The sequence below is a fragment of the Eretmochelys imbricata genome, chromosome 1 (assembly GCF_965152235.1).
Source record: "Eretmochelys imbricata isolate rEreImb1 chromosome 1, rEreImb1.hap1, whole genome shotgun sequence".
In the NCBI taxonomy this organism is placed as follows: Eukaryota; Metazoa; Chordata; order Testudines; family Cheloniidae; genus Eretmochelys; species Eretmochelys imbricata.
Genome location: NC_135572.1, coordinates 144,322,951 through 144,395,039, shown reverse-complemented (window position 1 = coordinate 144,395,039; position 72,089 = coordinate 144,322,951). Strand labels below are relative to the sequence as shown.

Below are 72,089 nucleotides of genomic sequence, written 5' to 3'. Positions count from 1 at the left end.
AGAAGAACCACCCTGAAGAGATAAAAACAGATTTATATTTTAAACAAACATCCACTTTTCTCCTACAGAACATTACAAATTCACAAAAATATCCACATAGATGATAATGGCAGACAATTATCTGAATCTTAATTATCTATGGCTACAGTATATTTGGAAAAAGAAAAGAAGTACTTGTGGCACCTTAGAGACTAAGAAATTTATTTGAGCATAAGCTTTCATGAGCTACAGCTCACTTCATCGGATATGAAGTGAGCTGTAGCTCACAAAAGCTCATGCTCAAATAAATTGGTTAGTCTCTAAGGTACCACAAGTACTTCTTTTCCTTTTGCGGATACAGACTAACATGGCTGCTACTCTGAAACCAGTATATTTGGAGTTTGCCAGGTGTCATAGGCCATAATACTTTGCAACTTTGCATTTTCTGGCTGTTAAACACAGAGTACCTGTTGGTATTTAAAGGATTCAATTTTCTCTTGCTCATCAGTTAAAGAATAATTATACTATAACTTCTGCTAAAGACTTTTATATCAAGTAATGAAAATGAAAACCACGGATTTATACAAACCTTCTTTGGCAAAATTTATTGTTATCTAAAAGCATTAGAGAAGTAATGGGCTAAGAAAACAGATGTAACTATATGGATTACAGCATTTGCTAGTTTAAGGAGAAAAATCCCATGATCTGGTACAGATTAAGGGTACACAGTAGGTCTTCCTACAAAGAGATGGTCTAAAATAATTAGTAGGGAATATCGAGTATTTACTATAACTAAGAAATTATTAATCTCAAATACAGCCCTGCCTATGAAGTGACAAACCTAAACCACTTACTTGTGTACGTGAGAATCCCCAAAAATAATTTTTGGAGTCTAGCACTCTGCAAAATTTAGATCCTAAAATAAAGTTCTGTGTTCCAGATATTCTGTGACCATGGATAAAGATTATTCACAAAACACAGATCAGGAATGCAGTGTGCATAGCTTGAAATATAGAAATAAAACTTCCATGCTCAGCATGACATCTTATTGCTTTCAAAATGCAATGTTCCTAGCAGCTTCAATATCCTTCCACCAAACTTTCTAAAAGATTTAACGCCTTTCCAGAAATCACAAGGCACCCAGAAAAGCAAGCATTGCTTAAAACAGCCTCAATCATTATAAACATACTGGAGTTGGCATATTTTCAGTATCACCAGAAAGAATTAAATAAAAAGAATGAGACATTAAATCCAAATGCAAGTCAAGAGCTACATTGTCTCTACTTACATTAGGCTCAGCCCTGACACTGCAAACTGGTTGCCTCTTGTAGGGGCAAGCTCATCTTATTTGCATGCAAATGTCTCATGGCAACACACCAAACCTCACTTCCTTCTCCACTCCATCCTGTTCCCAGCCATGCAAATCACAAGGGACTACCTTCTGCAGTTTCCACAGTTCGCATCCGATGAAGTGAGCTGTAGCTCATGAAAGCTTATGCTCAAATAAATTGGTTAGTCTCTAAGGTGCCACAAGTACTCCTTTTCTTTTTGCGAATACAGACTAACACGGCTGCTACTCTGAAAAGGGACTACCTGGTTTCTTTACAGCCGCATGTGAGGGAGAATAAAAACTGATCAGTAATATAAAAAAATGCTGACTAACTTTCAAGTAAAATCCAGTATTAGCAGGAATAATGTCAAGAAAGTTAGACCTAAAACCTGCAGCGCTGACCAAAAGAAAAAAGACATGTATTTGAAGCACAGGGCTAACCAGTGATTGTAGTATCTGAAAAATACCAATACTCTGAATGTATCCTTGTGTGGATAAATTAGGCAGTACTATATTACATTTTGAACATTAGTAACTAATGTAATAATCATTTTAAATATATTTTTAATTGAAGGTGTTTAGACATGTTAATTTTGATTTTATAGAAGAGAGTCTTTTAGCCATCTAGATATCTACAAGTTTTTGTTTGTATTTTTGACAAAACACAAAGAAGATACCAATGTGAGATTTCTAAAGATGCTACAGCACTCAACTCAAGCTTTAAGAATCTGAAGTGCCTTCCAAAATCTGAGAGGGAGGAGGTAAGGAGCATGCTTTCAGAAGTCTTAAAAGAGCAACACTCTGATGTGGAAACTACAGAACCCGAACCACCAGAAAAGAAAATCAACCTTCTGCTGGTGGCATCTGAATCAGATATTGAAAATGCGTCAGTCCGAACTGCTTTGGATTGTTATCAAGCAGAACCCGTCATCAGCATGGACACATGTCCCCTAGAATGATGGTTGAAGCATGAAAGGACATATGAATCTTTAGCATAGCTGGCACGTAAACATCTTGCGATGTTGGCTACAACAGTGCCATGAGAAAGCCTGTTCTCACTTTCAGGTGACATTGTAAACAAGAAGTGGTCAGCATTATCTCCTTCAAATGTAAACAAACTTGTTTGTCTGAGCTACTGGCTGAACAGGAAGTAGGACTGACTGGACTTGCAGGCCCTAAAATTTTACATAGTTTAATTTTTTTAATGCACTTTTTTTGTACATAATTCGGCATTTGTAAATTCAACTTTCATGATAAAGAGATTGCAGTACAGTACTTGTATTAGGTGAATTGAAAAATACTATTTATTTTTATTACAGTGCAAATACTTGTAATCAAAAATGTACAGTGAGCACTTTACACTTTGTATTGTTTTGTAATTGAAATCATATAATCTGAAAATGTAGAAAACATCCAAAAATATTTAAATAAATGGTATTCTATTATTGTTTAATTGTGTGATTAATCTGTTTAATCTTTTTAATTGCTTGACTGCCCTACTAGAGACCTTTAAAAATCTGGCCCAGAGTTCTTTCCAACTGTACAACAGAGCTGAATGTGTTCACAGCAATATGGTGGACTTACGCAGTGCTGGTGGCATATTCCACTTTTTGGTGTTTCTCTTCCCCATACTAACAACCAAGTTTCAGTATTTAGGGTTGCAGAAATAACTCGAGGGTGAAAAATGCTGTGTCAGTCACCGTTTCAGGCTGTTTCAAAGACTGTTACTGTTGTGTAGAACCACATGTTGGGCAAGAGTATGGAGAAGCAAGGAACATTTTACACTAATCTTGTGTTCATTTGATTCTCTCAAAATACAGTACAAAAATTAATAAATTTAGTTTTAACAACCAGTGAGGCAGAAGAATATTTTACAAAATTAGAAACAAAGTAAAAAATATTCTATTATGTGGGCCAAGGCTACAAGCATATATGTGGGAGACTAGGAAGAGAGCCCAAATTGCATCCTCACAGTCCAGTTTAACTAGAAAGACAATGTTTGAAAAAAGTAAATACAAAGGTATCAAAACCAAGAAAGCAAATAAAGCAGGACTGACTTGCCTAGCTAATACAGTAGATGCTGCCTCTTACAAGCAACATGTCCCCTGGGACCCCTTTCCCTACCATGAATTGTCCACTTGGTAACAGCAACATAGCCGCTGCATAGCAACATTTGTGCTGTTATGACATCACATCCAGGAGTGGAGACTGGGCGTCTGGGGGGGCATGTCAGGGCATTGCACCCCAAACTGCATCTTTTCACTCCCCAGCCGATCCAGGCCCTTCAGCACACCTCTACGGCACACAGCCCTGTCCACGTGCCCTGCCTGACAGAGCCTGAGTGGACAGCATGCGTAGGAGTGCATTTGTGAGCAGGGTATGGAAAAGAGATATTTTTGGGTGGGAGGGGGAAGCTGGGGTTGGGGGAGCAGCAGAGGTGCAGCTGGAAGGTTTGTTCCTCCCTTCCTCAGCATTTGGCTTGCAGCCAGGGGGAGGGGGGATTGCTATTTCGTAGTTGTATTGGCAACCCCCACCCCCACGCACTGAGCTGTGTCCTCCATCTCTGTTGCTAGCAGCAGGGTGAGGGTGTGCTGTTTTGCAGTGTGGGGGGGAGGCATCAGGAAACACACCCCCCCTTTCAGTCTCCACTCCAGAGTACTAACCTGTTCCCTTCTGCTCCCACTCCAGTCTCCGCTGTCTGTGCTAGGAGTCACCCCCCTCCATTGCAGATTTCACATGATGCCCTCCCCAGGCATCCATCTCTTCAAAGAATCATAGAATATCAGGGTAGGAAGGGACCTCAGGAGGTCATTTAGAACAACCCCTTGCTCAAAGCAGGACCAACCCGAACTAAATCATCTCTTACCAAGGTGGAGCATGAAACTGCCAGCTGGAGCATCCTCACCCTTTCCCCGGCAGCTGAGCTCACTCAGCTGTTTTGCCAACTGGGGGCTCCTCAGCTAAACCCAGAGCTTCCCTGACCCGTTCCCCCCAAACTTGGGGTTCCCCCACTTCACAACTCCTTCCCTCACAACATGGCTGCCCCACCCCTTCGAAAACACCCTTAACTCTTCATACACCTTCGGTTAGACGACACTCCCCATAACAGCAACAGTCACATAGGAGCAATATAGCAAAAGAGCACGGATATGTTGCTACTAACGAGCATTTACTGTATTATATAATACAAAATGTACCTCTAGTGTTATGCACTTTATCGCAAGTGAAATCAAAATGAAGAAAAGCAATATTACCTAAATGAATGAAGTGTCAGAAGAATTATTTGGTGTCTCAAAGGATCAGATTAACCAACTTTAAACTTAAATACACGTGTTTTCTCCTGAATTTGTCAAACTTCAAGTGGCTAATTGAGAAAGTGATTTTATACTTTGCATTCAACTGACATTTGCAAATGTCATCTGCACCAAGCTGGTATTTTTTAAACAAACGAACAAACATCCACTTCTACTAGCCTTCACAGACATTTCTAATAATTTCAGATCATATCAAATATTTACCCAATAGAACAGGCTAGTTTAATAGCTGAATAAATTACAACAGTGGTTTTCAACCTGTGGTCCACAGACCCCTCGGGGTCCACAGACTATGTCAAAGGGGTGACTATGAAAATAAAGTTTCAGACCCCAGAAAAGACATTCCTTTTTTCTGATCAATCAAAAGTATGTGAATACTTGCACCTACAGGTCAAAACCCAAAAGTGTCGTCATTACCTTAGAAGCCCAAAGTTTAGTGCCCTTTCTGACGCTGCGTCAAATGTCTTGCCGAGCATGTGCAACATTTATAGTTGAATTCTGCTCAGTCAGTTTTCAGTCTAAGACTTCTATGATAGGGATCCGCGGACCACAGGCTGAATTTCCAAAGAGGCCTGCACCTCCATTTGAAATTTTTTTAGAGGTCCGCATATGAAAAAACAGTTGAAAACCACTGAGTTAGGAGGTAAGTGCCTCCTGTAGAAGGATTTATCCATCTATATAGAACTTTATCATGTCAAACAGTAGCTGTTTTACATGGGTTGTCTGACCACTGGAAACATTTTGAAATAAGATTTAAAACAGTATTTCCACTTCCTAGGAGTTTCTTGTGTTTTCCCCTTTGTATGTTTCAATAGCAATTCCTCTTGAATTTGTGTCTTCCAGGACTAATAATGTTAGCAGCCTAATTGCAAAATATAAAAGTCACCATTCACAAAGCAAGAATTGGAAACATTAAGAAATATCTGCTGTAAAGAGCTCAGACTTAAAACTAGGTGCGGCGCAAAAACAGGGAATTGGTCTTCAAGGAGAGTTTATTTTCTTTTTAAATTCTTGTACTGCTTGAACAATCTTTGCAGCCTTTCACTACCAACGATAAGAATTAATGAAAAAATAAGAAGCAATATTTTATTTCAAAACATATTTTATGGTTTGTGTTTTACATTGGGGGTGACTTGAGTGATATTAAACAAATCTTCTCAAACACAAATTAACATAAATTAGATATGGCATGAAACACATACAATTAGTTTCTGCTAAAATGTGGATTATTAGATCCACCTCTATGACAATTTTTTACCCTTTCATTGGAGATACTGACTAGTATTTTAGTAAGAGGGTAAATTTCCAGTAAAATGTCTGGAGCAATGGGAGTTGTGTAACAAATTTCACTCCAAAAATGTACCCCCCAGCATATGGAAATAGGCATTCCATCTCTCAAAATGACACACTCGTTTTTACTTTTCAATCATCATCAACTGTTGGCTTGATTGTCACTCCTCTTCTTATTTGACCCCAGCCGATTAAACTGAAAAATGAAAAACAAGTTATTTGTAATTGTGTTTAGAAAATATTCAAAATGCAAATGGCAAAAGCTCTATATAAACCCTGTAGTCATGTTTGTATTAGGAGTACTCACACAGGTTTCAGAAGTTTCTGAACTCCCCCTTCCCTCCCCTGCACTGCAAAATCTTAAAGACGACTGGCTGCTGGAAGCATAGGAGAGGGGAGGATAATGGAGAGACCATAAGCAAACAGGACTTTTTCTTAAGCTATGGGACCATTTTTTAAAATGTGCTGTTAAACAGAAGCGCACACACAAAGGTTCTACTTGCCCATAATCGTCTAGTTAACTGCAAATGAAAATGTGTCGATAGCTTTATTGCTTTCCAACTTGCATAAAGCGTTACACTACTTTTAAAGGGAAATGAGAACACCTTGCAAAAAAAGGAATATAATAGTTCAATTTTTGAGGTCAACATTTCTCACTGAGGGTGTAACCTGAACACAAAGTTGACATAATTCTCAAAATTGTTTTTACCACTTGTACTGGGTAATAGAAAAAATCTTCCCTCTTAGTACTTCCCCTTACACACCCACTGCATTTTAAAAAATCCACTAATTCTTTCCACTAGCTCAAGATGCAGCTTCAGAGAAAGCTTTTAAAAAGACTGCAATATCACTTTTCCAGCCAAGAGACAGCACATATAATCGATGCAACTGCCTTTAAGACTCTCCCAACTCCTTGAAGGGAGCCATGGAAGAACCTGATGTTAGTCTTGAACTTGTCTGCCAAAACTCTGGGCTCTCACATCTTTTGGAACAATTCCCAGAAGAACAGTGTACATTGATAAAAATGGAATTGAAGTAATTAATCCATTATTTCAAGCCTTTCTAGGCTGGAGCCCACAGCTGTGGCAAAGCCACACTCAGGCCCTACATATCCCTGGTGTTGTTGCTGCATTTTGCCTATTTGTCCATTCTCCCAGTTTTAACCCCTGTGCCTCTTTCTCTATGTGATTTTACTTTCCACTATATCCCAACTGCCCCTCTCCTTGTTCTCTCATTCACTTCCCTAGAAAGTCTGAGGAAGGGAGTATAAGAGGCAGAGTTCTTTTCCCCTTCCTCTGTACCAGCTGTCCCCACTCTTTTCTTCCTAATTAGAACCTTCCCAATTTCTTTGTTCTTTACCCATCCCCTCTCTGTTTCTTTCCTTGCTTAGTTTTGTTTTTTCTCCTTTCCCTTCTACTACAGTATAGTTGGCAACATGTGAAAACTGTGCCACAAACCATTCTAATAAAAGTGCACCTGAGAGTGCTAGCCCCAACAACAAGAGAGATCTGTGAGCATTTTGGTGAAATACAGGTTTGTTTGAAAGGAGGGAAGAAAAAACAGAAAAAAATTGCACCAAAATACCTATAAAACCCAGCGGCTACCAAACCACAGATTTGACAAGTCATTGCTGGAAAATGTTGCTCATCTTCTATTCACATAGCTCCCCTTCAGCTTCCCCCATTTCTCTCTTGGTGCTCATTCCTTCCTTATCTGCTCAGAAAGTGTGTGCTCCTCTCCTCCCTACTTAGTAGCCACTCCAGTAATCCCCACTAGCTACCCCTCTACTGAAGGCATTTGGCTGCCAGCTCTGCCTGCTGCTGAGCTGACCTGCTGAGAGAGTTACAGAAACAGCTAGCAAGGTGTAACTGCCTGCCACAGTGATCCAGAAAACTGGCCGTGACTATTTCCCAGAACAGATGTTCAAAACCCAGTATGTCTCAGCCAGATCAGAACTACTGGGGAGTATGTTAACATACCTTTTTCTCCTTACCACAGTGCAAGGTCCACACAGGGGGTGTAGGGGACAAGATTGCTTAGTGTTTCTGTACTAGCTTTATTTTCAGAGAATATACATTCTAGGTGGGCAGTTGCTTGAAGAGAAGCGAAGCAAATAAGCTTAAAAAGGAGCCACCAGCCATACTGCTCCTCAACTTTAGGGATCCTGCTACAGGATGTTTTTGGGTGCCCCACCAGCCACATTATTCTTGTAATCTGTGTTGACTAAAAAAATTGACACCTCCAGTCTCACGGGAGCCAGAGAAAAAGGTCCTTGGAGATCAGTGTCCCTTTGTTCCCTTGTCCTCCCCACCACCCACACTTTGCAAAGCTGCACTGGCAGTCACATGTAGCTGGAACTGCTGAGCCCAGGCCGACAGGCTGAGAATTACTGCTTTAAGATAAACCCAGTCTTAAATGTATCCTTAATTTCTATTTGGTCTTTGTCATCACTGGGTTAAAGTTCCTGCTGTTAATATTACTGTGGTATGACTGTGTTATCAAGTCACAACTCATGGCATCAGAAGGTTTATTGTGCATTTATGTTAAGCAGCGCACAAAGTATTTAATTTTTCACTATTTCACTTAACATTTTTGAAAAAAGTGTCCCATAGAAATAGTGATTAGGTGCTTAGAGAATTTAGAGGAACAAAGGAATTCTACAGCAGAGGCAGATAGTACTGGTGTCAGCGCAACACAGTAGTATCAAGGGGTTATTTTGTCACTGTACTGCCAACTTACCGCCAGTGTTTCTCAACTCTTCGACTAAGGGCAATTTTTTCTCCTACTTCTGTGCACACAGGGTTAGTTAGCACTATCTTGCCCAAATCAGCCTTCACTGCGCTAACTCTTCCTCCAGTAGACAAGGATCCTATATTTACCATTAAAACTTCATTCTTGGATAGTTTTTGCACCTGAAAGAAGATATAAAGAATTCTGTAAGTTTTACTTTAAATATGCAAATAACTTATAAAGTTGATAGCATTTTGCAGCCAATAACTTAAATGAAGACCAAAAAAAAAAAGATTTTATATCTGACTGCTACAGCTAGGTTACCAAAGAAAAATACTAACAGAAAGGGAAGCAAGCACCAAATGTCTAGGACCATGCCACACACGAATATGATAAAACGATGTCCATTTTTAGACACATGATAAAGTGTTTCTCATTTTCATACTAACGTAAGAGAAATATAAAAAGGCTCAGCACAAATAATATTCCAGATTACTTGCCTCAGACTCATCTACAAAAATCAGTCTGCCTTTTTCTGGGAAATAATAATTGTTTTAAGGTTGTACAAACTATATAGAAAGCTAAAGTTTTTTACCCCATAATTGACATCAATACAAAACAGATCCTTGTGCCTCTTTCCTTTCACCAAATACAACCACCAAAATAACTGCTCAATCCAGAGTCAGTCACAAAGAGAAAATCCAAAATGACGGCAACACCTAATTTAACAATAAAATAAATCAGTGTGAAGCAGTTTTCATAGTTTAAAGGCCAGAAGGGATCATAATGATCAACTAGTTTGACTTCCTGCACAAAACAGACCATGGAACCTCATCCAGTAATTCCTGTATCAAGCCCACAACTTTTGAGCTATAGCAGGGGTTGCAATCTTTGGCACACAGCCCATCAGGGTAATCCACTGGCTGGCCACGAGACATTTTGTTTATGTTGACCATCCGCAGGCACGGCCCCCCGCAGCTCCCAGTGGCCGCAGTTCGCCGTTCCCGGCCAATGGGAGCAGCAGGAAGTGGCAGCCAGCACGTCCCAGCAGCCCACGCCGCTTCCCGCAGTTCCCATTGGCCGGGAACAATGAACTGCGGCCACAGGGAACTGCAGGGGGGCCGTGCCTGCGGACGGTCAACATAAACAAACTGTCTCGTGGCCCGCCAGTGGATTACCCTGATGGGCCGCTTGCCGAAGGCTGCCGACTCCTGAGCCATAGCATACCTTTTAGAAAGATATCTAGTCTAGGATTAGAGACTTCAAGTGATGGAGAATCCACCACATCCCTAGACTGGCAAAGTATTAGGATGTACGTGAAACTAGCAGGATCATGCATGACAAGTTTTGCAGCTGATGAATGGAGAAGAGAACAACAAGGGGAAGGAACAAGGATTACCAGCATCTTTGGAGGAAGGGCCAACTTTGAGAATCACAAGGCTTCAAATTTCTTTTGGTTACCAGTATATGAATTTCCTCCCCCTGTGAAAGGCATTCTTACAAAGTATTTAAGTGGACATGTACCATTGTTTTTCCCCTCTGAAATGCAGACATTATGTATGGAAACCAGGAAGAAAGGAAAGATGAAACCATGCATAAATATAAACACTTACATCTCAGTGGAATTAATTTCCAGGGGGTTAACAGAGTAAAAGCTTCAAAACAAAAAAAAGTCTGACAAGTACCATGACAATGTCCTTTTAACAGAACAGGTACAAATATACTAACCTTTGCAGCTTTCTTGTCTCCCTCAGTGCGCACACCTAGCAGACGCCTAAGCAGGAAATAGGAAATTTCCAGCTCTGTGAATATTTCAGGGAGTGCTCCAACTGCACCAAGAACCTGCCCCACCATTCGGTCAGCCCGACATAAAGTTGGGTCAATTTTAGTGCCAACACCTATTTCAGAACAAGACAACTTCTGAGGAATAATTGAAAAAGTAATCATATTTATACGCATCGAGTACATTTAAAGGAGACCTACAAATGAAATTAACCATTATTCTTAGTGACATACTAAACATCCCCACTACCCAGCTGGAGGTGGGCGTTCAGCACATTAAGAACTGAACTCACCTATTTACTCTTTTTTAGGATCTGTGAACTCTAACTAGCCGTGATACAATGCCCCAGGATTCATCATGCTGGTGGCAGCACAGATAATACAGAAGCCTGCTGGAGCTAACCAATGTAATTTAGATAAATAACTAAATTTTACACTATTTGGCACTGTTTTATAAAGCTTCATTACATATATATTAAAAGGTACACAACTGCTGTAGGAGTCACACATTAGAATTTCCTGTAAATTGCAATAAATTCCCCCCTCTTCCCAGGAAGTGTACTGTTATCTGAAACCATCTAAGTTTTCAAAAATAGGCATGAGGAGAAAAATCTCTTCATTAAAAAAACATTGTTACCAATTAGGCCTCCAGGAGCAGCATACTGTAGATCATTGTGTTCTGCAAAAAGTGATACAATTTTGGAAAAGATTGGCTTGCACATGAGTTTTCCTTCACTGTCCTTGGATACAATACCAGGTCTGACTTCAAGTTCCTGGCCTACCTAAGTACAGTGGAGAAAAAGTGGTTAGATGTTTCTTTTTCACCAGAGTAAAAAGCTAGCTGGTGGTGGGAGAGAAGAGTTATTTTTCCAACAGTTACATTAATATTAACAGCACTTGGCTGTTGCATCACAGAATTATAGTGGTACTACCTGGAAAATCAACAGAACTTTTAAAAACCTCTGTATTACACAGGTAATAAAAAGGTAGTTAACACTGCCTTCAAATGTATTTTAAAAAGTTGATTTATTAGATGATCACTCTTAGTTTTAGGCCCAACATTTAAATTCTAACTTATTTTAATTTAAACGTTTTCTAAAAGTACTGCAATCCCAAACACTATATTACTGAGTTAGTGTACGAAAAACTAGACAGTGCAACAATGTAGTTTCACTGTTCAAGCAAAAGAACATAGAAGATCAAATTGTATAAGTGGTGCATAAACTTGATTTTTTAACTTTCCAGTTTAATAATCAAGGATGTTATTTTTAATAGACAAAAAAGACTGGAAAACTTGTTGTTGATCGGACTCCGTACAAAAGCCGAGTATTCAGTCATATTCACTTTTAATGTGGTGACTGAGTGCATAGTTAGCACACACTCCTTAACTTTATTTAGATTTATCAGCACGGCTCAAACTCCACCTTTTTTAAATGATTTACTAAATAAATATGCACATGCAAGAAGGGGAAACTGCACCCTCATATTCATTGCAAGGAACAGAAAGGGACACCACCATCAACTTTGGAAAAAAATCACTTATGTCAATTAAAAATATATATATATTGTTACTAGTAAAAACCTAACTATAACCAATAAATGGTTTTGTTTTGTTTTTTGAGGGAGGGGCGGGGGGAGAGGATTGGGCATGGTCAGTTTCATTGTTTCCCATTTCTGTTTAACTTTCAAACAGCAACAAGGCAAAAGGAAAACATTTTAAAACAGGACTGTGAAACCATAACCAAAGACAGGGGAACTCAGGTGGAGGTAGTACCTGAAGCTAATTTTAATTAATTTTTTTAAAACTGACTATATACCTTTAAGTTGCTTTGTATTGACCACAAAGAAACACCTATTATGCGTCTACACATTATAATAACTAATGAGGTATTTGGAGGACAGGGGGGGCGGAAGAGTAGCTATTACCTTTAATACACCTTTTAGAATACTACCGCCAGCTACACCACCCTTAAGGTCATCTACTTCACATCCAGGCTTGTTGACATCAAAAGATCTAATTACTGAAAAGCACACAAATCCATTATTAAGATATATAGAAGCTTGACTAGTGACACTTATGTGATGTTTACAATTCTTGTCTTTTTTTTAAAAATCTACTCCAAACAATGAAAATAACTCCCTGTATTCACCATGCTATGCAGTCTGTTGCATGCAATTTTTTCATAAGTTTTTAAATACTACATGAACCATGGGTCAAATTAAGCTGGTTAAACCCAAAACATGTTAACGCATTCTGGCAAGGAATATCCACTGTACTTTAAAATACAATTGTAATTAATTTAGTTCTCAGTAAATACATTTATCACAAACTAAATAGTATTTAAAAATTATTCTCAAAGCCATGCAAACATTAGAGATATCAGTGCATAAAGGAGGAAGTAATGCTACATCCAACTTTCTTGGAAAACAAACTATTCGCCAAGTGGAAGAAGACTAAACCAGAGAAAGATGATTTACAAGCTTCTAAGAAAGTATTACGAACAAAATAAAGTAAAAAGTATTCTTTAGGCACTGTTCTACAATTTATAGTGTTCAGAAGTGAAAGTACAACATTTAACCTCCTGCATGCTTAAGATTTACGTAAAGGCAATGAAAGAAATGCGTGCTTTAAATTAAAAGACCTAATCACGGTCCCATTGGGAGTTTTGCCACTGTCTTCAATAGGAGAAGCTTTTTCTAAATTCTATTACAAGCTTCTCTGTTTAATTCAGAAACTGAATTATATATCAGCTCCTTTTTAAAAAGGCTGACCACCTATAGAATACTGGAGGAAATCCTAACACTTGTAAGAGAAAATGACCTTTGCTTTTAGCCGAATTTCTAACAGACCGACTTTGTTAAGTTCTATATACATACACACTCTAGATTTCAGTGTTTTATGTAAAATACATCTAGAGTGGATGAACTGAATAGGAAGATGTTTTAGAAATGAACAAAATCCAATGCTTTAACATTTATGCCCAAGTGACATAATATTGAAGTGTGCCACTTGGAAAACTGACTGGCGGGGGGGAAAGGGGGGTGCCAGCATATCCACCCCTTGTGTCTTCAAGCCATATCTATTTACTCCCAAGAGTTTTAACTGCAACAGAATGCAGCTTGATTTTCCAGACACCACAAAGTTGTCAGTGCTTAACAGAGTAATCTAATGTATAAAGAGCAAATCTGATTTAGAAATCACTCTGCTTCCTTCCGCAGGTCTGAAGAAGAGCACTGTGTTGCTCGAAAGCTTGTACCTTCCACGAACAGAAGTTGGTAAAATAAAAGTTTATCTTATCTACCTTGTTTCTAAGATACTCATTTTCACTGCCGTTTTCATATTATATCCACATTTAAAATGCCCAAATCAAAGCAGTTCATTTATATATAGTCATATTGTAGACAACACTCATATTTAAGATTTCAGGAAATAGAGAGGCTTGAAATTGCTAGCGTGCTAAATGCTCCTCCTACCCTCTTTAGAGCATGCCCCCAATATTAGCATTGTCTGAAAGGGTGGTTAAACATATAGGTAAGCTTTAAACATTTACATACCAATAAGTCTTGGTTCTGATGTGAAGTCTCGCAATGGGACTGGAATTTTCTTTACTATATACTCACAAACCACCTCAATGTTGTATTTCAGCTGTGCTGAGATTGGAATAATAGGAGCTCCTTCTGCAACTGTACCTACAACAAAAAAAATGGGAGTTGTTTTACATCAGACTTTATGTTGCGTATACCAAAGCGTATATGAGTATTCATGACGCACTAAAACCACAAATGAAATTTCAGGGACGATTTCTACATATTTCCCCAAACCAGAAGTCCATAAAAACAACATGACCAAAGTGTCAGGTCATATTTATTTTCATATTAAGCCACAACTACTTTTCAAGGTAGTACAATATGGCTTGTACATTGCCTACAGGGAGTTCTGTGAGTTTCTGTGTGGGAGGCCTATATAGTTTGCTCTCCAAGTGGGCTCTTGAGGCAGTGTTTTACTCTAGGAACAATCTGCTTCATGCTTGATGATCAGGAGTGGCATGACATGAGTTTCAGACTCTTAACTGGAGATAAGCAGCGTACCTACTGGACAGGAGGAATACAATTGTGCATGTAGGCACTGAAGGGGCAGAGTTACCACAGAGGTAAAAAACAGATTCTTCATGAAAACCGATTTGGACTTAGATCCCTTAGCCCAGAGGTGGGCAACCTACAGCCCGCGGGCCACATCCAGCCTGCGGGATCCTCCTGCTTGGCCCCTGAGGCTAGCCCCCAGCCCCTCCCCCGCCCTTCGCCCACTCCCAAATCCTCAGCTCACTGCGCTGCCGACACAATGCTCTGGGCAGCCGGGCAGCGCAGTTGCAGAGCCATGGCCTGACCCAGTGCTCTGGGTGGTGCATCTGTAGCGCTGCCAGCCATCGGTGCTCCAGGCAGCGTGGTAAGGGAGCAAGGGGGCATGGAGGGGTGTTGTACAGGTAGCAGGGGAGTTCGAGGTGGTGGTCATAGGGTGGAGGTGTGGATAGGGGTTGGGGCGGTCAGAGGGTGGGGAACAGCGGGGTTGGATGGGGCAGGGGTCCCTGGGGGGCAGTCAGGAATGAGAGAGGGGGTTGGTCAGGGGACAGGGAGTGGTGGATGGGGCAGGAGTCCCGGGGGAGCCATCAGGGGGCGAGAAGCAGCGGGGGTTGGATAGGAGGCGAGTGCCGGACCATGCCTGGTTGTTTGGGGAGACACAGCCTCCCCTAACTGGCCCTCCATACAATTTTGGAAACCCGATGTGGCCCTCAGGTCAAAAAGTTTGCCTGCCCCTGCCATAGCCCCTTGCCCACTAGATTTTAAGGGCTAGTTTACACTAGAATTGCTACAGCGGCGCAGCTAGTGCAGATGCTCTATGAAGATGGGAGAGAGCTCTCCTGTTAGCATAATTATCTTACCTCCCCAAGTGGCGGTAGCTATGTCAGCAGGAGAGCTTCCCCTGCCGACATAGTACATCCACACTAGAGCTTAGGTCAGTGTAACTGACGTCACTGAGGGAGGTGGCTTTTCCATGCCCCTGAGCAACTAAAGTTATACTGAGGTAAGCCCTACATTTTACAACCTGGCCAGACTGCATTCTAACACACACAGCAACTTATGGGGACTGTAAACAGACCACAGCTGGGAAACCTCTCTCTGGATGTGGGTTGTGAAAAATGAGAGGAAACAGAACCAGCAGTTAGGGCCAAGATGCAGTGAAAGAACAAAGTTGAGATATCCTATAGAGGATGAGAGATCTAAAATATTTGATGCATCAGTAGCAATTCCATAATTAAGATTGCAATGAGTTTTGCGCATAAAGCAAGACTAAAATCCTTGATTCATACTTTACTGATTTAATTTAGCTTTCAAATTTGGTACAATAATTCTTCGGACAACTATGTTCTACAGTTTTTTTTTAGTGAAATATTATTAGATTTGAAAAAAAGAGACATTTTAAAATTGCTCTCTCTTTGAACTTTCTCCCTGGCTTAGTCAAATTTGCTTGACTTTCTCTAGCGAAATAACCTCCATCTCCACAAACTTCAAAATTCACACACAAAAGTACCTTGCATTTAGGCCACTTATGAGATTTTAAACACATGAGAAGTTGTGTCCCTGACACAAGCCAACAATTTTGAACTACACAAAGGTTATATAACAGGACTGATCAGACCTGTCAACCACATCCATCTTCTGATACTGCTAACCTGCCTCCATAGCTGGGTTTTGCAAATACCCCCATTGAGCCAAGGAGCAAGGCTAAGTGGCAGAGGTTCTGGAGAGATGGGAAATAAAAATCAGAAGGGCGCTGGGGAACCAGAGGGATGGGATGGTTTGCAGGGGTGTGTGGAGTTTGGGTACAAAGCTCATGGGGTAAAAGCCCAAGATTTCTGAGCCAAGGTTTCTACACCTGAAAAGCTCCCCTAGAGCTGCTGCCTTGGCTCCCAGTGCACCACAGCATGGTAGGAAGCTCATGGCATGGAGAGGAAGCATGAGAATAAGGAGAGGTTTACAAGACAGAAGAGGAGCCAGAGCCTCTCTGAAATCCACTAGAGACTTAGTGACTGCTACTGGCTCTATGTGGAAGATGCTCAGATACTACAGCGATGGGTAGCAGTATAAAACCCCAAGATACATAGTTTAGCTCAGTGGGCCTGCAGCAAGGGAGTAGCTCAACTCAAGTAGACATTTGGCAGTGAATGGACTGTGCGTAAAGGGATACCCAAGGAAATGTGTGAGAAAGAATGGGGGGAGGGGGATGCGAGAAGGGAGGACTGGCTAGAATTCAAGGTGCCCAATGGTTGAGATAAGGAGAGTAGAGATAGGCAGGCTATCAACAGTGGAATAGAAGTAGTTGAGAGGGGGAACTGATTAACAGAGTTCATTGGGAATTTTTCAACAAAACTGTTGGTTAGAGCACTTACCTGGGACGTGGAAGACCCAGATTCAAGTCCCTGCTCTGCCTGATCCCATTAGAGCAGTTTCATTTGTATAACTAAATATGTATTGAGAAAGACAGACTGACTCTCCAGCCCCGTAGTTAGGACACTCATCTGGGATGTGGGAGACTCAGGTTCAAGTCAAGTCATTTTACACCCAGTTTGTGTGTTTAGGAACAACCCTTAAAATCCATTAATTGTAGCAGCGTGGAAGCAGAATATAATGCTACTAAATTCATATTTGAAAGAAAAATCTTATTGAAATATCTAGAAAACAAAACATTACACAACCTTTTTTTTTTTTTTTAAAGCTACAAAAGCCTGACTCATCTGCTAATTTTTTGAGCTGGACATCAGGTTGTCCTGACCAGATAATGCTTTTCATGTCAGCCTAACTCCCAGCATTGAAGAATTACACAGAACTTCCAGCAATACTGCATTTCTGCTTCTGGAAACTTACCTTGTACAAATGCAAGAATCTGTTCATACTGTTCTTTAGCCTGGCTCTCCTTTACCAAGTCAATCTTATTCTGTAGAATTAGAATGTGTTTCAATTTCATGATTTCTATAGCAGCTAGATGTTCAGAGGTCTGGGGCTGAGGGCATGACTCATTACCAGCTGGAAGGGAAGGGGAAAAAGTGATTATGTACAGTCATCTATAATAAGGATACACAAAACTGTGTGAACATCTACCACCTCATTGTGTGCTCGAAAAAATATTGCTTGCTTAAAAGTCATCAAGTCGCTAATTTTTTTAATTGCTTATGGGTTTAGTGCATTCTCTTCATCTCAGACACAAAAATGCCAAGAGCCCTAAACTTTAATGACAAACCAAAAATTCAGAAAGCACATGGCTATTAAGGTTATCAATATTGTTTGGGTTCTACTTCCCAGAAAGTCACCTTTCCCCTAATGTGCTGTTACAATATTTGAGCTCACTGGGGGTTTGATCTATTATATGGGGACTGAGGGGAAGGAGGCATTAGTGGAGGACTCTGATAACTAGAAATTACTTCTCCTATCCCTTTTGTTCTGAAAATAGAGTTCATTGGATTTCCAGGGTATATAGATATCCATCCACTCATGTCTTTGTCAGAAAAGGTGCCTGGGAACTATGTTTAAATATATATCTCAACTTTACATTTGAGTTGTATGTAGTTTGACACTGTGCCGTTTTATTTGGCAGATTGTGCGTACACACACAGAGACAAATGGTGAGTGTGTTCTACTAAAACATATACAGTAGAGGCCTGTTTATCCAACCCCTCATTATCTGGCTCTCCGTATTAACCCAGCAACCAGTACACACAGATCAAGAAGTGGGCAATCTTTCGTGTGGCTGCTAGATGGCACTGCAACCTCGCACTCTCCCATTCTCTGGATTATCTGAATTTTTGATTATTGATCTGACCCCAGTCCCAATTAGATCGGATAAACTGGGTTCTGCTGTATCTACTTCTGCCACTGACTTGTTGTATGGCTATGGGAAAGTAATTTAACCTCTCTGTGCCTCAGTTACCCCCGTTTAAAGAAAGACAGTGGTCACCACCTTTTGTAAAGTGCCTTGGTGAGCTATAGATCAAAAAGACTAATTACTACTTATTATTAAATATTTCATGGCTATTCAGACACTTAAAACAATGCTAACTTGAGTATATTATTGTTTCGTTTCCCAAATAATATGTCGTCTGACCAGACGTAACATAATTCATAGCTGAATTTATTTTGGCGTTGCATTATTATACTATTCTGAACATTTATAAAAATGAAGTTTAATTTATTTCACACACTTTACACACCTGCTCAAGTCAGATTAGTGAAAGTTCTTCCTAAATCAGTCTATCAACAGAAAGAATGGCCCAAATGGGGTCCTTTGATTCTGTCCACATCACAATGAATTTACCGTTGCTTCCCACCTCACCCCACTCTCTTTCGAGCATCAGTACTACATATTTAAATTAATAGAAAGGGCAGATAAAACAACTGAGAGAAAAGCAAGCCTGCTCAAATAGGCCTAAGCATCTCCAACATGAAAATCTAATTTTATTGTACAAGTAAAAACAGTCCCAAAATTTCATCTCAACCCACCACTCCTCTGCCATCATCCAAACAGTCAAATATCACTTCAGCTATTGGACGAGTCAAAGTGCTCAAATTCTGTTCCACAATTTCAGACGTATCTATTTAGAGGGCACGATATTCTCTTTCTACAATCGTAGTTTTAAAATCTTATCTCTTTACACAAGACTCAATAACATTCACAATTTTTGTAATAGCTGGTCGCCCATTACCCTTTGTATTATTTTAATGTCAATATTAAGTTGTTGTATTGTTATGTTACAAAAGAGGCTCAATTTCCCCACCCCAAATATTACCTATCAAAAGCAGTGCTGCATCCATAACTGCCGCACCGTTCAGCATAGTAGCCATCAAGATATCGTGGCCCGGACAATCGACAAAAGAGACATGCCTGTTGCATATGGAGGGTAAACACAAAACAACAAAAGCCAGTTATCGCCAATTAAACTGACTGGTTTGCATGAAGTGACCAGTAGGCACACAGTTAAGGTATGTACAAAAACTGCATATTATTTCAAGACAAACATGGAAAGTTGACATTTTGGAACTATGTTCATATGAACATAACTAAATGAAGTAACTACTTGTTGAAATTTTAAGTTTCAGAAAAATGGTGATAGTACTACATGTCTTTTATGGGATATAATTTCTGTCTTTCAGAAACTTACAAACCAACCATGTATAGTTTAAATGTGTCAGACCATGAAGATCCATGCCGGACTAGCACATTCCCCTTTTTTACTTCTTATCTCTTCTAAAAGCTCTCTCCCCATTTCCCTCCTTGCAAGGTTATGCATGTTCATTCTGAACCTAGCCAGAACTGCACCGTATCTCTAAGACTGACCTGTAACTGTCCAGACTCAATCTTTGAGTTTACATTGTGTAGGCTACAATAATGGGGGCATTTCAAGTTCTTGTCTGTATTTAAAGGGGGAATCTTTATTATTTGACAACATGCCACAGAAAAAGAATTGTCTGCCACTTCAGCGATAATATTTTAAAAAATTACAGTAGGTAAAATAAGCAGTATGTCAAAGAAACCAGTGTTTAATGATTTGTTTAGTGCTAGCTTTCTAACTGTCACAACCCACCAAAATACTCTATTAGAACAAGTATTCAGGTTGAAGGGTATGTGAAAAAGCAAGGAAATTCAGTTATGAGGAACTGTCCCCTACACTTAAGTACGGATTAAGGTCTGATTTGATAACCACCCTTGTGATTATTTTCATCTGAATAATCCCAATGAAGCATCACAAATAACTCCTGAAACTTTTAAACTTGCATTCTGACCATGTTACACTTTATCAGGAATTGTATAAACAAGTCTCTCTCCCATCGTTCTCCTAACACAAAGATGATCTCAAGTTAAGGCTCAAGTTTTCATAGCTCCAGTTTAAAAACCCTTATTTTTCTATCTCTGGGGGGAAAATGACAAAGATATACAATTTACATTAGGTTACAGTCTAAAAATAAACTTTAAATTTGTTCACACCTCTGACTTAAATTAAATTCAGGTTACAAGCCAAAGGATGCCTTTTTTATTCAAACAGCCCTGTAAGCAATATAGTATTGGAAAATTAGACTTATTTTCTGTTGTGTCTCACCACCAGTAAAAGATTCTGCAGGTCAAATTATGCCTTCAGTCACATCTGTGCAACCTCATACTCTTCAGATCTCTAGATACTACAGTGACGGGTATATTAGAAATGCCAACATAGAAGTTGGGCTCAGCAAACTGCAACTTTGTAAATGATGAGCAAGCCCAAATAAAATATGGCACCTTCTCTCAACTGTACTGGCTCCTCAGAGGTAATAGAAGTAAAAACTATTTATCACTTGAGTAAACAGAGGACTGAATATACAGACTTATGGAGAAACAAGGTACCATTTTTAAACAATCACGTGAAGTGTACTTCAACTATATTGAGGGAACTATGGACAAAGCAAGAGCAACTGAAAATCACCGAATTCAGATCAGTCACCTGATTAGTTTAAAATTCCCTTTGGTCCCAGGAATATCTGTAGGGAACTCATCTGGTGTACTACTTCCACAGGACCGGTAACACTCTGGTCGGGAGCAACTGGGGTCATCAAGTTTGTAAATCTGGAAGTATAAAAAAAAAGGTGAAAAACAGGTTTAACCTAGCAGTGGTCATTTAAGTACTTTCACACAGTTAATAAAAGAGTCAAAATAGGTACATTTAGATTCATAGTAATGACTAACCTTAGCATTGGCATAACCCAGCTTGATAGTGATATTTCTTTCCAGTTCATTTTTGAATCTAACAGTGTGAACTCCAGAAATAGCTTTTACTACTGTTGACTTTCCATGGGCCACATGACCAATTGTGCCTACATTTTAAAAGCAAACATTAATCACACACAATTAGAGAGACTTGTCAAACTTTCAATATCAAGGATCCAGTTTGCACAGGACACCTGTAAGTCCTTGAAGCTTGTGGATCCAGAGCTTCCATTGTAAGCATGTACAGATTTCTTAACTAGCTTTTTACAGCAACTTGCTACAGTAACTGATTGATCTTTAAATGAGCTCTCTGTGGACAGACCCTTGCATCCACATGGAGCTCATTACAAGATCTGGTCTTTACTCAGGCAAAGCACCTTTTGCTCGAGAGCACTCCTATCAACACCAACATACGCTTCCCCTTTAACTAAAAACATTTCATTCCCAAGATCTTATATTACAGTAGTCATCTTGTACTGTAGGGGCCATCTTTCAATGTAATAAGGATTTGACATGTCTCCTTTTGTGATTGTTAACACTACTATTTAAAAGAACACTGCCTGTTAGTTTAGGCAGTTTGCTTGCTAAAAGTTTGCTTAAAACTTTCAATACAATTGTTTATTAATTTTCTCTGTTTCATTAGAACAGTTTTTGGTTTGGATTTTCCCTGCAGAATTTTTTACTAAGACTTTTCAGCACTATGCATGACAACAAGAATGTGTTACAAAAGCATTTGTGATTAACTTTGTTTTTCTTACCTATATTAATCGTAGCTTGACGGCTGATGACTTCTGGCGAGAGAGGCGTCAGCTTGGTAACATTCTATATGGAACAGATTTCAAGCAAACTTTTAGGCTACAAGATAAGTTTTCTCCAAGCTGCATGGCTCCGCAGCAGGTGAAGAAAGGCGCTCTCCCCTGGCTGCTGCAGCAAGAGAGGGCTGGGGGGAGTGGGAAGTCCTCTCTCCCCGCCACAGCCCCAAGGCAGCCTACACCCCAAGCCCCTCATTCCCAGCCCCACCCCAGAGCCCTCACTCCCCCACACCCCAACCCTCTGCCCAGCCATGAGCCCCCTCACGTACCCCAAACCCCTCATCCCCAGTCCCACCCCACCAGCCAGAGCACCCACCCTCCTCCTTCCCCAGCCCTGAGCCCCCTCCCACATACCGAACCCCTTGGCCCCACCCCCGCCACACATCACCTCCATATTTGTGCACGTAAAATTAATTCCGCACATGGATGTAAAAAATTAGAGGAAATATTGGCAACAAGTAAAACAAATGTAAATTTAGACTGATTTTAAAAAGCTGTTTTTCTCCCAATCTGTTTATTCCCAACTGGTGTAGCATGGAAAAATTCTGTCATCCAAAATCTCCTGTCTCTATAACAAAGCCTTTTATCCTATAAATGCTGTTCTTACACAGTCCAAAAAGAATATTTAAACTATAAAATACCTATGAATTATATTAGGCAAGTGATGACATCCATGTGAGTGTCCTCTTATTTTACTTTTGAAACTGTTTATAATGATGTGGTCCTGACCAAATACTGAGTTCCATGTGGATGATCCATGAAAGCTTATGCCCAAATAAATCTGTTAGTCTTTAAGGTGCCACCGGACTCCTCGTTTTTGTGGATACAGACTAACACGGCTACTTCTCTAATATTTGGCCCTCCAAGTGCACTGTTGCACACATGCAGAGCTCCACTGAAGTCAACAGAGCTCTGTATGAGCAAATCTCAGTGCAGGATTGAGGCCTCTGTTCGTATGTTAGTGCAATGAAATATATGCATCAATATATATACACATATGAGAATGCTGACGTGGATTGTACATTGTGGGCACTGATGCTGTTTATATAGGGAGGTCTGGTTAGCTCTGTGTACAGCATGGAAATAAATTTACACTTAGCATTAATTGCGCAAGAGCTTGAACTTACTCATAACATTTTAAAGGAAGTAACCCATTTAGTAAGTTTTCTTCTTCACCGTAAAACAGATTTTGTCCATTTAATGAGACTGTTCAAAGAAACACTCACATGCTTACTTAAAAAGAACAGGAGTACTTGTGGCACCTTAGAGACTAACAAATTCATTTGACAGGTTTCAGAGTAGCAGTCGTGTTAGTCTGTATCCATAAAAAGAAAAGGAGTACTTGTGGCACCTTAGAGACTAACAAATTTATTAGAGCATAAGCTTTCGTGAGCTACAGGTCACTTCATCGGATGCATACAGTGGAAAATATAGTGGGGAGATTTTATATATACAGAGAAGATGAAACAATGGGTGTTCCATACAGACCGCAACAAGAGTGATTAGCAAAGGTGAGCTATTACCAGCAGGAGAGCGTGGGGTGAGGGAATGACCTTTTGTAGTGATAATCAAGGTGGGCCATTTCCAGCACTTTACAAGAACAGTAGGAGAGGAAATAAACAAGGGGAAATAGTTTTACTTTGTGTAATGACACATCCACTCCCAGTCTTTATTCAAGCCTAAGTTAATTGTATCCAGTTTGCAAATTAATTCCAATTCAGACTCATTGGAGTCTGTTTTTGAAGTTTTTTTGTTGTTGCTTTATGCTCAAATAAATTTGTTAGTCTCTAAAGGTGCCACAAGTACTCCTGCTCTTTTTGCGGATACACACTAACATGGCTGCTATGCAAAAATCTGTCATTATGCTTACTTAAGATGCCATGACTAGACCCATTTAAGTCAGTAAGTATAGGAAGTGCCCTGCAGATGGCACTGTGTAGGAAGATGACAAGTTGAAGGGAGGTAAATTTTGTAGTCACTAAGACTGCTCACAGTGCATAAAGTTAAGCGTGCGTGTAAATTTTGTCAACACTGGAGCCTAGAACTGGATTTAAACTAGCCCTTTACAAATCTGAGTACAAATATGAAACCAAAATTTAGGAAAGGACTTGAAATTTCAAGACCCTTTCCAATCCGATCTCCCAGCAACATAGATCATCCATCTTTTCAGTTCACAATGTCATTATCAGTGAGGACTGGGGAAAATATAGGACCCTCATAAAGGGATCATCACTACACTAGCATTTATTATTTGTTGAGCACCAGCATGCTCAGGGCTGCATATAACATAAAAGAAAGAATCCTTGCCCCAAAGAGCTTATGAATATGTACTTATGAACTGTTGAAGACTATTATATAATAAGGGAGACTAGCCCAAGGTGTAAACAGGGAGGCCACCAGCTAAATTAAAGCCCAGGTAGGTAGCAACTGAAAGATCTTCTGATGTACCTACTGTAACCTATATGAAATAAGTGGGATAATCTTGGTTAATCAACTAATAGACAGATAGCCAAAGTGAAAGGAGACTATAACTGGTCATTTCGGTAGTCTCAACAGAGTGTCAAAGGACTGGTCTAAACTGGGCGCACAGAAACAATTCCCGCCGAACTTTTAACATCACTAAGTACTGTATTTTCTCGGGGTAGAGGACTTCCATTTTCATTACTGTCTAGTCAGCACCCTATCCAAGAGCACCGTACTCACTCACACACACAGGTTGGAAGATAAAGGTACTGGCACTGACGATGCTTACACAAGACAAAAAACAAGCTCAGCAACACGTCGCTTTCCTCGTTATCTACGGTCTCCATCACGCCTACCTAAACACCTACATTAGGCCTAACATCGGGCATCAAGCCTCAGAAACAACAAAAGCTGCAGATTTCTCCCGGGGAGCCGGGGGGCGGGGTGGATTAAACTCTGGTCTCCGACGTTTTTACAACCCACCCCCCGCTCGGCCAAGATTCATCACCAGCAGGATCCACACTCCCCGCCCCCCGCCACAGGGCGGCCCCCTCCGCCGCCGCAGCAGCAGCAGCGCCCACCGGGCGCGTCCCCACTCCCCACAGGACGGGGCAGACGGTGGCATAAATCCCCCCCACCCCGGCGTTGCCCGACCCCGGGTCCCCTCCCCGCAGCCCGGCGGCTCGCTAAGGGGGCGGCTCCCGGCGCATCCCCAGCCAGGCCGCGCGGGCGCGCTGGACTCCCCCGACCCGCTCCTGCCGCCGGGCGAACAGGGCCCCGCAGCCTCGGGCTCGGGTCTCACCAGGGTGGCCAGGTCCTGCCGGGAGAGGTGCGGCTGCCCCAGAGTCACTCCCGCCTCGTCCCCCGCCATCTTGCCTAAGAGGAAGTGAGGAGCCCTACGCGGCCGCCTGAGCCCGGCGCTACATGGGCTGGAGGGCGCCGCCCGCTCCGAGTCCGGCGCCGCGGGCTATGCGGGAAGCACCCGGCCCAGTCTCGTCCCGCTCTGGTCTTCGCTGCTCTGGTGGGGGCACCAGGGGAGCGCGGCAGTGGCGCAGGCGAGCGACGGGGCAGCCTCAGGAAGGACCCGGAAGCCGGGTGATGCAACCGGCATCGAGAGAGAGAGGCGCCCCACGTGCGCGTGTCGCAAGAGAGCGAGCGGTAGACCGACTGCGCATGCGCGGCACGCTGGCTGAGTGGGGTTGCGTAGTTGCAGCACCCAGGGAGTTCAGTCAGAGCAGGCCCACGTATTGTGCTAGGTGCTGTACAAAACACATAACAAAGAGTCCGTGTCCAAAGAGTTTACCATCTAAGTAGGTGATGTTGCTCTTTTTAAAATAGGAATTGCAGTGAAATGTGTCAAATTTGTGTTAAAAATCACATATTGGGACAGAATATCTAAATGCAGTAAAGGGACAGCATTTGACAGGAAATAAGCTAATTTTCTTATACAGTAAGTAAAAGTGTATGGTTTTAGTTTGGTTATATGTACAGGTCTACATTACATTACGTAAATGATGTTTATTAAATGAGCATTGTTAAACATTCCAGTTAAAAGACTATTATTTCAAAGGTGATTATCTTTTGTATTTAATTCCTTACTGATTGGGCACTTTATTATTTATTTATCTTACTTTAGCATCTAGAGGATAGAAGACCCATTTTGCTGTGTGCTGCACACAAATAAGCTCCTGTTCTTCAATTAGACCAATGCAGGTGTTAAAGTCTGTCAGTGGAAATGTGACTGTGGCAAGCCTAGGAACTAGTTTAAGTCAAGACTCAATAGATGGGTGTAACAAACAATAGGATGAACTGTTGGAGGGATCATGAAGATAAAAATGATAGCAACAAGTAGTTACACACATTATAGCTATGTGCACATCTAGACTGTATCAGGACATTTTATTTTTTGTAATTATACAATTAAACAAATATATACTAGTAATTTCTACCGGCCATCTATTGATATCACTTTTAAATTTCAACTTTTTTCTTTTACTATTTTGTTTATTACTTGTATGTGGTTGGTAATGCATAGAACATAAGAGAAGACATCCCTGCCCCAGGAATAAACAGTTTACATCCTAACAGTATCTTTCATATGGAATATTTAAAAAACAATCTCAAAAAGCCCAAAACCTTTTCAGAATTGGGCACAGCAACTCAGATGCTGAAAAATAAAAACAAACTAAGGCCTTGATCTTGCAATAGGATCTGTCATATAAACACAAGGGTCTGCCTAAACAGATCTGATTGCAAGATTGAAGCCAAAACTGGCAACCCTTACACTTTGCCTTTCTCTTGTGAAATAATGGATTTCTCTTTTCCCCTTCAAGCCCCATTTTGTTAATCCACCACAGTAAGAAGTACAGAATGGAAAATTAAAACCTTATGCACTGCCTTGAAATTATTGCTGTGTACACACGTGTCATCTTGTGTATTATTTATGTATACTGTTAATTTAATCTAGATCCTAATCCTTTATTCTTTATTAAGCAAAAACTAGGTTTCCTATGGGAGGCCCTAGAGATTTGAATTCCAGGTGGACATTTGTTTACATTACATGACTACCATATAATTTAGCTATACTGGCAGTCTGAAAAATTTGATTCTGCATGTGCTCCTATCTCCAATTTTGCATACACACATTTATAACTTGAAGTCAGTGGGACTACTCACATACATAAGATTGGGGCCCACGTGTGTAATTAACTGAAGTAAATGGAGACAATATGGATATTTGAGAATACACAGGCAGGCTCTAAAATTGAGATGTGATGGGGGAAGCTACCACAAACTGGTGGTGTACATTACCTGGCTTTAGCCAAGTTTTAATCTCCCCCTTTAACACTCTCCTTTCCCAAAATAATTGTGGGAAATTAATTCTTTTATACATAGAAGAGGAAGTGTATTGTTGATAGTCTTTCTTTAAAGAAAACAAATGAAAATGTAGTAACGATCATTATAACAAGTTATAAGTGAAGATCTTGCTACTGAAAATAAAATGTATATTACCCTGCAATACATTTGGATAATTTTGTACATAAAATGGAAAATATTATTGTTTCATATCTAATATTTCAAAAATCTATGTGGTGCAAATATAACTTTCTTTAAATGATCTCACTGCTGGGAAAACCACAGTTGAAACATGTAACCCTGGATGCATAAAACGTTGGGGGAATATGATGCAACACTTGATTGTAGTTGCCTTACCAATGTGTATTTCTGTGCAGGTGTAATCACTGTTTTGCAATATTACAGATGGTGTGGAATTCCATTCTAAATGGATAAAGTTGCCTCTTAAATCATTTAACTGTATAGTTTATACAACGATGCAAATAGAGTATGAAAATTCCAGAAACAAACACATGCTGCATTTTTGGTTGACTAAAGAAGATGTTATAAATAATTTAATCCCTGTCAATGTATCTATCAAATTTTGGAATGGAAATACATAATAATTATCATATATTAAGGATGAATATATTGTAAATGTCATAATAACAATAAAACTATTAAATATTCTTGCTTTGTTATTGTTGATTCATTGTATTGTGGGAGGTTGACAGTATGAAGAAATATAGAAATATATATAGAAATATATGCATCCGATGAACTGAGCTGTAGCTCATGAAAGCTTATGCTCAAATAAATTGGTTAGTCTCTAAGGTGTCACAAGTACTCCTTTTCTTTTTATAGAGAAAAAGAAATTCTGAGACTATAAATGTTCATTGATGCCAAATAAACTCCTCATCACCAGAAACTGTTAACAGTGCTTTAGAATTAATCGGTTATGTTTAATCCTATAAGCACTTTATATGTCTGTAACTTTATTCACATGAATAGTCCCATTTAAATTAATGGGACTACTCACCTTAGTAAAGTTACACATGTGCTTAAGTCTAACCCTAACAGACCTATCCAACTTCTGAAATAAATGGAATGCTCATATTGACTTCAGTCACAGCTAGATAGGGCCCCAAACAGGGAGACCTTCCCTGCCCAGTCTCCTACACTGCTGAGAATACTCATTTTGAGGCACTTTTTAAATATTACTCTGTTACAATTATATATATGAATTGTCAGTGGAGACACAAATTTGTCCAGGCTTTTCCAATATGAAGGAAAAGCTATTTTTAAAAAACAATGAGAGTGAAGTTTGTCAACGTTTATCAGATTTTTTTTTCTTCGAGTTTGAGGTCTTCCTTCATATTATGTAGGAGAGACACACAAAAAGCATCTCACACCTCAGCTTGACAGATACTGGAAAAATCTTAGTAAGAGGCAGATTAAAAAAATTGTTTTTTCCCACTTTCCTTTTTACAAAATTGAAGGAGTATTAGGGGCAACAAGAAGGGCAACAGTTCAGTTCCTGTTTATTTCTTTTCTATTCCAGCCTCCCTTTGCTGAGGTACTGAACATATGTGGGTCTGAGCTGAGTGCAGCAGATTTATTGTAAAACAGTGAATGTGGGTCAGTACATCTATTGTGTGAGACAGTAAATGGTAGAAACTGTAGCTTCCTTCTGTGACACTGAGAGTGGGCTTATAGTCCTGCATCACTGCATGAGAGAGTGAATGGAGTAAGGGGTGAGTAGCTTCATTGTGTGAAGCAGAAAATGGGGCAGGTACAGTAGTAGCAGACTCAGAAACAGTGAATGGGACGTGGGGGGCAAGTTCTTTGTATGAAGCAGTAAATGGGATGGCAGTAGGAAGTATGGCATATAAAGGGGCAAACTGTGAGAGGCAATGAATGGGGTGGTGTGGCAGTAGGAGGTGCATTGTGAGGCAGTGAAGGGGATAGGGTAGCAATAGGAGGTGCAGTGCGAGGCATGGAAGGGGTGGGGATGACAGTTACAGTACAGTAAAAGGCAATTAAGGGGGTGGGAGTGAAATGAGAGGCAGTGAAAGAGGTGGGGATGGCGGTGCAGAGCGAGGCAGCGAAGGGGTAGGGATGGAAGTGGTGATGCGGTTAAGGCAATGAAGGGGATGGGGGTGCAGTGTGAGGCAATGAATGAGATGGGAGTGTCAGTAAGAGATGCAATGTGGAAGGCAGTGCAAGGTGGGGGTGGCAGTAGAGGTGCAGTAGGAGGTAATGAAGGGATGGCAGTGGTCATGCAGTGAGAGGCAGTAAAAAGGGTGGCAATGATGGTGCATTGAGATGAGTGAAAGTATGGGGGTGAGAGTGGTGGTGTAGTGAGGCAATGAAAGGTGGGTGCACAGTGAGATGAGTGAAACGGTGGGGATGCAAGTGACAGTGCAGTAAGGCAGTGAAGAGGGTGGGGTTCAGTAAGAGGCAGTGAAGGGTGGGGATGACACTGACGGTGCAGTGAGGCAGTAAAGAGGGTGGGGTGACCGTGAGGGTGCAGAGAGGCAATGAAAGGGTGGGGGCGACAGTGAGAGGCGCTGAAGGGGATGAGGTGACAGTGATGGGGCAGTGGGAGGCAGTGAAGGGGTGGAGGTGACAGTGATGGTGCAGAGAGGCAGTAAAGAGGGTGGGGTGACCGTGACGGTGCAGAGAGGCAATGAAAGGGTGGGGGTGACAGTGAGAGGTGGTGAAGGGGATGGGGTGACATGATGGGGCAGTGAAGCAATGAAGATGCTGGGGTGCAGAGAGAGGCAATGAGGAGGGGGCATGACAAGGTCGTTGCAGTGAGGCAGTACAGAGGTGGTGGGGTGCAGTGAAGGGGTGGGGGTGACAGTGTCGGGGCAATAAGAGGCAGGGAAGAGGGTGGCAGTGACGGTGCACGCGAGGTAATGAAGGGGGAGGGGTGGCAACGGCGGAGCTCTCGGGGCAGGTGCGAGGGGCGGCTGCCGCTGTCGCCCGCTGGTCCCGCCTCTCCCGCAGGTGGCGGCGGCGGAAGTGACGTGGGCCAGGGGGGCCCGTCCTTGGGGGAAGATGGCGCCCGTGCCTGTGCTAGGCAGCGAAGGAGGTAAACAAGTGTGGGCGGGGGGGGGGCGAGGCAGGGGTCCGGGGGGCGAGGCCGGGGCCGGGGCCGAGCGAGGGGCCGGGAGCGCTGGTGCCTGGGCAGTGCCGGCGGCGCCTCCCTCGCAGGCGTAGCGGGGAGCAGGGGCGCAGGCGCGCGCCCCCCACCCTGCCGCGGGCGTCACCTCAGCCCTTGCCCCGCACTTCAGCCCCCCCGGGGCGCGCCGCCTCCTCCCCCGTCTTTATGTCACACCGAGACCCCCCGCTCTGCAGGCTGGGCGGGCGGAGTTGCGTCTTCAGTGCTGCTGCTGCTGAGAGGTAGGTGACGCCGCTGCCGGGTCCCCCCTTCTGCCCTTCCCCCCGCCGCTGCTGCTGGCCCGAGGGGTAGAGCCGCTTCCGCGCCGGTTCACACACCTTGCTCTCCGCCGCCCCCCAGTTTTCTCTCCAGCCCCGTCCCTGATGGGCTGGGCAAAAGAGGACACCCCCCCCCCCCCCGCTCGCTCAGCCGCCTGCTGCCGCCGCCCCGTGTGAGGGGTGGAGGGAGGCTTGTTGCGTGTCTGCAGCAGCAGCAGCACACGGGAAGAGGATAATCCTGGTGGGTGTTTCTAGGGTAACTCTGGTAGCGGGAGCGGGGGATGCTCGGGGTAGTGTAACCGGCTGCGGCAGGGTGCGTGCGCCTCTGGCCTGCGTGGTGGGCGCGCGTCCCGCCCGGCCTCCGGTGGTGTTTTTCCTCTGACCTGGCTCTCCTGCCGCTTAGAAGGTGTCGCCAGAGAATAGATGCCCCTTTCTAGGGCTTTCTCTTTTCTCCTTCCCCTTCCCCATACCTTTTATTTCCAGAGAGAGACTGGCCTGGTGATCAGTCTTTTTCCCTGGAAAATCGTCAATGGCGAGCACAACGTGTGGGGAGGATATGAAGTGGTTACTGCTGAGTTTGTGTTTTCGTTTTAAATCTCTCCCTGTTTTAAAGTGAGGATAGTTAGCGACGGGAAAAGTCTTGCAGACTGAACTTACCTTTCCACGAAACACATGTGGCGGGGCCAACAGCAGTATATAGGCTTCCCACGCCCACCCTTCCAAAGTGCACCCTCTTTTGGAGCAGTCTGTTCTAGTTCAGTTTCCATGTTCATTCAGTCCAGGCCTGTGTGCTGAAGTTAGCAACAGGGTTGCTCACTGGTGTCAATTCTGGTGTAGGGCTTTGTGTTCCAAAAATTTGTCCATGAGGAGGTGGACTGAGATCACGAATTAGCATTTAGTCTAATGCTTGCCCCTTGATGGAAGAATCAAAAGACTATTATATTTGTAAGTAACCCATCTTCTGGCTCTGAAAACTGCGACTCTATACATTGGGGTAGCTTGATATTTGAGGTTTGATTCAGGAATTGTATTAAATATGCCAGATACCTAAATTGTAGGAGTCTCCCAAAAACATAGATGTGTGTTTTTTTAAAAAAAAGTCTGCTCAGTAATCAGTGAGGGGTAAAAATTGTATTAATTTATATCATGTGATTTGTAGGATTAGCAAATAATATCAAAACATTTAAATAAATACCAGAGTAGGTTACTGTTGCTTTTTAAAAATTCTTAGGGTTGCCCGTTCCAAATGAACTGGGGAAATATAAAACAACTATAGGATGAAGAAAAAACTATGTACAAAGTTTGCATTAAATTAAGATGGAATGAATGTCCTTTATTTTGTTCTGCACTTTGTAAAGTTAGTTTTCAGTAGTAGTCAGAATTCTGTGGTTTTTATTATACTAGTACTTTTCCATACGTTAACAATTCAGACCTTTAAGTTTGTAAGTATAAACTGATCAATTTAGATGTTCAGGGCTACTAGGTATCAAAGGTTTGTCTTGCTACTTTATTAATGTTAGATCAAATTGCATAGTTAAATGTTGCAATTTGGATAATTTTTTGTTAATGACAACTTCCCATTGAAAAAAGAAAAGGAGTACTTGTGGCACCTTAGAGACTAACCAATTTATTTGAGCATAAGCTTTCGTGAGCTACAGCTCACTTCATCGGATGCATACTGTGGTTATTATACACACAAACCATGAAAAAATGGGTGTTTATCACTACAAAAGGTTTTCTCTCCCCCTACCCTACTCGCCTGCTGGTAATAGCTTATCTAAAGTGATCACTCTCCTTACAATGTGTATGATGATCAAGGTGGGCCATTTCCAGCACAAATCCAGGGTTTAACAAGAACATCTGAGGAACAGTGGAGGGGGAGGAATAAACAAGGGCAAATAGGTTACTTTTTATAATGACTCAACCATTCCCAGTCTCTATTCAAGCCTAAGTTAATTGTATCCAATTTGCAAATTAATTCCAATTCAGCAGTCTCTCATTGGAGTCTGTTTTCGAAGTTTTTCTGTTGAAGGATAGTCACTTTGAGATCAGAAATTGAGTGACCAGAGAGATTGAAGTGTTCTCCGACTGGTTTTTGAATGTTATAATTCTTGACATCTGATTTGTGTCCATTTATTCTTTTATATACAGACTGTCCAGTTTGCCCAATGTACATGGCAGAGGGGCATTGCTGGCACATGATGGCATATATCACATTGGTGGATGTGCAGGTGAACGAGCCTTTGATAGTGTGGCTGATGTTATTAGGCCCTGTGATGGTGTCCCCTGAATAGATATGTGGGCATAGTTGGCAACGGGCTTTGTTGCAAGGATAGGTTCCTGGGTTAGTGGCTCTGTTGTGTGGTGTGTGGTTGATGGTGAGTATTCGCTTCAGGTTGGGGGGCTGTCTGTAGGCAAGGACTGGCCTGTTTCCCAAGATTTGTGAGAGTGTTGGGTCATCCTTCAGGATAGGTTGTAGATCCTTGATAATGCGTTAGAGGGGTTTTAGTTGGGGGCTGAAAGTGATGGCTATGGTGTTCTGTTATTTTCTTTGTTAGGCCTGTCCTGTAGTAGGTGACTTCTGGGAACTCTTCTGGCTCTATCAATCTGTTTCTTCACTTCTGCAGGTGGGTATTGTAGTTGTAAGAACGCTTGATAGAGATCTTGTAGGTGTTTGGCTCTGTCTGAGGGATTGGAGCAAATGCGGTTGTATTGCAGAGCTTGGCTGTAGACGATGGATTGTGTGGTGTGGTCAGGGTGAAAGCTGCAGGCATGTAGGTAGGAATAGCGGTCAGTAGGTTTCCGGTATAGGGTGGTGTTTATGTGACCATCGCTTATTAGCACTGTAGTGTCTAGGAAGTGGATCTCTTGTGTGAACTGGACCAGGCTGAGGTTGATGGTGGGATGGAAATTGTTGAAATCATGGTGGAATTCCTCAAGGGCTTCTTTTCCATGGGTCCAGTTGATGAAGATGTCATCAATATAGCGCAAGTAGAGTAGGGGCGTTCGGGGATGAGAGCTGAGGAAGCGTTGTTCTAAGTCAGCCATAAAAATGTTGGCATGCTGTGGGGCCATGCGGGTACCCATAGCAGTGCTGCTGATTTGAAGGTATACATTGTCTCCAAATGTAAAATAGTTATGGGTAAGGACAAAGTCACAAAGTTCAGCCACCAGGTTAGCCGTGACATTATCGGGGATAGTGTTCTTGACGGCTTGTAGTCCATCTTTGTGTGGAATGTTGGATGTAGAAGCCTTCTACACCATAGTGGCCAGGATGGTGTCATCAGGAAGATCACCAATGGATTGTAGTTTCCTCAGGAAGTCAGTAGTGTCTCGAAGGTAGCTGGGAGTGCTGGTAGCGTAGGGCCTGAGGAGGGAGTCTACATAGTCAGACAGTCCTGCTGTTAGGGTGTCAATGCCTGAGATGGGGCGCCCAGGATTTCCAGGTTTATGGATCTTGGGTAGTAGATAGAATATCTCAGGTTGGGGTTCCAGGGGTGTGTCTGTGCGGATTTGATCTTGTGCTTTTTCAGGGAGTTTCTTGAGCAAATGCTGTAGTTTCTTTTGGTAACTCTCAGTGGGATCAGAGGGTAATAGCTTGTAGAAAGTGGTGTTGGAGAGCTGCCGAGCAGCCTCTTGTTCATATTCCGACCTATTCATGATGACAACAGCACCTCCTTTGTCAGCCTTTTTGATTATGATGTCAGAGTTGTTTCTGAGGCTGTGCTGGAAATGGCCCACCTTGATTATCATACACATTGTAAGGAGAGTGATCACTTTAGATAAGCTATTACCGGCAGGCGAGTAGGGTTGGGGGAGAGAGAACCTTTTGTAGTGATAAACACCCATTTTTTCATGGTTTGTGTGTATTTTTCACGAAAGCTTATGCTCAAATAAATTGGTTAGTCTCTAAGGTGCCACAAGTACTCCTTTTCTTTTTGCGAATACAGACTAACACGGCTGTTACTCTGAAACTTCACATTGAAAGGATCACTTTTTGACTATCACTAATTTACTGTTAGATCTGATTGTGACGTTCATTGCCTGGCTTGGCGAATATGCAAACATTAAATAAATTTGCTGGACAGTTTTATGCCATGTCCAATACCTAAATAATTTAAAGGAAGGCAAATACCATTGGCTGTAATCTACAACATATGTTGTTTAGGATGAAATCCTGTCCCCATTGAAATCAGTGGCAAAACGCCTATTGACTTCAGTTGGATCACTGTTTCACCATTGGATATTAATAACATGGTCATTTCAAGTTAAAATTTCATATCTGCTGAGCTCTTGTAATGCAAGCTAATGAGACAGAAGCTCTGGTTGATCAAGGTGCAGAGTTAGGGGAAGTTCTGACTGGACTGGGAACTACAGATGATTGGTTGGCCCATAGCTACAGCTGTGTTTTGAACCATTTCTGTCAGAACCATTCTTAAAATACGGTTTTAAAGGCCCATCTATTGCAGCAAATTTTAATGTGCTGTGAATCATGTTATAAGATGGAAGTGGTCTGACCATGTGACAATATGCTTTCTCTTACCCAAAGTCCAGACTTTTTAGAACCATATAATCAACCAATATTGCAGTTCTGATCTTTTTGGGACTATAACATGGTTTAGTTCCAGCTGTGCAGGCAAGACTGAACTGGGGTATAATATGAAACTCCAAAAATTTCAATGTGTAAAATTTTTAAAAAATGCCTAAGTTGCTTATCTTTTGAAAACTTTACCCCTAGGAATGTAGCATTTTGTATCCATTGCAGCCAAGGTTATTTTTAAACAACTTTTTTCACTCAGCTATCACAGTTCAAATGATATTCTAGACTATTCCCTCCCTCAGCAGGGTTCTAGTATAGTAATTTTATGATGTATAACCATGTTGGACACAATCCATGTTATGTAATGAGTTTTGGAAGTAGTTCAAACATAAGCCTAATGGTCCCATGTGCAGCTGGGCAATTATCTGAAAATTTTCCACCATTTCTAACTTTAATTCCGCTTAATCTGTGTTATAAGATGTGGGTAAAATTTTCAAAAGCATCTAGGTCCCATTTTTAAAAGTGACTTAGGCATTTAGGAGTGTTAGTCTCACTGGCTTTCAGTGAGATCTAGGCTCCCAAATGTTTAAGTTGCTTTTGAAAATGGGACTGTAGGCTCTTAAGTCACTTAGGCATGTTTGAAAATTTTACCCAGGCTCAATGTGTATTTTGCCAAAATCTAATTGAGAACCCTAGTGTGTGCAGGCTGAACTGTCCCTGAAATGCAAATTAATTTTCACAGGTTCTTAGCCTGTGTATATGCTAACATTTTACTTCAAATTTCCTGCCACTGTAAATAGTGAAGTTTTTCGGTTGTGTAGCAATGAAGAGCACTAGTGTAGCCCAGTTACCTCTTTTCCCTACTATGTCACTCCAGCTGTTGCTGCCACCAGTGAGAAATTTTGAAGAAAAATTGTAACATAGACAATGCTTTATAGTGACATACACCAATGATAATACAGAGCAATTCTTAATTTTTATGTACTTGTAATTGGATTTTTAATGTTTATCGGTTTACAGCAGACGCAAGCCTTCTTTTCAAAGATGTGTGTAATTATGAATGTCTAATTTGCGCATACAGATATAACTATACACATCCTATTTTCATACATTTGTATACATCTGACCACTCAGGGAAATACTGCATTTGTGCTGACAAATTAGCTAAATGCATTCATTTTTGAAAATTGGGCCTAAGTCTTAAATCCAAAAGAAGTTTCACTGTGTGTATATCATAAAAGTATATTTAAATTTTACTAGATGGCTTTTGATGGAAGGTGGAGAAATATAGAATAGACTCTAAATCTGTTGTTCCTCTGAGTTTTCCAAAAAATACACTTAGCAGTGCAGCTAGTAAAATATCTTCCTGTGTAATGGTTTTGGGCATAATGTTATAGTAAAAGAGAATTTTGGTGTTAGTCATATTCAAGTGTTCAAATTAATGCTTTTTCAGAATTTCTTGGCGGTGGAAAAAAGAAACATTCCCTCTTAATTTATAAACTCGAAATTTACTAGTTCTTCCTCAGTCTCGCTCAACTGAATTGTTGTAAAATAAATAAGTAAGGGGAAAGGAAATCTGCCCTTCAACTGAAGTGTTGTAATCTTACACTGGCCATTGTTAGCACCTTCCTAAAACAAGAAATTTCCCTGGAAAATACATACAGGATTACAACATTTAAAAAACGTGAACCTTTATTTATTGTAAACTAACTTCTAGGAAATACTGTTTTTTGAAGAATTTGACGACCAAAACAAATTGTAGGCCAAATTTATCCTTGGTTGAACTCCCTTTTCAGTAGGCTCTATGGAATTGATCTCCATTTCTTCTTTCACTTGTGACTATGAGCTCCAGGATCATTGGGATGAAGGGGAATTCTTTACAATCAGCAGCAAAAAATTAAAATCTGGAGCAATGCCTTCAGTGCTTGACTTCTCATCTTTATTCTACATCTTTGATAGGTGTGCCAAGAAAAGCAATGCTTTTCCAGTCACAGCGGAAGTAGTCTATGTACTGAATAATATGCAAAAGGTGAAAAATGTCTGAAAAGCTAATAAGGTTAAGGGTTTTTCCCTTTTGATTTTCTTTCTTCCTGTGCTGCATTTAGAGGTCACTTGCTGTGATATCACTGACCCCTCTTTGATGGGGGAAATGAAAAGTGCACCTTTGTAAATAACCAGGAAAGGGAAGAAATTACTTCAGAAAAGAGGATTAATTATTTGTTGTGATAGAATGGTATTGGAATATATTAGACTACATATTGCCTTTAGACAGAAGCACACGTGTCTCATGGGGGGTGGGAGGGGGGGAGAAAGTTCCCCACCGTCACCACTACCTATTCACATTTCCTCCACCTAACCAATTCCCTCTGTAAAGTGAAGTCTGAATTGCATTTTTATTGAAAATGTGAAAAAGTTCATTTTGTCATTGTCTTCTGAGAAATTGGCTGCAGTACTTTAATAGCAAATAGAATTACATATAAATTTGCAAGTATGTGTGTGGGAGGAATGGAAAAATTATTTGGAAAAATGCTTGCATCTGGAATTTTTACATCACTTTGTTTTAATTAAACTACTGGTATATTATTGCTGTTTGCTTTAGACTGAGGATATCAGCAATATAAATGAAATTTTTAGCAATTTCACTTTCTTTGAATTGTCCCTGACTCTACCCATTAGTCCACCCCATGTTTATTGCTATTTATAAGTTAGTGGTACAGAGAATTTTTTTTTGTAGGTCTTGTGCTAAAAAAATAGGGCTATCTATTCAAATGTGTTGCTATGTGGCAAGATATGTATTTAATGGGGTAGAAGATGCATAGCTTTTATTTTTTTCTTTCCACTCTCTCAGTACAAACTGAGAGACTAGAGGGGCTCTGAGGCTTCTTTACGTTGTGTTAAGATGGAGAAGTCTCCTTCAATATCTTTTCTCCCACATTTCTTAAAAATCTTGTTACAAACTTGACAAGTGAGTTTAATAGTATCTGACACGCAGAAGGCAAAGTATTTTGGGATAGGTAAATGAAGATTTACTAAAAATAATCCTTCATCTGTCTGTTAAATGGTCTACTTTTTTTTTTTAAAGCAGCACTCGCAATACTAAACTCTTTTTGAAACATTAGGTAATAATAGAGTGTTTGGCAGCTTACATAACGTTATTGAGTCTTAGGTAGAAATGGAAATGAACCCTCTCATTTTCACAGAATGGCAGATGTTTGAAAGACCTGAAGATGTCAGTGGAATTTTAGCAGTTACTCTTTGAAGACGGGCTTTTTTTTTATGTATTGTGGGGATGTTTTCCACCTCACCTTCACCCATCCTGCTCTTCAAATAGAGTAAATTCAGAATTTTAAAGGGGGTACTTTATTTCCAAGTGCTTTCAGTTAATTAACTATTTAACGATCACAGTTGGATGGATGGGTGAAAATCCTGAATGTAGTAACTATGCTAAAATGTAAGGAGCATGTTTCCCTCTTCTTTTCTCTGAATCTTTCTGGGCAAATCAGCAAATGCTCCTTTGAACGTGGTGCATTTTTTGTCCCTCCTCTTTTTGCCAATCTCTTCCTGTGCATTTTCACCCTTCTTGTTTAATTGTCTTCCAGCTTTCTTTAGAGCATCATGAAGAAGTCTTTCAAGGCACCCTGTTGTTACCCATTTCTTTCCTTCTCTAACTCCAGAGACCCTACATCTAGATACCTATGTATTAAACCAAGCAGGGTGAGCCTGATGCAGCCGTAGAGCCTACTAACACTGTTCCTTTGGCCAGAGGGTGGTTTGAGAAAGCCCTTTCCTCAGGGATTCTTTGTTTTCTCTCATACTTTGTCCACAGAGTGAGGGATTAGGTCCGGGGTGGGCAAACTTTTTGGCCTGAGGGCCACGTTGGAGAACAGAAATTGTATGGCAGGCCATGAATGCTCACATAATTGGGGTTGAGGTGCGGGAGGGGGTAAGGGCTCTGGGGGTGCAGGCTCTGGGGTGGGGCTGGGGATGGGAGGTTGGGGATGCAGGAGGGTGCTCCGTGCTGGGATCAGGGGGTTTGGAGAGTGAGAGGGGGATCAGGACTGGGGCAGAGGGTTGGGGTGTGGTGAAAGGCTCAGGGATGCAAGCTCCAAGTAGCCCCCGACCATGCTAGAGCACTAGAGCAGGGCCATGCAGCTACTTCCAGGAGCTGTGTGGTGCAGCCCCCAACCTTGCACCCTGGAGTGAAGCCATGCCATGGCGCCTCGGCTGGAGCGCCGGAGTGGGACCAACCCACATGGTGCGGCTTCCCTGGCTGGAGCGGGGCAAGCCCTAGACTCCGCTCCCCAGCGGGAGCTCACGGGCCGGCTTAAAACGGCTCGGCTCGTGGGTCGTAGTTTGCCCGCCCCTGGATTAGGTTGTCACCAGACAAATATGTGCTGCCATTGACCATCCAGTGGAACTTTCCTTAATTTTTGCTGGGCAAATTCTTTCCCCCCATTCTTTCTTTCACTTTCTCATGCATTCCTCATCTGTGTGAGTTTCAGCTCCTTCTGCCTCTGTATTTTAGAGGATGTGAGGGTAGGAGTTGGGGAGAGGACTTCTGTTGTTTCTGTTTTGTGCTCCTTTCCTTTTGAGGTGTTGGGACATGGTTCTTTCTCCCCCCTTTCCACGCCTGATAGTGGTCTTTCTCAGCTGCTTGTCACAGTAGTTTTCCTTAATAGGAGCAGCAGAGGAGGGAAAATAACATGATTTCAGTTGTTTTCATTTTGCTGGTGGGGACATGCTATACGCAGGAGCAACAGAGGCAGAGGTATGATGTCTCATGGTTATAGATTTTGGGGTGACAATGGACTGCTTATCTTCTCTCTGTCAATTGGCTTTGGGGGGATCATACCTGTTCCTCCACTGCCCTGAATGTAGCCTGTCCCCATCATGAATAGTGGAAGGAAACTTACTGGGGTAATTGTAATTTTCACTCTGCTGCTGCTACTCCTGTTAATGGAAATTTTAGTAGGGTTCAGGGATTAACCCGTATTTCATGTAGAGCACACTTCTGTGATCAGTACAGTTGTGCCTGAAGATTGCCAGCAGGATCCAACAATGTGGGAATAGCACTAATGTTTTTGGACAGGGCTGTAAATGCCCACTCATCATTTGAACTTGAGGTAGGCAATGGGTGGCTGCATTTTTTCCATTCTGTGCTATCAGTTAAGGAATGGGGATGATGAGCTGCATACAGAATCCCCTCTTTTAATTTTCAAGACCTAAGGCTTAGAGTGGTGACAACATTATGACTAGAGCCCTATCAGATTTACAATCCATTTGGTAAATTTCACAAAGAAAGGATTTAAAAAATCCTTAGTTTCCTGGTGGTGTAACTGGGGGTGTGTGTGTCCCGACTCAAAAGAGGGTATCGGGGGTGAGGGCAGGGCTGTTGCAAGGCTACTGTAGGGGGGTTGCAGTATTGTTACTCTTACTTCTGCGCTGATCTCAGAGCTGGGCAGCCAGAACGTGGCGGCTGCTGGCTGGATGCCCAGCTGTGAAGGCAGTATTGCCACCAGCAGCAGCAGAGAAGGAAGAGTGGGAATACTACAACCCCCTACAATAGTCAGATTTCATGGGAGGAGACCAGATTTCATAGTCCATGATGCGTTTTCATGGCCATGAATTTGGTAGGGCCCTAACTATGACCACTGGTCTTAAACTGTGACACTTGGCATACCAGGTGTAAGCTATTTCTGTGTCTTCATAATATTTAAATATAATCAATTTGGTAACTTTAAAGTTTTATAGAAATAATTTTCAATAATTAATGGTTTCTTAAATTTATCACCACTGTAACCTAAAATATGTTTCAGTTTTAAATAATTTGTGCCAACAACCGATTTAATTTTTAAATTAAATACAGAAAACTAATGTAATGACTGTTGCAGGAAATTCAGAGTTAAGGGCAATTTTATTAAATTAATATAAAAACATTCACACATCAAAGTTAATGGCTTGTCTTAAACTGGAAAAAGCCAGAAATTTCAGTGTTAAGGCTGAAACTCTTGCCCATTTAAGTAAATCCTAAATATTCAATAAGGTCTTTTTTTTTTCCCCCCCCTGACCAGGTGTCATCCCAAATCCCTATAAGGTGGTGTCCCATCAGACTCTTACTTTTCAGAATTTCCTACTCCCATGTATATTTTGCCATTAAATATTTAGCACATATGTAATGCCTTCCATCTGAGAAGCATCAAGTGCTTAATATGTGGTTGAGCCTTAGCAACCCCCCAACACGTAGGGAAGTATTTGCTGAGTTCTAATCTCAACTGTGCTTCTGATGGCCTTAATATTTTGCACTTCACCAGACTTGTTATCTAGTTAGGCCTCACAAATAACACTATGAAGTAGATAATTATTTTTTATCTCCATTTTACAGTGGGGGAAGATAGAGACTAAATCACTTGATCAAAGTGCAAAATGCTTTATTTCCATGAACAACCTAATAGAGAGAATTGAAATACTTTTACCTTCTACTATAATAAGCTTTTAAAAATTATTGCTTTGTAAAGGCCTTTTGAGTCTTATTTTTTTAAGATGAAGAAGTTTCTCTTCCTTTCAGAAGCCTTTAATGTCTTATGTGTTTTTGTGCTCTCCAGTGGTATGTCCTTTTGGGGATCACTGTGGAAAGAAATGTGCAATGTGACTAGCTTTTGGAGGCATTACATAATTATCTGACCATGGAGTGATGTAAAATCAATAGAATATGTATAGTATTATCTCATTTGCACATTAATCTGCTTTTAGCACCAGAAATTTGAAATAAATGTATCATATTACACTTAATATCTAGAAACTTGTTCTAGCTGCATTTTTGTTTGTTTTGTTTTACAGCCTTAAATCAATTTAAGTGGTTTAAAAATGGATGTTTTCTGCAAAGGGTGGACCACATAGACATTTTTATTGTAGATAATTTATTTTCATTGACATTTAACACGTTGATATTAATGTTAAGGTTCATCTGGTCTGGAAAAGCTTGTATTATGTAAACTCTTAGAAATAACACTTTCTGCTTTGATTCCTTTTTTTCAGGTGATTCATGGCAGGGGACGTGGAAGGGTTTAGCTCCTCCATCCATGATACCAGTGTCTCTGCTGGGTTCAGAGCACTGTATGAGGAGGGATTGCTTCTTGACGTTACTCTTGTCATTGAAGACCACCAATTTCAGGCCCATAAAGCATTGCTTGCCACCCAGAGTGATTACTTCAGGATTATGTTCACAGCTGACATGAGGGAGCGAGATCAAGATAAAATCCATTTGAAAGGTCTGACTGCCACAGGATTCAGCCACGTCCTCCAATTCATGTACTATGGAAACATTGAACTGAGCATGAACACTGTTCACGAGATTCTGCAGGCTGCTATGTATGTTCAGCTCATAGAGGTGGTGAAGTTCTGCTGCTCTTTTCTTTTAGCAAAAATCTGCTTAGAAAACTGTGCAGAAATTATGAGACTCTTAGATGATTTTGGTGTAAACATCGATGGAGTCAGGGAAAAGTTGGATTCTTTTCTGCTAGAGAACTTTGTGCCACTCATGTCCAGACCTGACTTCTTGTCCTATCTGAGCTTTGAAAAGCTTATGTCTTATTTGGATAATGATCATCTGAGCAGGTTTCCAGAGATAGAGCTGTACGAGGCTGTTCAGGCTTGGCTGCGGCATGATAGAAGACGCTGGAGACATACCGACGCCATCATTCAGAACATCAGGTTTTGTTTGATGACACCATCCAGTGTTTTTGAGAAGGTTGGTGCATTTGAAAGCAATAGGCAGGATTCATCATTTAGCTAGGGCAGCATGCCGTTAAATAGGTAAGATTCCCAAACGTGTTAGGAGGGGGGGAAAAGACAGAGCATTGACTTTTTTTTTTTTTTTCCTGGCAAATAACACATATAGAGGATTTAATATCTGAAATTAATGTCTTCTACTTTTAGAAAATAGCATGTTTTATAACTGGCGAACTGGTAGGTTTACCATGTTAGTTTGTAAATGATTTCTTATAATGCGGACATTTTAAATAGGTTCATCCATATGAAGTTTAGTTTATTTCAGTCATTCTTATTGCTGTCCACATCTTGCTGCTTGATTATTTTTTTTTTTTAAGTCTTGAGAGGCCCAAAGTGGATAGGGCCTATATTATTGTAACTGGGCATCAGCATAATCAAAATCAGTTCTGACTGACTTTTAGTTTTAAATAGATATTGTGTACATGTTTTTTAAAAATCTACATTTTTAATTGAGGTCACTAGATACTTTGGTGATGGGTGCTATAAATGAAGGTTATAAAAGAAGACAACTGTATACCTATTACTCAACATTTGGTTTATGTTAAAATGGTAAGGTGAAATTTTCAGAAGTCCCTAAGTCTCATTGAAAGGCAATGGTATTTAGGCTCCAAAGTCACTAAAGCACTTATTGTGGGAGAATAACTTTGAGATTGCATGCATGCATGCATATAAGCAAGTGTCAGATCCTCATCTTTTGTATGTCAACATAACTCCACAGACTTCAGTGGAACTGGAGAGATTGACGGTAGGTCTGGACCAGCATAACTTTTTTTAAAAAATTCATTTACTGAGAGAATTTTTAAAAAGTCATTGCTTTTATTGGGCAGAAAAAATACTTAGAGCGCTCCTATTTCAGCAATTAACTGATATTCTTGCTCTCTTATTCTCCTCTTGGTTACACAAGTGCAATTTCAATGAAGTGAGTAGAATTTGATCTATGGAATGGTATCTGTTCCTGCTGTCACTTTGCTCTGTTGATTTCTATTTCACTATAAACACAGTTATGCATGCTCAGGAAATAGAATTTTGAGTACATTAGCAGCAACAAGCAAGGAGCAAGTTTCTCCAAATTCAGTCACCACTTATCAGCCAAAAGGGTCAGGTATAGAATAAACGCTGTTCTTATCGTCAGACTTTAATTTCAAAATACCTATCGTTCTACTCGATAATAGTTTAAAATATTTTTTTAAATCTATACTTTTACTCAATTAAAGTCAATATTCTTTTGTATTGCTGTATGAAAATGTATAGTACAGAATAGGCCTTCATTAATATTTTAAGGTTTCAGAGTAGCAGCCGTGTTAGTCTGTATTCGCAAAAAGAAAAGGAGTACTGGTGGCACCTTAAAGACTAACCAATTTATTTGAGCATAAGCTTTTGTGAGCTACAGCTCACTTCATCCACTTTATGCATCTGATGAAGTGAGCTGTAGCTCACGAAAGCTTATGCTCAAATAAATTGGTTAGTCTCTAAGGTGCCACCAGTACTCCTTTTCTTTTTATTAATATTTAAACTTTTGTTGTCTGCACAAAGTGTGTACAGTTCTGAAAACAAACTTTGAAATAACAACTTGGTGTTCCTTTCCATATTAAATTTGTTCAATTTACAAATAAAATGTAGATTTTTTTTTAATCTGCAGTTGAAAACTAACACTTGCAGTGGGTTTTTTGTCTTGTGCATCAGCACCTGTAGTAAATATTCAGAAATCGGGAGTAAAAGTCCTGATCCTGCAAAGACTTACAAATATGCTTAATTTTGCACGCTACATGTAGTCCCATTGACATTTGCTAACAATTTTGTTGTTTATAATTTACTTATAGTTCTTTGGATCCCAAAGTACTTCACTGATCATATCAGATATATATAGCCTCAAAGATCAGAAGAGGATCCGTTAATTGCCAAATTAATAGTGTAAAAAACATTTCAAGCTTCTGAAAGAGGAAGTATTTATCAATAATAGAAAATTACCCCCCAAAAAATCTCATTGTAGCCGAGAGACACAAGTTAGTAAAAGCACGGGTATGCAAAACAAGAATCCTTTAATTAAGCTGATGTCAGGGTTTTTTGTTCTTCACCATGACATGAATTTTGTATGGTCCATCATAACTTTGAGTTTTGTTGTTTTTGTCAAATTCTTCTTGGATGAATATATTTAAATGTGGGGTTTTTTGGTATGTAATTTGTTTTGTAGTTCTTGGCATCTGGTAAATACATTATTTATCCAGTAAACCTGTTCTGAGTTAGATTATCTCACTTAAGTAGTTCCAAAACTTCAGTGGGAGTACATGGGTGAACAGAGGTTTGCAGGATTTGGCATTTCTATGTAAAAATGTATATTTGAGCACTAATGCCTAAATTTATCAGATTTTTTTTTAAGTATAAGAGGCAGAGGCATTATATTAGAAATGTTTGCTACATTTTCATTTTGTTTTCTTCTGAACAGATTGTAATAATTGTATAGTTTACATAATTTACATTAAGAAAAGGAATACTTGTGGCACCTTAGAGACTAACCAATTTATTTGAGCATAAGCTTTTGTGAGCTACAGCTCACTTCATTGGATGCTGTAGCTCACAAAAGCTTATGCTCAAATAAATTGGTTAGTCTCTAAGGTGCCACAAGTACTCCTTTTCTTTTTGCGAATACAGACTAACACGGCTGTTACTCTGAAACCTATAATTTACATTATGTGCCTATACTAACCTGAAGGCATATACAGAATAAATATAACTTAAATACAGTTTTTTAAAAATAACTTAAATGTTTCCATTAGATTAAAGAGACAAGGTAGGTGAGGTAATACCTTTTATTGGACCAAGTAGCAAGTTTTTGATTTTTCTTACCCAGAGCTCTTCATCAGGTCTGGGAAACATAGAGTGTGGCAACTAAATACAAGTTGGAACAGATTGTTTAGCATAAGGATTTAACTCCTTATAAAAAAACATTCAAGGAGAAGTGGGCAGTTAACACCTCTGCAGTTGTAGCCCAAAGGAGGGTTACTGGGTTATAGATTGTTGTAAGGAGCCATAAATCCAGCGTCCTTTATTAAGTCCATGATTTTTAAGCTGTCCATCAACACTACGCAGCTTTTAGCAACAGCTACAGCCGTGCCGCTAAAAGGCACGCAGTGTAGCCTCTGTTTGTCGGCAGAAGAGAGCTCTCCTGCTGACAAAAAAAAACTTCCATCCCCAACGAGCAGCGCAGCGTTAGCATTGTTGTCAGGACAGGGCTCCTGCTGATAAAGTGCTGTTCACACCTGCGCTTGTCCTCGGCAAAACTTTTGTCTTTTGGGGGGTGTGTGTGTGTGGTTTTTTTAACATCTCTGAACAACAAAAGTTTTGTCTTTCACTTGCCAGTGTAGATAAAGACTTAGGCCTTATCTGCATTGCCACTTTATACCGCTGAACCTTCCTCGCTCAGGGGTGTGAATAAAATGCCCCCCCAAGCGCTGCAAGTTTCAGCGCTGTAAAGTGGCAGTGTAGAGAGTGCACCCAGCGTTGGTAACTGTTCCCCTCATGGGGGTGTTTTTTTTTTATTCCCAGCGCTGGTGCCGTGACTACACAGCCGCGCAGCTGCGCTTTAACGCTGCTAGTGAAGACATGCCCTTAGTGTCTAAGGGCTAGTCTACGCTGGGATCGCTGCAGCGGTGGAGCTGTAGCACAGCTAGTGCAGATGCTCTCTGCCAACGGGAGACAGCTCTCCCATTGATCTAATTACTCAGTCTCCCCAAGAAGTGATAGCTAGATCCACGGGAGAGCTTCTCCCACCAACATAGCCTTGTCCACACTGACGTTTAGGTCAGTGTAAGTTACGTCACGCGGGGGCCGGGGGTGGCATTTCCATAACCCTGAACAACTTCAGTTATACCAAAGTAAGCGCTAGTGTGTACAAACCCTAACAAAGTTATGAATTTAAGTTCTCAGGCTTTTCTTTTGAAGGTGTTGTGCAGGTTTTCTTTGAAGATGAGAACTGAGGGGACAGATATGGAGTGAATGTTTTGTGAAAAGTGCTCACCCACGGGTGATAGGGTGTGGTTTTTTTGTCTTCTTTTATTTTTCTATGTGAGTTCATTCAAGAGTGTAATAGTTGTCTGGTTGTTATTGGGGCATTTAGTGCACTGAATAAGGTATACCACAGATTGATAAGTATGTGTAGGACCCATGGTTCTTGAAAGATATGTTATGGGAGGTACTGATCTTCATAGCAGTGTAGATATGTGTTCGTGTTTTACATCTATTATGGTAGGGTCTGGTACCGTTCTGAGTTGGTGTGTCCTGGTATGTGGGGAGCTTGCTTCTGATGATGAACTTGGCAGGGTTGGGTGGGGGGATTGTTCAAAGGCCAGAATAGTGGGTTCAAGAAAGATTTCCTTCAGGATGTCCAATAAAAGATATTACCTTACCTACCTTGTCTCTCTAATATCCTGGGTCTAACGTTGCTACAACAATACTATAAAACCACATTAGATTAATGCATTTCCACCCCACTAATACTGAAGACTAAGTGTCCGATTCTACAAGTTGCTGAGCAGTCTGGTCTTGATATTACAAAGCACTTATATGCAAGCTTAACTTTAATTACAAGTTGTCCCATTGATTACCAACTGATAGGGTTTGCAGGATTTGCTCTATGGGTAGGTCTACAAACCAAAGAAAAATCTGCAGCTGGCTAATGCCAGCTGTCTTAGGCTTGCAGGGCTCAGGTTGCAGGGCTGTGTCATTGCTGTGTAGACTTCTGGGCTCAGGCTGGAGCCCAGGCTCTCGGATCCTGCAAAGTGGGAGGGTCCCAAAGCTCAGGCTCCAGCCCAAGCCTGAAAGTTTACACAGCAATGAAACAGTCTCAAATCTCAAATTGGCTGGCACAGGCCAGCAGCGGGTGTCTAGCTGCTGTGTAGACAGAGAATCATAGAAGATTAGAGTTGGAAGAGACCTCAAGAGGTCATCTGCCCAACCCCCCTGCTCAAAGCAGGACCAACCCCAACTAAAGCATCCCAGCCTGGGCTTTGTCAAGCCTTACATACCCTGTAAAAAGAAAAGGAGTACTTGTAGCGCCTTAGAGACTAACAAATTTATTTGAGCATAAGCTTTCGTGAGCTACAGCTCAGTGAGCTGTAGCTCATGAAAACTTATACTTTGTAAGTCAGCAGAATAGATCTTTGTCAGACTCAGGGAAAGTAGATTTGAGGGCTCACCTCTGAAATTGCTCTTCCCCCAATCAAACTCTTTTAGGGACGTACATTTGAGTATCATGTGGCCCTCAGAGAGCACCTTACGCTTTTGTCCCAGAGTTTACAGGTCTTCAAATTCATGTATAGGTGTAATTGCTGGTGGTGGTTGTGATCTATAAAGACTTTCATGGTATGCGTTCTGCATACTATAGTTATGACCTCTTTATATTTTACCTTGTCAATTGACAAACCAAAACACCTGCCATAGTAAAATACAAGGAAAGAGGCCATCTCCAAGGTATTCATGACCACATAATAAAGGGCTTTGTAGTTTTTTCTTGGAAACCAATTCCATGAATTGCATCTAGAAACTAATATAAATTTCCAGAATACAACCCTAACATGTTCTTTTCACTGTTAGGTAAGCATGCCACTGTATTCTCCATCAGCTGGAGTTTTAGTTGTCTGTAGCACCAACTAGATCACAGTGAATAATCCAGCATGCAAGTGACAAAGGTACAGCTAATTATGGCAAGGTTGACATCTGTAAAAAATAAATAAATAAAAAATAAGTTGAAATATTTTATGTGTAAAGAAACACGTAAATTTGCATTGCTTTATTAATGGCTTAGGACCAGGGTGGATTTGATGTAAATCATGATTTAAATCAGTAGTCAGGAAGACTTGATTTAATCATGGTTTTCTACATAAAAGTGCATTCTTGTTGGTTGTTATAACCTTAATACATATTCTTCACAATTCAGAGAGAGATGTAGGTTTCATTTTTAGAAGGTACACATGATACATTTTTAAACAGTGATTTATTTTGAAAACTTTTCAGATTAGTTTTATAGCTATATCCGAAAATGAATGAATGTTTGGTTATTTCATTTACCAAAGGTAAATGAAGCAGATATTTATGAAGTCACTGGGAGGTGAACTATCTCCAATTCAACAGATTAATCATTAATATTTGGAGGATTTTCTTGCCATGCTGTATTAAGAGGAGAACATCACCAGACAGACATTTAAATTGTTTTATTTAACTAAAACAACAATGTTAAGTATTCTGGATTTTTTTCTTCAACAGCAAACGTATAATATTTTAACAAAAAAGCTTATGTCCCTCCCTTCTCACATTTATCTCCAGACTTCTTCTCCTTGTCCAGATCTATTCCGCCCCCAACAATCTTTTATTCATTGACGTTTTTGAAACTTTGCACTTTTAGAGAGAGGTAAGGGATTGACTCTGTGTACACAAATTTGCATAGGGACAATAGAGTTGAGGTCTGTTATTTCTCACCTCTATATAACTATTTATTTAAAAACATTTTTGCTGTTAACAAGCATGTTACCTCAGGTGACACACATCCACAGTTTGAGACCTGCAAAACTAAGCATCTCTGATGGTATCTTCTAGACTGAGCACTGAGTCCCATTGGGTAGATAGATTATTTAGGTTAATCTTTCTGTACAGAAGCCTGTGGAACCCATAAGATTGGGTCCCTAATCCATGAACTATTGGAACTCATTTAAAAAACTTTTCTTAAACATTATTTCAATATATTGTCTCATACTTCAGAATTAGAATTTATAATCCCTATTTCATGATGAGATATCTTTGATCTATAATGTATCTGAATTAAAACTATCTTTAGATAGGTTTTTTCCTCAAAAGTCATTTAATTAAAAAAATCAGATTTTTTTTTTTATTTTTTAAAAAAAATGGCCACTGTGCTATCAGAACATCCAGAAAGCACCCAAAGGATCTAACGAAACACCCCTCGAAATAAAAAGAAAGGAAACTCTTTTATATGGAGGGGGCAAACACAGCTTGCGCTGTTTCCTCCTGAAGCTTTGACCAACCAACATAATCTCATACATGGAGCTCCTTATTATACATTACACAACAGTACAGTTGTCTGAAATTAATCTGTCGTCACTATATGCATTTCTAGAGTTCTTGTCTCTCTAGTCTGTAAATATAATTATGTAACTCAATTATGTAAGTTTCAGTTAGGATACTTGGTAAAGTGGCCCCACCAGCCCTACTTATTCTTCTTATGTCATCAGTATTTCTAGAATAACAGATCTCTAATAATGGAGTTGGTTTATTTTCTTTTTTTCTTTTAAGTTTTCTAATGCTTTTGGAGAACTCTGGCTTGACAGTCTTTTGTTTCCCCACAGAACAGGTGTGGCGTGTTTTCCCATTCTAACCTGCCTATGTGGCTAGACCCTGTCCAGGAGGAGCCACCTTTTAGTATGAGAAAGGTAGTTCTGTATCTGTTAAACCATTGGCCTCTGTGCTAAAAAGAAGGCAGATAGTACAAACAATGGTGATTATTTGTTGGTGTGCACCTATAGAAGCTGAAATGAATCCACCCATCATCTCATTACACACAGACGACCAAACAGTCGTTAGATGGCAGCAACTTTAGCTCACCACTGACTTGGGATGGACATGAAACAGGCAATCTGGAAGTACAAACTTATGCATCTCATTACTGATTTCTCGTAGATAAAGCGGAGGTATCATTGAGTTCGTGCATTTCTAAGATTATAATTGATAAAACAGACTAGTTGCAGAAAACTTAGTTGAAAATGAGAAATGTTCTTAGAGTGAGCAGGATGTCATTCAGCTCAGTATAGATGTTGATCTGACTGTGTTGTGTGCAAATATTAATATCCAATATTTATAATAGAGGAGATGAATATCCTTAGAATGGATTTTTAAAAAGCTTAATAGTCAGGTTCACTGTTAGGAATTACAACTATGAATGAAAATATTCTTCTGTTGTATGGACTAGTGTATGAGTAACGTATACACTGTTTCAAAGGATTATGTCAACTAGATATTGAAATTTCATGGCAAGGAAAATTAGGAATTATTTGGTGGTAGAACCCTAAATGGGATGAATATGGAAGCTATAACATCAAAGCAACTGTGTCAATTCTCATGCATATCTGCTCTCCAACATCTTCTATTTAAGTCTCAGTCCCATGTTCCCAGCAGAACACTAATCATTTAACCCAGTCTACGCTTACAGGAGAACCTCTCCCAGTCCAATGTATTTCGATAGAACTAAAATATGTCCCTGTTTTTCTCCCCAAACGTCCCAGTTTATAGTTTGTGTTGTCAGATATGCTATCTTATCTATTTGTATAGCTAGAGATTTACCATGGTTTAGAAAATAACCTAATGAAATCTTCCTTTCTTTACAAAGATGCTTGGCCAGCATTACAAATGTAAATATTAACAGTAATTCCAGGGCCTAGCATTCCTGTGAACTAGATGCTTCAATTTAAGTGTTGTTTTTTAGAAAGTTGCCTATTTTAAAATATTTTTTTCCAGAAGAGCACTTTAGTAAAAACTCACTTAATTTTAATAGTCTCTTTTTTTTTTGCTTCTGTGCCTTTCATCTTGGGCATCCAGGGCAGAGTGGCTTGGACAGCCACAGAAAATAGGGGCACAAGAGAACTAAAGATATGAGGGTGGAGTATTGGAGGAAAGAGAAACAAGCAACAAAGAAGGGAACAATGACTAAGGCCATGTCTACACTACCAATTTTTGTTGACAGAAGTGTTGTTGACACCCAAAAGGTGACATAATAAAAATCGGAATTTCATGTTCACACTTGCTCCCTCTGTTGGCAGATCACGAACAGATTGGGGGCACCTTTGTCAACAGTATGAGCACTGCACTGTGGGTACCTATCCCACAGTCCAGCTTGACACCTTCTGTTGCAAGGTGTTGTGGGAAGGCAGAGTGGGTCGCGGCACAGCTTGGGATCTGGCTAAATGTCCTGTGGTGCATTGATTTATGTCCCAGCACTCCATGGGCTTCCTGATTTCTTTCGTGGCATTTCTGCAGCGGCAATTCTCTGCTGTGCACCCCAGCATCTTTGTGAGAAGGAATGGATCCTGAACTGCTCTTCTGTGCTCTGTTAACTGTCATGAAGACATGGCAGTGCAGTTAATCGTCAAGTTCCTAACTGAAGAAGACTTGCAGGCACCCGACATTCTGAGTGACATGGATAGGAGCAACTTTAGATTGCTTTTGGCATTACAGAGCAATTGCATAGGGTAGACTGTCACTTTTGGGCTTGGGTAACAAGCACGGAATGGTGGGATCATGTCATCATGCAGGTGTGGGATGAAGAGCAGTGGCTGCAGAACTTTCGGATGTGGAAAGCCACCTTCCTGGAACTGTGTGCGGAGCTTGCCCCAGACCTGCGGTGCAAGGACACCAGAATGAGAGCTTTCAGAGTGGCAGCCATGTTAGTCTGTATTCGGAAAAAGAAAAGGAGTACTTGTGGCACCTTAGAGATTAACCAATTTATTTGAACATAAGCTTTCGTGAGCTACAGCTCACTTCATCGGATGAGTCCTCTCAGTATGAGACGTGTGTGGCAATCACTGTGTGGAAGCTGGTGACTCCAGACTGCTACCGGTCGGTCGCCAATCAATTTGGAGTGGGGAAGTCAAGCGTTGGGGCTGCATTAATGCAAGTGTGCAAGACAATAAATGGCATCCTGTTACAAAGGACTGTGACTGTGGGAAATATGCATGAAATAGTGGACAGCTTTGCAGAAATGGGGTTCTCTAACTGTGGAGAGGCGATAGATGCTGCATACATTCCAATTTTGGCACCAGACCACCTTGTAACAGAGTACATCAATAGGAAAGGGTACTTCTCCATGGTGTTGCAGGCGCTTGTGGATCACTGAGGACATTTCACTGACATCAATGCAGGGTGGTTTGAAAAGGTGCATGACGCACGCATTTTTAGGAACACTGGCCTGTACAGAAAGCTGCAAGCGAGGACTTTTTCCAAACCAGAAGATTACTGGAGGGGATGTTTAAAAATGCCCATAGTGATCCTGGGAGACTGGGTGTACCCCTTACAGCAGTGGCTCATGGAACCTTACACGGGACACCTGGAGAGCAGTAAGGAGCGGTTCAACAACAGGCTGAGTAGGTGCTGGATGACCGTTGAATGTGCCTTTGGCAGATTAAAGGCGCGCTGGCGATGCCTTTATGGCAGGCTAGACCTTAATGAGGCTAATATTCCAATGGTCATAGCTGCATGCTGTACGTTGCATAATCTCTGTGAAGCTAAGGGTGAAAGGTTTGCTCAGGGGTGCAATGCTGAGGCAGACCCTTAGCTGCTGATTTGGAGCAGCCAGATACTAGGGCTTTCAGTGGAGCCCGGGGCAGGGAGGTGGCAATTCGAATGAGGGAGGCTTTGAGGCAGCACTTTGACAATGAGTACCAGTAATGTATATCTCTGTCACTGGTGTTAGATTTCCTAGGACGCAATGGTGTCATTTTGGGTCTTGTGTTCCTGTAAGAGAATGATTACAATGCCTGTGCAGGTACTAATAGTGCCTGCAATCTCAATTTTTAGAAAAAAAATAAAGATGATTCACCATTAAAAAGCTTTGCTTTTATTAAACAAGAAACAGCACACACAAACACATAAATGCCTGCTGGTATAGGAGGAGCCAGGAAAGGACAGACTTTCACAACTGTCTGTAGGTCCAGCTATTGTGAAAGTTGTCCGAGGGGGTGGAGTGAAGGGGAAACGAGAAGTCCTGGAAAGTGGAAAGACGTGTGGGCAGAGTTTGTGGGGGAGCATGGAAAAGTGCGCTGCAGGGGAGGGCGAGCACAGATCTGCTTAGTCTGCAGCACTATTAAGGACTGCAGCATCTGCGTTTGCTCTTCCATTACTTTAATTGTCCCCTCAGTTGCGTCCTTAACTGATGCTTGATTCTCTTTTTCTGTCCTGCCCTTCGGCTTCCCAGCACTCCTTACTTTCCCTTTTTTTTGCATTGGAGCACTGCACTACCTCCTGGAACATGTCTTTTTTTTGCTGCATCTTGAGCGCTTTCTTATCTGGCAGAGGCGCTCGGCAGGGGTGCATGGAGCGTTCCTGAAGGCCACATCTGGTGAAGCACAGGTGACAATGCACAGAAGCAGGATTGTTAAATTCACGAGTAACATTTCATTTAATTACACCTTTTGCAACATTGCAGTCACTTTCTCACTGACCCTAGCCAGGCACACATCCCCACGAACAGCCAAATCATGGTGATTTTTGGGGAGGGAGAGGAAGGGGTGGGGCGCTCCACATGGGGAAAAGAGCACACATTCTCTGCAAGGGTTGTGGTGCAGCCTTCTATGGAAAAAAAATCTAAAATTTTCCTGCACTTTTCCACAGACGGGAGTCATTCTAGCAGACATCTCACTGCTAGGAGTAAGCAGGGAAAGAAGGGTACATCTACTCCATAGTTGTGGCTTCTGTCCTGCTCCCTATGCTCGTTGCCTATGTGCTGCTTTGGTCCCTGCACAAGTGATGGCTGGTGTGGGAAAGTTTCCTACAATGGGGGAAGGAACAAAGCTGTTCTGCCGTGGAACCTTCGGTAGAGGATTACCAAGTACCTCCAGGAGACTTTCCTGGAGATCTCTCTAGAGGATTCCCCTGAGATCTCTGCATGCATCAACACCCTGTTCTGCTGTACTGATTAGCTACACAGGGAAATGTCCACCACACAGAAACACAGCCAGCCTCCCACATTTCTATACCCTGAACCAACCCCTGCACTACACAAGCTACAGCCACTTACTAGGCATTTCATCTCCTGCTTCTTGCTCCCCAGAGAGTGACTGCTGAGACTGGCTAGACACCTCTGGAGTGAAGAACAGTTCCTGGCTGCCTGCCCCACCGGGCAACCCCACCAGGAGCTGCACATTCTCATCTAATTCCACCTCTTTATCAATAACTTCGTCCGCCGGGTTAGGTACTCTTTCCGCTGCTTCCATTCCCTCCAATGTATCCACGAGGCTCTTGGTGATGGAGGTGGGGTCACCACTGAGGATAGCGTCCAGCTCGTTATAGAATGGGCAGGTCTTAGTTGAAGCACCGGAGTGACGGTTTGTCTCCCTCACCTTATGGTATGCCTGCCTTAGCTCCTTCATCTTCACTGTGCACTGCAGTGTCCCCCAACCACAGCCCTTTTCACACAAGCCTTGAGAAATGTGTCCGTAGGTATCCCAATTCCTAGCGCTCAAGTGCAGCTGGGACTGCAGTTTCCTTTTCCCATATACTGATCAGATCCAACAGCTCCGCAATGGTCCAAGCAGGAGAGCGTTTGGTGCGATAACCCGCCATGGTCACCTGGGAAGATGCATTGAGACGTCTCCATGCCGCGCCAGCAGGAAGTGGAATTTCAAAAATTCCCGGGGCTTCTAAGGGGGGAGGGACGGACAGATGGTTGTTTACCTGGCTGCAGGGCAGTGGAGTTCAAACTGCTGACCAGAGCGGTCACGATGGGCATTGGGGACAGCACCTGGAGGCCAATTAAAGCAATTACATTGTGTAGTGTTTATACTGGCACTTTATCGAGTAAAACGTAGAGGAAAAAGGCCAATGTCTCTCATTGGGGTGGATGTATTTAGTCACCAAAACCGGGCACCTTTCCTAACAAAAGTCTCATCGCAGTGTGTACACGTGCGCTGTTTGGTCGACAAAAGGCAATTTTTTTGGCGACAAAACTTGGTAGTGTGGACAAGGTCTAAGAATGAGAGAAGGCGATAAGATTACTGAGGAGAATGGGGTAGAGACAAAAATGAAATGGTGATGCTGCTCTGTCTTTAAAAGGGGGGGGGGGGGAGGGAATCCTTTTTAAAATAAGAGTGGGGAGGCAGCAGCATTCAGTGGGAATTGGATTTGGATTCAGGAGACCAGGAATCTACTTCTGACTCAGCTGCTGACATCCTGTTTGACTGTGGGAAAGTCACTTCACCTTTTTGTGCCTTAGTTTCTATTCTCCTCCTGTCTCACTTATTTAGACTGTAAGCTTTTTAAGGCAGAGACTTTTTACTATGTGTTTCTACAGGAACTAGCACAATGGGGCCTTGATCTCCATAGGGGCATCTAGGTGTGGCTGTACTATAAATAATTAATAGTAATAAAGATTATTCTCAGGGAAAGAATAAACAAAAGGCTGGAAAGCTAAAATAAACATAAAGGAGGAGGGAAAAAAAGTGGCAAGACAGATGAAACAAAGATTGGGGTTCGAGAGAAAATTAAAGAAAAATTGGGAGGGTGGAAAATCACAACTTTTGGCTTATTGTTATGAATTATATATGTTGCTTATTTGGAAGGTGTGCAGAACGCCATAAGTTTTAAGGAAAAGAGTGGGGAGGAGGTGGTATTATAATGTGCATCTGCCTCAAGCTGGGACACTTGGCAACAACGATGATAGTGCTTAACAGTGACAAAATGCTGTAATGCTTTTCTGTTCAAAACCCTGTACAAACATTGACTAATCCTCATAGGACTCCTGTGAAGACTGTAAGCATTCCCATTTTGCATATGGGGAAAGTGAGGTGAAGTGACTTGCCCAAAGCCCCTTAAATTGACAGTTGTGGTTGCAAGAGAATATTGGACACTATATTTTTAGAGACTTTACTTTTTTTTTAACTGAATTTAAACTTAAATACGTATGTTAACAATTCCCGTATTATTGTGACATCAGAGTTAATAAGTGCAACTAGAGTTTGGCTTGAGACACAGAAAGGATCGAGACCTAAAAATTTTCAGTTACTGGGTTATTTGGATCTGGAGTTTTGATTCAGATTCATTTGTAGTAAAATCTGAGAGTTCATTGCAAGTGTAAGGAAAACTAATTTTCCAGAAACTTGACCCAATCTTCAAGTCCTTGTTTATTTTAAGTATCTAGGTGTAGTATTTGTGTTCCTGATATCCCAGGAGGAGTTTGCATCAAACCATTTGTACATTCAGAATCAACAAATTGTGCTGTAGTTTTTATATGCAAATTATCTAACTTACATTGAGATGGAGTTTTTTGATTCTACCTCCTTACGTACTCAGATAGAATCACAAAAAAACTCATGTGCTGTCCAGTTTGATACCCTGCATTTCATCAGTTCTTTTGGCAAGAGAATAATTCCACACATTGACAGCGCTGTGCTGCGCTTTCAATAAAAGGTAGTAAGGCACATGGATGTCATATAGTTAAAGCACAGGACCTGGAATCAGGAGATCTGGATTCATTCCTGCCTTTGTCACAGACTTGCTGTGTGACCTTGGAAAAATCATCATTAAGGGTATTATCTACACTACAATGTAAGCCCAGGGTTAGTGGGACTCGAGTCAGCTGACCCGTTTAGAGAACCCTGGGCTTTAGCATCTACATTGTAACTTAACGCTAGGTTAAGACTTTTCTAAACCATGCTCAAACATAGGGTGAGCTGGTGTCCGCACTGCAGTGCGGACACCCCGAGTCAAGGTAACCATATCCCAGAGTCCCTAGGCCCCCTTCACTGCCCCTCCTCCACCGCTCCTTCCCTCCTGGAAATGAGAGTGGTGTAGCCCTAGCCTATGCTGCACTATGGGAAAACTTTATCTACCCTGCATGTTGCCAGGAGGCAGCTTGCTTTGCAAAAGTCTTGATCGGTTCTCTCTCCATTGCAAACCCAGGAGGGTGTCTGATAGTGTGCTTGCAGATCAGTGATCAAAAGAGAATGGGTTAACGCTGACCTGAACTGCTGCCATTGGCAAAGTGGGTGGGGGGATGGCTTCGGTATTCAATTGAGTGGATTGCGGATTGTTGCGATAGAGAGGACTAAGAGTTGTCCCACGGAATTTTGGGATACTTCCGGCTGACTCCCAGAATCTGAGTCAAGCAGGGCTGCATCTACGCTACAAAGCAAATGGCTTGAATCCTGGCTTACTTGAGCTTGGACCCTCCAGCCCTGCAGGGTCCTTGGATCCTGGGTCTGAGACCTGGGTTAGCGCAATTCTGGTGCCGGGGGCGGGGGAGGGGTTAGGCTTGAGTCAGGGCTTATGTGCAGGCTTACGTTGCAGTGTAGACATACCCTAAATTATCTCTGCCTCTGTTTCCATATGTGTAAAATGGTAATAATACTTCTCAGAGTAGTGGTAAGATAAATTCATTAATACTTGTACATCACTTTCGTTTTTTAACTATATACAAAAATATGGTAAAACCATCTTGTTGGTTATGTATACCTGTAATTTGTTTCCCTTTAGGAGAGAGGCTAGATTAAGGTTTTCCCAAGTATGTCCTATTTTTTCATCTTACTCTATAGTATAAGTATGACAAACTTATTAATCTTTGTCTGGTTTTATTTTTGTCCGTCTTTGCTTGATTTGATTTGCTGCTGCCTTTAATCCATATGTGTTGATCCTGCAGGGTCTTCCTTTTCCTGTTTTATTTCTGATACTCATTTTTTCCCAAATATTCCTTTGTCTTGACGTTTTGGTGAAAAGTAGCACTGCAATGATCTAGATCTACGCTGAAATTTAGGGGAGGGAGGTATCTTCTGTGGAAGCTAGTGTCACCACAAACCATTTTACATCATCAATCCAAACTGTTCTCATAATCCTGCCTCTTGTTGAGATGAATGGGAGGAAGGTATATTTTCTGTAACAGACATCACTATATACAAGCTGTTAAACAAGATGCTGCTTTTACAATATCCTTTGAATATTTTTATTCTGTTGCTTAAAAGGCAATAATGAGGGTCAGAGAGGAAATAAGAAGAAAACCTAGTATTCCCAGGTGTTGTATTTCTTCTGATCTTTTATCAGTGTGCAAGTATCCAAACAGTGGGTAATCTGATAGCACTGAATTTTAAATACAGTAATAATAATACCTGCTGTTGGTATTAACTTATTTTTACCTTTCTTCAAATTTTCATAGTAAGTACACTAACTACTCCAACATAACTGGTTTTGTTAAAAAATGCATTGGTAATCAAATTTTGTTGTTTGTCAGCTTTCTTTTAAAATTAATGGGAGCAGCTAATGCACATTATGTATTCACTTCACCTGAAAATTTATTTTTTTTAAAATTCAGCCATTGTACTGAAAGAATGAGGGAAGTATCTAAGAGTTTCATTTCTTTGGTCTTTTTACATTTTTAAAATAGCAAAGATAACTTGGTGTTGAAATATTGGTTTTGAAAAACTGCTTCCTTTCTTGAGGTTAAACTTTGATACAAAATATAGCTATTCTGCATACTCCTATACAAATCTGTAGCATTTTCTAGATCTGTATAACTTTTATATGTATTAGCTTTTATAAAATCTCATATCTTACATTTAGATGGCAGACTATTCATACTGAGTTAGGTAGGATCAGCATGGATCCAAGTTCTTGACTTTTTCTAAATGTAAGTTTTGTAGCTTCGCATTCTGTAATTCTGTAGTCACAAGATGATTGGACATGCAGCTTGGAGATACTTACTTACTATAGAAACAAGCAAAGGAATCTCAAGTTAAATTCTTCTATAATGGGCATAATGTTCATGTTCAGGCATTTTATGTATGCATATTATAAATATGTGCTTATGTAAAATGGCATACATGGCACTGTAGTATAAAGGTTTCATTAACTTGGAATGGCCACATTACTCAGGAGTGAGGAAACTGCAGGTGAGCTATGCAGGTCATCCAAATGAGTCCTGATAAAATCTTTATCCTCTATATTCCACATCTGGCTGAAAAACAATTTTGGAGAGATTTTAAAAATTGTATTGAGACTGTTGAGTTACCACGAGTCTAATTGTACACAGCATAGAGGGAGAAGAAAAATTAAAACAAATACACTTAAAATGCCTATGAAATTATTCTAATCTAAAGTAACTTATTTACAGGAAAAACAAGTCACAACTTTTAAGTCTGATATTTTGGGACCTTGCAAGTTCTGTGTCCCTCAGTGGGAAGCTGGGAATCTCTCCTTTCTGATGGCATAAGGCTCCCATTTCCAGCCCTGAAGGGGTTTGCAAGATATCAGACCTTAAACCCTTCAATCTGTCCCTGATCTTGGGCATTTTGGGCTTTGGGTTAGTATAATTTTGAGAGGGATAGAGAAAATTCTATTTCAGGCTGACTTTTGAATTTCTGTTTGAAGCTGCTCAGAGTTTGGAATCTCAGTAGAAGTAGTGATGGAGATGGCAAAGTGCAGGTGAGGTGAGCGAAGGTGCATGATAAATGCAATTTATCACACGGATCTAGTCATCATGTGGATGTATATGTTACATACATGTTTTATATATATTACAGGTGGAGATGGTAGCACTGCTTATAGCTGAGTTTACCTAACATTTTCTATTGTAAGACCTTGCTTTTTAGTTGCTTATAACTTTGCCAAACTGTTTTCCATGTTGTATATCTGCCCCAGGCTAAATTTGTTTGGGAATGTTTAAACAAAAATAGTTCAGCTATTTCCAACAATGAGATTTCCAACAATGAGAGGTAAAAGTACATTATACTTTTTCATTTCATTAAGGAAGGCCTCAAGCCTCCATACTTAGGAGAGGAGGGACTTGGAACTTAGCAGAGGGGTCATTCTGGTGCAAGAGGTGTGCCTTTTGCAGTCCCCATAAAAATCCACCTGTACTTGGTCAGGCTTGGCCTCTGAAAAATGTCTGGATATGCTCAATAGATGTTTGTGAAAGGTTGGCAGCATTATTCTCCTAAAATTATCAGCACTGAACATACTTCATTCCCACACGGCTTCTATGTGCTGACCAAACTGAGAATGCACCATCCTCACAAAGTGACTGAGCACGGTCCATTCCAGGGCTGCCAGGCTGAGTGAGACTTTTTCTGCAGTTGCTCTTTCCAACAACTGAGGGCCACAGTGGTGGCAGGTACTAAAACTGAGAACGGAGAATGACGATGTTATGCTCTTAAGGCTACCCCTGCTGATGTCTAGGCAGCAACAAGGAGAAGGAGGAATCAGACTGACTTGCTCAAATGCAGAGGCAAGAGGAGAATATGGATAGGGTAGCAGGTGGAGGCTGTGGGGATATAGGAACAAGAGGGACAGGGATAGGCTGTAGGGGTGATAGAGCAGAGGAAGCAAGGATAGAAGAAAAGAGGACAGGCTGAGGCGGGACAGTAGGGTCTGTAACCACTAGAATACTCTTCCAGAACCTGGAATAGAATCAAGATTTCCTGAATTCCAACATTCCTTTGCTGTCAGCAAATAGCCACAAAACCCAGTGGCAAAGTGTCTCATCTCTTTCTAATGGGTGGTCCACATAGCAGTAGAAGTATATATTAATCTCTACTTGTTGCTCTGTTGGCTGAAGTGGTAGAGATCTATGCTGTGGGTATGAAAGTTCTAACCCTTCTGAAGACCCATGTATTATTTCTTTTAATATAGGTTGTTTTTCTTTGATAAAATAGTGTGCATAAGTAGAAAAACTTAGCACTTCTTTTAATCTATAGATCTGAAAGTGAATTACAAAAGCAGGCAATTAATATTGCTATTTTACAGATAAGTTTGTGTGCATGTATTTCAATATTAATAATTTACACATATGTATATTATACAGACACTTGAAACCTATGTCCATATAATTTAATCTAGTAAAGACCCAAAAGGTTGGAAAAAACAGTTATGCCCCTTGTAGTGGCATTTTTTATTTTCAATGAAAGGAAGAGAGACATTAGTAATATAAAGCTAACAAAATTATGAAGTAAACATCTACTTGATTCTCAAGGTATAATAATATTTGTCTCCAAATTGCATTTTATGTCATGTAATCCAGTGGTGACACTGATTCCCCCCCCGCCCCCTTTCTGGTCTGGCGGGAAGTATAGCACTACCTGGTGCTGCTTTGCAGTTGTTATTTATGTAAGAAAAATTGGAAGCTTGGAACTATCAACATTTTCAAATGTAGATGCTTATCTCCTATATTTAGACACTTAAATAAAAGTGGGCTGCCTTTTTTTCCAGAGGTACTGACACAACTCCAGTCAGTCAGTGGGGTTGAAGGTGCTCAGAATTTTTGAAAATCAACCCAGTTTTATTTAGGTACGCGCATGGGGTTTAGGGAGTAGGTTTTGAAATCTTTGGCCTCTGTCTCTATCTCAGCCTCAATAATATCTTGGGGAAGAAATAATGTGTTGCCTCTGCATACATTTTAAGTACACAGTTTATGTAGCTTATCTGTCTCAATATTTGAACAGAATTGTCCTTCAGGTTTCTCAGAATAAAATTAAGCATTATAATCTTTTAATGATTTACGGTAATTAAATGGTTCTCTGTGCTGTTTTTCCTTGGTCAACATTTTAACTGTTTTTTAAAAATGTATCCACAGGTGAAAACATCAGAGTTTTATCGATACTCTCGGCAGCTGCGGCATGAAGTTGACCAAGCCATGAATTACTTTCATAGTGTTCACCAACAGCCTTTGATGGAAATGAAATCCAACCGTATTCGTTCTGCCAAACCCCAGACTGCAGTATTTAGAGGAATGATAGGACACAGCATGGTAAATAGCAAAATTCTTCTCTTGCACAAACCCAGGGTCTGGTGGGAACTAGAGGGCCCTCAAGTACCTTTACGACCAGACTGCCTTGCCATTGTCAATAACTTTGTATTCTTGTTAGGAGGGGAAGAACTGGGCCCAGATGGTGAGTTTCATGCTTCCTCCAAAGTATTTAGATATGACCCTAGACAAAATACTTGGTTGCGAATGGCAGACATGTCTGTTCCACGCTCAGAGTTTGCTGTTGGTGTTATTGGGAGATACATCTATGCGGTTGCTGGGAGAACAAGGGATGAAACATTTTACTCGACTGAACGGTATGATATCACTGCAGACAAATGGGAATTTGTGGATCCCTATCCAGTCAATAAATATGGTCATGAAGGAACTGTACTCAGTAACAAGTTGTATATCACTGGGGGAATCACTTCATCTTCCACTTCTAAGCAAGTGTGTGTGTTTGACCCCAGTAAAGAAGGGACGGTGGAACAGAGAACAAGGAGAACTCAAGTTGTCACAAATTGTTGGGAGAACAAATGCAAAATGAATTATGCAAGATGCTTTCACAAAATGATTTCCTATAATGGTAAGCTTTATGTCTTTGGTGGTGTTTGTGTGATCTTGAGGGCCTCCTTTGAGTCGCAAGGGTGTCCTTCTACGGAGGTTTATGACCCAGATACTGATCAGTGGACTATTTTGGCTTCTATGCCAATTGGAAGAAGTGGTCATGGTGTAGCTGTTTTGGACAAACAGATAATGGTTCTTGGAGGCCTTTGTTACAATGGTCATTACAGTGATTCAATTCTCACCTTTGATCCAGAGGAAAACAAATGGAAAGAAGATGAATACCCAAGAATGCCCTGCAAGCTGGATGGCTTACAAGTTTGCAGCCTGCACTTTCCCGAATATGTACTGGAGCATGTTAGACGTTGCAACTAAAAAAACAAACAAAACAAAACACCCTCCCAACCCCAGTGAAACACAAAAAACTGTCTAATTTGACAGGAAAACAAAGCAGATTTAATTCATTTAAAGACATTGGCTTGTATGTAAAAAAGCTATTAGATGCATAGAGAAACGGGATGTACAGGGAATGCACCTACCAAGTTTATTAGAAATGCCAATAACTGTGGACTCGTATTGTAAACGTTTTGCTTTTTATTTTTTTTAAACAAACACTGCTGTATGTGAGGTGGAGTGGAGGGGGGGAGAAGAAAAATCTATTTTTCAGTGTGTTTACTTTTTTCCTTTTTCTTTGTGGCCTTTTATGTCCATGCAATAAGTTTATTCTGTATAATGGCCATCACAGCAGCATCCTTCTTGGAACCAGTTGAATAAAATGATCTACTTATGGGGAGAAGGGGGACAGAAGAATATATATTGTGGATTTTAATTTTCATTAAGTGTCAGGATAGGATTCAGCAGCCTTACTGGGGGAATACCTGACTTAAACTCTAGTGACAAGGGTTTCATTTTGTCCCTGTAAGTTGTGGTGGACATTTTATTTTCTCCATTTATGAGTACTCACAGTCCAGTTTGGTAGTTTTTGTTTTTCCCGTAAGTACATTTTAAAATGATCTTAACCTTTGTGCATGGCTTTTCCCTGGATTTGTACAGTAGTATCAGTAAGTCTACCAAAAAATGCAAGTTATACATTTCCTGTTAAACTGATGATGAAGCATTTTTATACTCAAACACTATTTCTGTGCTGCCTTCTATTGTCTGCATTGTGTTTGGTGGTGAGTAAAATATATACACACACACGCATACCCTGTAAGATCTATATACAATGCATCTTTTTATGTGCAATTAGGGTATTATATTTTTAACCAGGGCACAGATTCAGCCGTGTCTGTTGAATTTTAGAGATAGTAGCATTTTTTCTTGAATTAAACATTACAGAGTCCTTAAGTAACTGGAGGCCTAGTTTGGTATCAAAGAAGCCTGTCTTTGGTATACACTGATTCATTCAGTAATATTTAAACTCTTTATATTAATAATATGTAATGAACTGTTAACAGTTTGACATTTTATATATTATTTTAAAAAAGTAAATACACCTTACCCAGTTACAGTCCTTCGCTTTTGAATGTGTTGCCTTGTTTTTAATAGAAATCAGAAATGTGTCCGTAAGCAAGCATGAACGCTGCACTAACCTGCAGTTTTTTGTCAGACCTGGATATACTCTTATTTTTAGGAATGGCATCGCTTGTAGTTGTGTTGAAGTGATGTAATCTAATATTTTTTGAAGCATCTGATATGAACTGCTGTGTTCTAAAAATATGGGGTTAGGCAGTTGGGGACAATGTTTACCATTTCTGTAACCTTTAAAATACAAACCTATAGCTACTGACCTCATACTTCCTGAAATAAGACTTGTGATCCAAGAGGGCTTGAATAACTGCACCATGTTTGAGCACTTTGTTAACTTGTTGACTTTTACTGACTGTAGATTGGTGAGACTATCCACCAAGATAAACACTATTATAAAAGTAAAGCATTAAAATCCTAGTTCTTTCACACTGATGTGAAATTAGCCTCCTCTGGAGTCAAGAGGGAAAAGATTTCCTCTCTAAAATTTGAGGCCAACACTGAGCTCAAATATGCAGGGACAGACTGCTGATGTAAGCTTGTAAAATCATCTGCTGACATGAAACTCTGTAACACTAGATTTTACAAGATGTGCAGTAATGGTTGAGAATCCATTTCTGTTTCAGCGTCTCCCAGCCAGAAGTCACTGTAGAAAAGGAATGTACAGTACTCAGGGAGTTCAAAAGAATGCACTTATAAGGGACCAAATACACACTAAATTTGCTATGATAAATAGCAACAAGTTTGTTTGGCTAAATGAAATTAGAAATGAATAATGGATATTAAAATGTTTTGTGAAATGCACCGTGCTGACATTTAATGGTATCTTTGTTTTCTTGTAGTAATGTTCTTTCAAGTTCTGGATTGAGAGAGAGATGGGAGGACATGGAGTTGCATTGCAAGTTAGCAGATTTTATTTTTTTTAATTAGCAATAATTTAGCAAAGCAGAGTTGGTTACTGTAATCTTTGATCAAAAGAGAGAATTTACACCACCATAGCTGGAATGATAAAGGATGTCTAAGTCAGAGATGGCTGGACCAAATGTTCACATTCAGTCTTCTGGTGCAGAGCACAGCTTGCAGTTAAATGTAATTCTTTGCTTATTATTTTCCTATATTTTTCAATTTACAAGTACAGAATTTAATTTGTTTCACTTAGTAATTTGAACTACAACCTTTCTGGTATAAGCCAAGGCTCCAGCCTTTGCCATGAGATGTGTGCAGATGGATCCCTGCTGCCAGGTGGGGCACCATTGACTTTTTGATGGGCCCTGCTCAGGTGCAGGGTTTCTGCCTGTGTATATTTTATTGCAGAATCAGGGTTCAAGACAAGTTATCTTATTTTTACTCCTCTTTTGCTCTTTTTGTTACTTAGCCCATTTTCTGACGTTGTTATGTGAATGGGACAGCAAAGATTAGTAGTCCTGCTGTCTAGGTAGGCTTGTACAAGCCTATCATGAGTAATATTGAGCATTTCATCCTGCTACCTGGGGATGAGCTGGGGAACCATTGTTGATCTGGAAATTTGGTCTTCATGATTTAAGTATAACAGGCTAAAGAGAGAAGGCCAAGATTTTTACAAAAATGGGTGTCTAAAGTTATGTTCCTAAATCTGTAGTTCAGCACCTGCGTAAGTGGCCTGATTTTTCTAAAATGCTGAGCACCCTGCTGCTCCCACTAAAGGCAAAGGGAATGCTGGATGCTTGGTACTCTTGAAAACAAGGCTAGTTATTTAGGTGCTTATGCCCCTTAGACCATATTTAACTTCAGGCACCCAGTTTTTAAAATCTTGTTTAAGGCCTGTAATACTAATTAATTTGTAAAATTCTAACTTGAACTAATTATTGGTTTCAGCTTCCGCTGATGTGTTGGCTGTAAACATTTGAGAATTAAGAATTATTGGAATTTGCTTGGTTCAGAATGTCTGGGAGGCTGGAGAATGTTTTGTAACATACATTTTTACCATGCTCATTATTTCAGTCAATAAATATATAATTAATCCCCATTATCTTTTACATTGTGATGTAGCTTTTGAAGAAAAATTGTTAATTTTTGATATAGCTTAGAGGGATGTTTTCTTTTTCACTAAACCATTTTGTGTGCATTTGCCTTTAGTACCCATGCTCCTTAGTCAGTGCTTAAATAAAAACAAACAAAAAAATCAAGGCTAGCTAATCAGAAACTTGCATGTCATCATTGAGATCTTTTGAATATGATTATTATATTAACTCGAGGGTTTTTTTGCCACTTAAATGTGCCCCTAGTTAATGAGGAGAAAGGTAAACCCTAACCCTTTATAGTAAAATTGCTCATTTATCTCCCCCATTCCTTTTTTTACTTTTTAAAACTTGGCACACAGCCTGCTTTTAAAAAGCAACAGTACTCAATGTTGTAAAAAGGGACAGACATACTTAGTCCAATCTCTGTTTCTCAATTTAAAAAAAAGTTAGTGTTGGGTTCTTGTCTAGCTGTCTCAGTTTTCTTCCTGGTTCTAGGAGGAACCCTGTTTTCTTATTAGGGGCCAGAAGCTGCAAAGTGCTGAGCACTTCATGAAATGTGCTGAGCACTATCAGTTCTCATTGGGAGCCCAGCATGCTCAATACCAGGCAGGTTTGCAAAAGAACTCAGTACCTATTTAAGCAAGTGGCCAGATTTTCAAAATTAAGCCACTAGCACTGAGTGCGCTGAGCACTTGTGAAAGTCTGGCTGTATAGATTCAGCTGGAAGGAGGCAATTACTGATTCTGCAGAAAGAGGCAGCTACTATTTCAGAAGGCTCACTAGCCTGAGGGACCTGTGGCAATTCAAGGCCTGATGATTTTGCTGTCTACTTTCGTATGCTTTATGCCATTGGAAAACTTAAAATCCCTGCTTTTCAGTGCTATATAGCAGTCACCAATTCCTAGTCCTGGTGGTTTGTGACTTTAACACTCTTGGGGTATGCCTACATAGGGATAAAAGACCCATAGCATGGCCGCAGCTAGCCCAGGTCAGCTGACTCGGGGTCAGGCTGTGGGGCTAAAAATCATTGTGTAGACATCTGGGCTTAGGATGAAGCCCGAGCTCTAGGACCTTCCACTCTATACAGAGATTTTTTTTCAGCCCTGGAACCTGAGCCCCGCAAGTCCAAGTCAGCTGAACTGGGCCAGCTGTGAGTTTTTTATCCCTGCATAGACATACCCTTTGGGCCCTGAGACATGCAGTCCTGTCGTCTTGCTCTTGGGACCTTCTTTCTGGCTCTTGGGACCTTCTTTCTGTAGAAGCAAATGCTGTCTTTTTACTGATAATATAATAATCATCCACATCCGAGATGGAGCTTCTTCCTACACTCAGGAAGCAAAGGATAAAATTAAACGTACAAATTAAATTAGGTTAAAAACCATACATATACCAATACTGGTCTTTAACTCAACGTGACCACTTCTTCATAAAGTGCGGGTTGGCTTGAGGGTATGATATCAGCTGCTTTTTCTGAAATACACAATTCTGCACCTTATGTCTTTTGTTTCATAAAGGACTAACTGAAGAAAAATCATGCATTTTTAAAATGGGGATGTCATTGACAGGAATGTTTTGCCTTTATTGAAATATTTTTTTCTTGACAAAAAAAAATAGGGAATTGGGCTTCAATTCTTCAGACATAAGCATGTTTTTAGCTTTACATAGATGAGTAGTCCATTGAAATAAAATTAAAAGCTATGCCAACTATTTAAAAGTCTATTCACATGTAAAGTTAAGTGTGTGCCAAAATGTCGGTAGGATTGGAGCCTTAGAGAAAACTTGCTTTCCCTCCACCTCTATCCAATATAGTACCTTGGGAATTTATTCTAATAAGCATGTTATGTCACAGTTAAAACACTCAAGTTGTGTGGAAAGGGTAAAGGAGGAAACACAAAAGGAAAGATATGTTGGCTATTTAAAACTAAGTTTTCCAATGTTTTATAAGTAACAGTTTGAGATTTTAATGTTTATAAGACAATCTGAAAAAGTTTTTAAAATAAACACTAATGACTACTTTTGTTATGGCATCTGTATTTTATTTTTCTTGGATTGCTAAATCTACAGTTTCAGCATGTGTAAGATGTTAAAACAAGTACATACTACGTTTGAAGTAAAACTAAAAAAATTATGCTGATGGCATCTGTAATATTAACAAAATATAGTACTGTTAAACAGGTGGCAGAAAAATAGACTGCTGAGCACAGCTTCCCTGGACTTCCCCTCTCCCCAAATTTCAGCACATGTTTCTGTGCTTTTTAAAAAAGTTTGAAGTATCAAATTCAAATAATATTTAGATTATAATTGAGTTGGTAGCTGGGGGAAAACCACTTTCTACTTGCAAGTGATATTCCTTATATAGCGCACGGGGGAAAGAAAGGTTGGTGTAAACATAAAAAATGAAATGTTACCTAGAACTGCAGTAATAGCTATACTTCTATAGAAGGTTTTTATTTCCTCAGTGAACCCACCTAACTGACATTTAATGCAGGTCATGGGACTAGATGGAGGGAATAGCAAACCTCCCAGTCTGATTTTCTCTTTTCCTATGTATTATTTTGCAGAGCTTTAAAAAATGAATTGTCATAAATTGAAGAATGTAATTTCACTGTAGTTTCATGACTTTCCAGTCCTGTATGAGATGGTTGTGTTTTGAAAAGAATGTTTCCAGTAAGTTGATGGAAAAAGTTATTTGCGAGTTCTTCTGTGTGTGCTGTAGCAATTGGAAGTAGTCTGCCTGTTTAAAAACAAATATAGAGAGTTTTTATGTACATTTTTGGTTAATTGTCTAATATTCACCCCAGGGCTGCTATAAAATTCTTAGAATAATTTAAGGTTTGCCTTTTATAACTATTTTAAAAAGCCTTTGGTTTTTGGCAGAAGTTAACTTTTCCTAGCTATGGATACAATATGTTCAGACGTGTATGTGCTCTGTTCTGTTTTTAAATTGAAAAAATGTACAAAGTGTGTATAAGAAAAGTGTAAATAAAATATTTTTCATCTTTAAGCACACGGTTGCGTAATCTCTGCAATAACTAAATGCAGTATACCTGGAGATCTTTTTTTTTGCACCCAAGACTTGTGGATCCAACTGGGTAAGTATTATCTTAAAAAAAAAAAAAAAAAAAAAAAAAAAAAAAGGCAATTCACAAAGCTGTATTAACACCCTAAGAAGTTTCAATAAGTCAAGTTGAATATGTTTGTACAGAGTACAGGCGTTGTCTTTTGGTGTTTTTTTATAATCCTCCTCTTTCAAATCCCCCACACATCCCCAAGACGTATTCTCGTGTGTTCATGTGCTCTAGGGCCTAGTCTAATCCCCATTTGAGACAATGGTGCCTTTCAGTTGACTTCACTAGGCATTGGATCAGGCCTGTACTGTGTCAAAAGCTCTACCAGTTCAGACCAGCTTTTTCAAGTGTAGACTAATGTGTCTTTCAAAGTTGCTGTTTCCTCATCCTTGATTGCTCCTGTAGGATGTGACTGCTGAAATTTTCTAGAACCCAGCTCTCTTGTCTGTCATCATGGCTCATTATTATTGCCTTTGGGTTTTTTTTGTTTAGACAAAAATGTATCTTGGGTTTGGACAATATACAGGAATCTATCAGAATGAGATATAGTGAACAACAATATCTAAAAAGAGTTATCAAGGACTACGTTTGTAACTCAATGTCTAGACCTGTAACTACTTTAATAACTTAAAAAAATAAAAATAAAGCCAACCTGGATATCCAAACCAGAGACCAAGAAGGGAAGAGAATCTGTCACCCAACAATTTTCCTCAGTTATCAATATGCTCAGTCTATTTTAGGATAACAAGCTTTTGGAGCCCCAGTGATCACAGAAGGCTAATTGATTTAAAAGAACTGAAGATTTTCCATCAGCAAGATTCCATGTACATTTCAGCATTCATTTAATAAATTTTTTAAAGTAGGTCAATGTTCTGTCAGTGTTGGAAAATAAAGATCAAAATGTACTTTAATTTAATTTACTAAAAGTAAATATTATGGTCTCTCCATTTTGTCTGCTCAGGTAGCCTGACTAGCGGCCTTCCCGGTAAGTCTTGTTCACTTCACTTTCCAAATCTTATCTCTCCCTGTCCAAAAACAAAACCCCACAGTATTTTACAAGACTCTGTTTAGCTCCTTTTTGTCTGTGTCCCTTCTGTTTGTTTCCCTTCCTTTCTCCTCATCCTTCTTTGTCACTTTAACTTTTTCCATTTTAATTTTTCCAATGTTCCTCCCTCGGATCTTTCATGTCATATTGCCACTTTTTGATACCTCAGTTGCCTCTTAAGGAGGGCATGCTCCTGTTTTGTGACTGACATGTACCAGGATGAACACTCTCTCTCTCTCTCTCTCTCTCTTTAGTTTTACTCTCTCCTACCCTCTTGGGATTTATTCTTCCCCTTTTGTCTTATCCCACTCATTTCTTAATTCCATTCTTCTGCCTGCTAGTCTCATTCAGCTACTTGGTATATTTACCCTACTGCAGCAGCTCAGTATATGTAGCCCTAATCTCCAGTAAAATAAAGTGCAGTGTCTGAACTTAATACTGCTTTTCCTCTCTTCTATACAGTACTTCACACTCATGGCCAGTACTGATTCCCTATCTGCTACTTGGGAATACTCCATGCTATTCCAAAACCACCCAATCTGGTCCATCAGCAATTCCTGTGAATAGCACTCTGCTTCCCACTCCATGTACGTTATACATAAAGTAGGAAAGAGGAGCTACAGCCCCAAAGAGCACTTCAGCTCTCCACCTTAGGCGGTGGGTGCTACCCTGTCCACTGCATCTATGGGCACCTATTTATCCCCACTGATCTGTGTTGCATCGATAAACTAGAATGAAGTGAGATTGTAAGAGAAACTCAAAGGATTGTGTTGTCTGATCAACGTTGCAAGGTTAGTTTATGTTCCTCAAGGACTGATAAGCCATATAAAGACAATCTTGATAACATGTATTAGTCAGGGATTTCCAGAAATGCTGAGCAAATATCAAGATAATAGAAATGTTCCATTTGTAGGAAACACATATTTGATAAGTTTTTGTATATACAATTGTCAGCTCTCTTCCTCTCTCCATATCATGCTGTGCTTTATCAGGGGCATCATTACTTGTCTCCTTTATTTAAATAGATGTGATATTACACCTTTGCATGTGTCTTTCTCCGTCAAGGGAAGACACTCTGGGCTACACACAGAGACTATGCTACAAATATAGCCTAGATCAGACATACTTCTAACTCTCTTTGTTCACTCCCTATGAACTCCACCAGTTACCTTCCACAGTGTAGATTTTGTCTGTGCAGGAAAAAATGTGAATCCCTTGAGACAGGCCCTGATGCTTTCTGTGTCCAAGCAATCTGGCTCATTCCATCTCGGCTCTCTTCCATGCTGTTGGG

The 72,089-nt window shown here is 40.5% G+C and overlaps 2 protein-coding genes across 3 annotated transcripts; one reads left to right on the top strand and one right to left on the bottom strand.

Annotated features, from left to right (window-relative positions):
* Window positions 1–5,695: 5,695 nt before the first annotated feature.
* On the bottom strand, window positions 5,696–25,443 carry EIF2S3 (eukaryotic translation initiation factor 2 subunit gamma). The gene is made up of 12 exons (XM_077816912.1): window positions 25,289–25,443; window positions 21,970–22,033; window positions 21,191–21,318; window positions 20,949–21,070; window positions 19,263–19,357; window positions 17,347–17,505; window positions 13,981–14,115; window positions 12,352–12,446; window positions 11,063–11,207; window positions 10,372–10,541; window positions 8,653–8,825; window positions 5,696–6,109 (listed from the first exon to the last, which is right to left on the bottom strand). Exons 1-12 carry the CDS (start codon window positions 25,355–25,357, stop codon window positions 6,046–6,048), a joined length of 1,419 nt encoding a protein of 472 aa, XP_077673038.1. The 5' UTR covers window positions 25,358–25,443; the 3' UTR covers window positions 5,696–6,045.
* Window positions 25,444–30,363: 4,920 nt separating this feature from the next.
* On the top strand, window positions 30,364–69,689 carry KLHL15 (kelch like family member 15). Of its 2 annotated transcripts, none has more exons than XM_077816887.1 (3): window positions 30,364–30,418; window positions 42,341–43,052; window positions 62,424–69,689. In XM_077816887.1, exons 2-3 carry the CDS (start codon window positions 42,348–42,350, stop codon window positions 63,531–63,533), a joined length of 1,815 nt encoding a protein of 604 aa, XP_077673013.1. In that variant the 5' UTR covers window positions 30,364–30,418; window positions 42,341–42,347; the 3' UTR covers window positions 63,534–69,689. The 2 variants fall into 2 exon arrangements, with proteins under 2 accessions (XP_077673013.1, XP_077673024.1); XM_077816898.1 differs by lacking the exon at window positions 30,364–30,418 and adding an exon at window positions 30,536–30,729.
* Window positions 69,690–72,089: the final 2,400 nt, after the last annotated feature.

Excerpts from the sequence above, each read along its gene's own strand:
- EIF2S3 (XM_077816912.1), bottom strand. The coding sequence starts at position 25,357 with ATGGCGGGGGACGAGGCGGGAGTGACTCTGGGGCAGCCGCACCTCTCC. Across the intron at positions 12,447-13,980 it reads ATCAGAACCAAGACTTATTG|TAATTAGATCTTTTGATGTC; the intron begins GTATGTAAATGT and ends TGTGCTTTTCAG. Across the intron at positions 11,208-12,351 it reads TTCTAAAAGGTGTATTAAAG|GTAGGCCAGGAACTTGAAGT; the intron begins GTAATAGCTACT and ends CACTGTACTTAG.
- KLHL15 (XM_077816887.1), top strand. The coding sequence starts at position 42,348 with ATGGCAGGGGACGTGGAAGGGTTTAGCTCCTCCATCCATGATACCAGT. Across the intron at positions 43,053-62,423 it reads CATCCAGTGTTTTTGAGAAG|GTGAAAACATCAGAGTTTTA; the intron begins GTTGGTGCATTT and ends ATGTATCCACAG.